The sequence below is a fragment of the Ochlerotatus camptorhynchus genome, unplaced genomic scaffold (genome assembly GCF_037179485.1).
Source record: "Ochlerotatus camptorhynchus isolate MF236.1 unplaced genomic scaffold, CSIRO-AGI_Acam_v1.1 ptg000455l, whole genome shotgun sequence".
Lineage (NCBI taxonomy): Eukaryota > Metazoa > Arthropoda > Insecta > Diptera > Culicidae > Ochlerotatus > Ochlerotatus camptorhynchus.
Window position 1 is genome coordinate 304352 of NW_027040941.1, and position 72089 is coordinate 376440.

The 72089-nt window shown below is 42.2% G+C and overlaps 5 protein-coding genes across 6 annotated transcripts; 2 read left to right on the top strand and 3 right to left on the bottom strand.

Moving 5' to 3' along the window:
* Nucleotides 1-32440: 32440 nt before the first annotated feature.
* On the bottom strand, nucleotides 32441-34524 carry LOC135712030 (cyclin-dependent kinase 2-like). Of its 2 annotated transcripts, XM_065234993.1 has the most exons (3): nucleotides 34275-34524; nucleotides 33399-34180; nucleotides 32441-32671 (listed from the first exon to the last, which is right to left on the bottom strand). In XM_065234993.1, exons 1-2 carry the CDS (start codon nucleotides 34397-34399, stop codon nucleotides 33415-33417), a joined length of 891 nt encoding a protein of 296 aa, XP_065091065.1. In that variant the 5' UTR covers nucleotides 34400-34524; the 3' UTR covers nucleotides 32441-32671; nucleotides 33399-33414. The 2 variants fall into 2 exon arrangements, with proteins under 2 accessions (XP_065091065.1, XP_065091064.1); XM_065234992.1 differs by lacking the exon at nucleotides 32441-32671 and having other exon boundaries at nucleotides 33197-34180.
* Nucleotides 34525-40962: 6438 nt separating this feature from the next.
* LOC135712031 (pachytene checkpoint protein 2 homolog) lies at nucleotides 40963-42653 on the top strand. The gene is made up of 3 exons (XM_065234994.1): nucleotides 40963-41084; nucleotides 41150-41548; nucleotides 41612-42653. The coding sequence occupies exons 1-3, from the start codon at nucleotides 41041-41043 to the stop codon at nucleotides 42459-42461; spliced, it is 1293 nt and encodes a 430-aa protein (XP_065091066.1). The 5' UTR covers nucleotides 40963-41040; the 3' UTR covers nucleotides 42462-42653.
* A 1815-nt stretch (nucleotides 42654-44468) lies between these two features.
* LOC135712023 (heat shock protein 70 A2-like) lies at nucleotides 44469-46534 on the bottom strand. Its single transcript, XM_065234986.1, has one exon. It carries the CDS (start codon nucleotides 46510-46512, stop codon nucleotides 44587-44589), a length of 1926 nt encoding a protein of 641 aa, XP_065091058.1. The 5' UTR covers nucleotides 46513-46534; the 3' UTR covers nucleotides 44469-44586.
* Nucleotides 46535-60221: 13687 nt separating this feature from the next.
* Nucleotides 60222-62266, bottom strand: LOC135712024 (heat shock protein 70 B2-like). Its single transcript, XM_065234987.1, has one exon. The coding sequence runs from the start codon at nucleotides 62159-62161 to the stop codon at nucleotides 60239-60241; it is 1923 nt and encodes a 640-aa protein (XP_065091059.1). The 5' UTR covers nucleotides 62162-62266; the 3' UTR covers nucleotides 60222-60238.
* Nucleotides 62267-63610: 1344 nt separating this feature from the next.
* Nucleotides 63611-65583, top strand: LOC135712026 (heat shock protein 70 B2). The gene has a single exon (XM_065234988.1). It carries the CDS (start codon nucleotides 63644-63646, stop codon nucleotides 65558-65560), a length of 1917 nt encoding a protein of 638 aa, XP_065091060.1. The 5' UTR covers nucleotides 63611-63643; the 3' UTR covers nucleotides 65561-65583.
* Nucleotides 65584-72089: the final 6506 nt, after the last annotated feature.

A 72089-nucleotide genomic window follows, 5' to 3' on the forward strand; every position in this document is an offset into this window, starting at 1 on the left:
AATCTTTTATTTGTCGGCTGGTGGGCCTTCCAAACCTTTAAATCGATATATCTCCGTTAATATGGCTCTAATCGCGAAAAGAGGGGTGTTCAGATGCTCGAAATTTTCATACCCGAATTTCCTAGTATAAAATATTACAAAATCTTTCATTTATCGGCTGGTGGGCCTTCCAAACCTTTAAATCGATATATCTCCGTTAATATGGCTCTAATCGCGAAAAGAGGGGTGTTCAGATGCTCGAAATTTTCATACCCGGATTTCCCAGTATAAAATATTACAAAATCTTTTATTTGTCGACTGGTGGGCCTTCCAAACCTTTAAATCGATATATCTCCGTTAATATGGCTCTAATCGCGAAAAAAGGGGTGTTCAGATGCTCGAAATTTTCATACCCAGATTTCCCAGTATAAATTATTACAAAATCTTTTATTTGTCGGCTGGTGGGCCTTCCAAACCTTTAAATCGATTTATCTCCGTTAATATGGCTCTAATCGCGAAAAGAGGGGTGTTCAGATGCTCGAAATTTTCACACCCGAATTTCCTAGTATAAAATATTACAAAATCTTTCATTTATCGGCTGGTGGGCCTTCCAAACCTTTAAATCGATATATCTCCGTTAATATGGCTCTAATCGCGAAAAGAGGGGTGTTCAGATGCTCGAAATTTTCATACCCGAATTTCCTAGTATAAAATATTACAAAATCTTTCATTTATCGGCTGGTGGGCCTTCCAAACCTTTAAATCGATATATCTCCGTTAATATGGCTCTAATCGCGAAAAGAGGGGTGTTCAGATGCTCGAAATTTTCATACCCGGATTTCCCAGTATAAAATATTACAAAATCTTTTATTTGTCGACTGGTGGGCCTTCCAAACCTTTAAATCGATATATCTCCGTTAATATGGCTCTAATCGCGAAAAGGGGGGTGTTCAGATGCTCGAAATTTTCATACCCGGATTTCCCAGTATAAAATATTACAAAATCTTTTATTTGTCGGCTGGTGGGCCTTCCAAACCTTTAAATCGATATATCTCCGTTAATATGGCTCTAATCGCGAAAAGAGGGGTGTTCATATGCTCGAAATTTTCATACCCGAATTTCCTAGTATAAAATATTACAAAATCTTTCATTTATCGGCTGGTGGGCCTTCCAAACCTTTAAATCGATTTATCTCCGTTAATATGGCTCTAATCGCGAAAAGAGGGGTGTTGAGATGCTCGAAATTTTCATACCCGGATGTCCCAGTATAAAATATTACAAAATCTTTTATTTGTCGGCTGGTGGGCCTTCCAAACCTTTAAATCGATATATCTCCGTTAATATGGCTCTAATCGCGAAAAGAGGGGTGTTGAGATGCTCGAAATTTTCATACCCGGATTTCCCAGTATAAAATATTACAAAATCTTTTATTTGTCGGCTGGTGGGCCTTCCAAACCTTTAAATCGATTTATCTCCGTTAATATGGCTCTAATCGCGAAAAGAGGGGTGTTGAGATGCTCGAAATTTTCATACCCGGATGTCCCAGTATAAAATATTACAAAATCTTTTATTTGTCGGCTGGTGGGCCTTCCAAACCTTTTAATCGATTTATCTCCGTTAATATGGCTCTAATCGCGAAAAGAGGGGTGTTCAGATGCTCGAAATTTTCATACCCGGATTTCCCAGTATAAAATATTACAAAATCTTTTATTTGTCGGCTGGTGGGCCTTCCAAACCTTTAAATCGATATATCTCCGTTAATATGGCTCTAATCGCGAAAAGAGGGGTGTTGAGATGCTCGAAATTTTCATACCCGGATTTCCCAGTATAAAATATTACAAAATCTTTTATTTGTCGGCTGGTGGGCCTTCCAAACCTTTAAATCGATTTATCTCCGTTAATATGGCTCTAATCGCGAAAAGAGGGGTGTTGAGATGCTCGAAATTTTCATACCCGGATTTCCCAGTATAAAATATTACAAAATCTTTTATTTGTCGGCTGGTGGGCCTTCCAAACCTTTAAATCGATTTATCTCCGTTAATATGGCTCTAATCGCGAAAAGAGGGGTGTTGAGATGCTCGAAATTTTCATACCCGGATGTCCCAGTATAAAATATTACAAAATCTTTTATTTGTCGGCTGGTGGGCCTTCCAAGCCTTTAAATCGATTTATCTCCGTTAATATGGCTCTAATCGCGAAAAGAGGGGTGTTGAGATGCTCGAAATTTTCATACCCGGATTTCCCAGTATAAAATATTACAAAATCTTTTATTTGTCGGCTGGTGGGCCTTCCAAACCTTTAAATCGATTTATCTCCGTTAATATGGCTCTAATCGCGAAAAGAGGGGTGTTGAGATGCTCGAAATTTTCATACCCGGATGTCCCAGTATAAAATATTACAAAATCTTTTATTTGTCGGCTGGTGGGCCTTCCAAACCTTTTAATCGATTTATCTCCGTTAATATGGCTCTAATCGCGAAAAGAGGGGTGTTCAGATGCTCGAAATTTTCATACCCGGATTTCCCAGTATAAAATATTACAAAATCTTTTATTTGTCGGCTGGTGGGCCTTCCAAACCTTTAAATCGATTTATCTCCGTTAATATGGCTCTAATCGCGAAAAGGGGGGTGTTTAGATGCTTGAAATTTTCATACCCAGATTTCCCAGTATAAAATATTACAAAATCTTTTATTTGTCGGCTGGTGGGCCTTCCAAGCCTTTAAATCGATTTATCTCCGTTAATATGGCTCTAATCGCGAAAAGAGGGGTGTTGAGATGCTCGAAATTTTCATACCCGGATTTCCCAGTATAAAATATTACAAAATCTTTTATTTGTCGGCTGGTGGGCCTTCCAAGCCTTTAAATCGATTTATCTCCGTTAATATGGCTCTAATCGCGAAAAGAGGGGTGTTCAGATGCTCGAAATTTTCATACCCGGATTTCCCAGTATAAAATATTACAAAATCTTTTATTTGTCGGCTGGTGGGCCTTCCAAACCTTTAAATCGATTTATCTCCGTTAATATGGCTCTAATCGCGAAAAGGGGGGTGTTGAGATGCTCGAAATTTTCATGCCCGGATTTCCCAGTATAAAATATAACAAAATATTACAAAATCTTTTATTTGTCGGCTGGTGGACCTTCCAAACCTTTAAATCGATATATCTCCGTTAATATGGCTCTAATCGCGAAAAGAGGGGTGTTCAGATGCTCGAAATTTTCATACCCGGATTTCCCAGTATAAATTATTACAAAATCTTTTATTTATCGGCTGGTGGGCCTTCCAAACCTTTAAATCGATTTATCTCCGTTAATATGGCTCTAATCGCGAAAAGAGGGGTGTTCAGATGCTCGAAATTTTCATACCCGGATTTCCCAGTATAAAATATTACAAAATCTTTTATTTGTCGGCTGGTGGGCCTTCCAAACCTTTAAATCGATATATCTCCGTTAATATGGCTCTAATCGCGAAAAGAGGGGTGTTCAGATGCTCGAAATTTTCATACCCGGATTTCCCAGTATAAATTATTACAAAATCTTTTATTTGTCGGCTGGTGGGCCTTCCAAACCTTTAAATCGATTTATCTCCGTTAATATGGCTCTAATCGCGAAAAGAGGGGTGTTGAGATGCTCGAAATTTTCATACCCGGATTTCCCAGTATAAAATATTACAAAATCTTTTATTTGTCGGCTGGTGGGCCTTCCAAGCCTTTAAATCGATTTATCTCCGTTAATATGGCTCTAATCGCGAAAAGAGGGGTGTTCAGATGCTCGAAATTTTCATACCCGGATTTCCCAGTATAAAATATTACAAAATCTTTTATTTGTCGGCTGGTGGGCCTTCCAAACCTTTAAATCGATATATCTCCGTTAATATGGCTCTAATCGCGAAAAGAGGGGTGTTCAGATGCTCGAAATTTTCATACCCGGATTTCCCAGTATAAAATATTACAAAATCTTTTATTTGTCGGCTGGTGGGCCTTCCAAACCTTTAAATCGATTTATCTCCGTTAATATGGCTCTAATCGCGAAAAGGGGGGTGTTTAGATGCTTGAAATTTTCATACCCAGATTTCCCAGTATAAAATATTACAAAATCTTTTATTTGTCGGCTGGTGGGCCTTCCAAGCCTTTAAATCGATTTATCTCCGTTAATATGGCTCTAATCGCGAAAAGAGGGGTGTTGAGATGCTCGAAATTTTCATACCCGGATTTCCCAGTATAAAATATTACAAAATCTTTTATTTGTCGGCTGGTGGGCCTTCCAAGCCTTTAAATCGATTTATCTCCGTTAATATGGCTCTAATCGCGAAAAGAGGGGTGTTCAGATGCTCGAAATTTTCATACCCGGATTTCCCAGTATAAAATATTACAAAATCTTTTATTTGTCGGCTGGTGGGCCTTCCAAACCTTTAAATCGATTTATCTCCGTTAATATGGCTCTAATCGCGAAAAGGGGGGTGTTGAGATGCTCGAAATTTTCATGCCCGGATTTCCCAGTATAAAATATAACAAAATATTACAAAATCTTTTATTTGTCGGCTGGTGGACCTTCCAAACCTTTAAATCGATATATCTCCGTTAATATGGCTCTAATCGCGAAAAGAGGGGTGTTCAGATGCTCGAAATTTTCATACCCGGATTTCCCAGTATAAATTATTACAAAATCTTTTATTTATCGGCTGGTGGGCCTTCCAAACCTTTAAATCGATTTATCTCCGTTAATATGGCTCTAATCGCGAAAAGAGGGGTGTTCAGATGCTCGAAATTTTCATACCCGGATTTCCCAGTATAAAATATTACAAAATCTTTTATTTGTCGGCTGGTGGGCCTTCCAAACCTTTAAATCGATATATCTCCGTTAATATGGCTCTAATCGCGAAAAGAGGGGTGTTGAGATGCTCGAAATTTTCATACCCGGATTTCCCAGTATAAAATATTACAAAATCTTTTATTTGTCGGCTGGTGGGCCTTCCAAGCCTTTAAATCGATTTATCTCCGTTAATATGGCTCTAATCGCGAAAAGAGGGGTGTTGAGATGCTCGAAATTTTCATACCCGGATTTCCCAGTATAAAATATTACAAAATCTTTTATTTGTCGGCTGGTGGGCCTTCCAAGCCTTTAAATCGATTTATCTCCGTTAATATGGCTCTAATCGCGAAAAGAGGGGTGTTCAGATGCTCGAAATTTTCATACCCGGATTTCCCAGTATAAAATATTACAAAATCTTTTATTTGTCGGCTGGTGGGCCTTCCAAACCTTTAAATCGATTTATCTCCGTTAATATGGCTCTAATCGCGAAAAGGGGGGTGTTGAGATGCTCGAAATTTTCATGCCCGGATTTCCCAGTATAAAATATAACAAAATATTACAAAATCTTTTATTTGTCGGCTGGTGGACCTTCCAAACCTTTAAATCGATATATCTCCGTTAATATGGCTCTAATCGCGAAAAGAGGGGTGTTCAGATGCTCGAAATTTTCATACCCGGATTTCCCAGTATAAAATATTACAAAATCTTTTATTTGTCGGCTGGTGGGCCTTCCAAACCTTTAAATCGATATATCTCCGTTAATATGGCTCTAATCGCGAAAAGAGGGGTGTTCAGATGCTCGAAATTTTCATACCCGGATTTCCCAGTATAAAATATTACAAAATCTTTTATTTGTCGGCTGGTGGGCCTTCCAAACCTTTAAATCGATTTATCTCCGTTAATATGGCTCTAATCGCGAAAAGGGGGGTGTTTAGATGCTTGAAATTTTCATACCCAGATTTCCCAGTATAAAATATTACAAAATCTTTTATTTGTCGGCTGGTGGGCCTTCCAAGCCTTTAAATCGATTTATCTCCGTTAATATGGCTCTAATCGCGAAAAGAGGGGTGTTGAGATGCTCGAAATTTTCATACCCGGATTTCCCATACAAAATCTTTTATTTGTCGGCTGGTGGGCCTTCCAAGCCTTTAAATCGATTTATCTCCGTTAATATGGCTCTAATCGCGAAAAGAGGGGTGTTCAGATGCTCGAAATTTTCATACCCGGATTTCCCAGTATAAAATATTACAAAATCTTTTATTTGTCGGCTGGTGGGCCTTCCAAACCTTTAAATCGATTTATCTCCGTTAATATGGCTCTAATCGCGAAAAGGGGGGTGTTGAGATGCTCGAAATTTTCATGCCCGGATTTCCCAGTATAAAATATAACAAAATATTACAAAATCTTTTATTTGTCGGCTGGTGGACCTTCCAAACCTTTAAATCGATATATCTCCGTTAATATGGCTCTAATCGCGAAAAGAGGGGTGTTCAGATGCTCGAAATTTTCATACCCGGATTTCCCAGTATAAATTATTACAAAATCTTTTATTTATCGGCTGGTGGGCCTTCCAAACCTTTAAATCGATTTATCTCCGTTAATATGGCTCTAATCGCGAAAAGAGGGGTGTTCAGATGCTCGAAATTTTCATACCCGGATTTCCCAGTATAAAATATTACAAAATCTTTTATTTGTCGGCTGGTGGGCCTTCCAAACCTTTAAATCGATATATCTCCGTTAATATGGCTCTAATCGCGAAAAGAGGGGTGTTCAGATGCTCGAAATTTTCATACCCGGATTTCCCAGTATAAAATATTACAAAATCTTTTATTTGTCGGCTGGTGGGCCTTCCAAACCTTTAAATCGATATATCTCCGTTAATATGGCTCTAATCGCGAAAAGAGGGGTGTTCAGATGCTCGAAATTTTCATACCCGGATTTCCCAGTATAAAATATTACAAAATCTTTTATTTGTCGGCTGGTGGGCCTTCCAAACCTTTAAATCGATTTATCTCCGTTAATATGGCTCTAATCGCGAAAAGGGGGGTGTTTAGATGCTTGAAATTTTCATACCCAGATTTCCCAGTATAAAATATTACAAAATCTTTTATTTGTCGGCTGGTGGGCCTTCCAAGCCTTTAAATCGATTTATCTCCGTTAATATGGCTCTAATCGCGAAAAGAGGGGTGTTGAGATGCTCGAAATTTTCATACCCGGATTTCCCAGTATAAAATATTACAAAATCTTTTATTTGTCGGCTGGTGGGCCTTCCAAGCCTTTAAATCGATTTATCTCCGTTAATATGGCTCTAATCGCGAAAAGAGGGGTGTTCAGATGCTCGAAATTTTCATACCCGGATTTCCCAGTATAAAATATTACAAAATCTTTTATTTGTCGGCTGGTGGGCCTTCCAAACCTTTAAATCGATTTATCTCCGTTAATATGGCTCTAATCGCGAAAAGAGGGGTGTTCAGATGCTCGAAATTTTCATACCTGGATTTCTCAGTATAAATTATTATAAAATCTTTTATTTGTCGGCTGGTGGGCCTCGGGTTGTAAATTTTCTCAACTTACCTGAGTATCATTGTGTTTGCCACACAATATACAAATTCATGCATTGTTGGCATAGAAAGCTCTCAATTAATAACTATGGAAGTGCATCTAGAACACTTAGTTGAATACCGGCAAAAACGCTCGCTACAGAAGCGTAAAAGCCTAGAAGAAGAAGAAGTAATAAAAATCGCTGATAATTAGTAACGTTTAGTTTTGGTTTCCAATGATGCTGATGATGATGATGATGATGATGATGGGCTCATCCGAAATAGGTCAACGGCAGATTACAGTCAATTTAACAGCCAACGGACTCTGCGAACACTCACCACTCTCGCATAAATTGTGTATTAATCAAACTTTCACCCCGCGGAGTCCCAGCCGAGAGAGTGAAGTGTGATCATAATTACAGTTTGAACTTGATCCAACAACTTTTGCCTGCTACTCCTGTGAGCGTGTAAGTACAGTGTTGTTTAAAATTGAAACTATTTTTCCGTCCATCGAACGGAACGGAAGTTGCATTATAAAACTTTATCCTTCCGCGATCCGTTTCAGCGAGGAACAAGCGAAAATGTTTAAATAAGCTTAGTTACGAGCAGCAGCAACAGCAGCAGCAGCAGCCGGGGTTCTGGAGGATCAAAACTTTTGCTGGGCTGTATTTCACCCGGTTTAGACGCATTCAGGAAATCGAAAAAAAGATAGGTTATGTCGATGAGTGAACTTGAATGTTAAAAAAATAGTTATAGAGATAGGTATTTCACACTGTAACGTGGAACCTGACATTGTTAAATCACGTATTTAGTTCGTATGAGACTAATTCTACCCATTCGCCGGTTAGAGTTGTCATCTAAGAAACATAATTATCTACAGGACCAAAAAAAAACATTTTTAAATTTACCATTGAAATTTTCCCCTATTAATTATTCCAGCAGTTTTTGCTCCTCACATGGGCTCAATGTGTTTTTCAAGCTCAAATTCACCAACGTGGAAAAAAATCCGCTTGAAGTTGAAGCTAGGACGCAACAAAAAGGAATAATTTCATTCCGGAAAGCATCGGCATTGCTGGCAGCTGTTGAAGTCTCAAGCATACTCCAGAGACATCCCAAGCATAAATCTTTCGCTTCCGGCACACCTGGTCTATTCGGAGCGGGCACAAACACACACACCAATACACTCACACACACACACACACATTCCTAGGGCACATCACACATCACTGTGACATCCGACCGGTGTTGGAGCCGACAGTCTTGTGGGCGTCTGGAGCAAAAACATCAATATAGGAATAGGAATGGGTACTAGTATTGAAAAAATAATGTGAGTTTAGAAGTCTGATGAATAGTATTAAAAGCCCGAGACAAAATTTAGGTGATTGTAAATTCTTCCACATCCGTCCACTTTTAAAAAGAATGGATGAGAGGGGGAGGATTGCAAAGTCACTCTAGGCCTGAACGGGATTTCACCCAACAGGTGGATTCTCTTTATATGCATGTACAGTCACCCCAGTATTATGGGCCAGCTAGTCACTATTATGGGACAGTCGGTTCTGCTTGCTAATGAAATGGAAGTGGTTCATAATTGTGGGTGACCCATAAAGCTAGGGTGACTGTAATCAAAGATTTTTCTTCAAATCACGATCCAAAATGTAGTCTCTGTATGTTGAACAAGTTAAGGGTTGTAACCAAAGCACAAGCGCATTGTTAACGTAGAACCTATCTATCTATCTCTATCTATGATGCATGATATATGCATTTAGGTTAACATCCGACGTCCCTCCTTTTTTACATATTTTGCAGAAAAAATACCTCCGAAGTCCCTCCTTTTTACCTATTATGCACAAAACATACTTTCTAAGCCCCGCAACTGACAGGATTTCCAGCCATTTTAATAAATAGGGCGGGGCAGATCGTTTCTTTTGTGCAGATTATGGAAAAAAGGATGGACTTTGGATGTTAATATAAGTGCATACATAGAGGTACCAGATATATTTTCAAGTCATCATTGATCATTCTCTGCTTGAACGTCAAGCAGTACAGTTCAGTCTTTGCTCGCTCTGTCGAGTTGTTCGATAAACCTATAGTTTGTTACAAACGTTCGCAGATATACTGCACGTCGCGTCGTCAGTAGTGTCGGTCGCATCGCGTGATGGGAAGTCAGTGCTCCCGGAGCAGACTTCGTGACCAAGCGGAGAAGAAAAACAGTGGTGAGGGTAGCTCGGTACCTACCTCAAATAGGTACGCTAATCTTCCCACCGATGTTGGGAATACCAACCCAGTCCCGGTGAAACGGACGAAAAAGAGGAAGAAGAATCAAGGACAGTCCGATGGTACGAGCGGACGCGACGATGTTACCGTGACGAACGCCAGCGACATCGGTGATTTCGGCGACGCTGTCGAAACCGACAATTCTGCCGGCCCGAGTGAGGCGAAAGTCAAGCTTCCTCCACTGGTGGTCAAGCAAGTACCACTCAACACGCTGATTGGCGATCTCTCATCGCTGGGCATTGCAGCTGAGTTTAAGCTCGGCAGGATCGGCACCAAGGTGATGCTGCGAACAAAAGCGGAGTACGAAGTGGCCGTGAAATATCTGAAGGATTCCAAGGCGGAATTCTTCACGCCCGACATCCCCGGTGAGAAGCCCTTCAAGGTAGTCATCAGGGGTCAACCAAACTTCGACCCAAAGATGGTCGAAGCTGAAATCAACCGGTACAAGCTAGCCCCAATCGCTGTCTTCCGAATGACAAGGAGAGACGAAAACGTGAAGACGTACCCGGATTGTCTCTTCCAGGTGCACTTCCAGAAAGGGACGGTGACTCTCAATGCACTGCAAGCCATCCGATCGATCTACTCCATCATCGTACGATGGGAGCCATACCGTGGTGCCTCAATTTTGGACACGGTACCCGGCCGCAACTGCAACATCAAGCCACGCTGCAGCAACTGCGCTCAAGAACACGCCACTTCCAACTGCCCTGCGGATGGAGCCGTGGCGATAAAATGTGCTAACTGTGGTGGTGCACATCAAGGTTCCGACAGACAATGCTCCAAACGCGAGGACTTCAAAAGCAGGCGTCAAGCAACAATCAACCAGGACGCAAGAAGGACAAAACCCCAGCATTCAGGACGGAGGATTTTCCACCTCTTCGTGCTCCCCAGCAAAGGCAAGCGAATTCGCGAGTGCAAACCGCCCCCCTCCTCAAGAAGCATCCAGTGATTCTGCTGGCCAAAACTCTCCATCTCCCCTGGATTCTGGAGACAACCAACAGCGCAAAACAACAACCCCGATCTGTTCTCAGCGGATGAACTGATGGAAATTTTCGTCAACATGTCCGGTGCTCTTCGTAAGTGCCGCAATAAGCCCGAACAGATCCAAGTGCTCGATAAGTTCATCATCCAGTATGGCGTCTAAAACGCTAACTATCGTCACCTGGAATGCTGGAGCAAAAAAGATTGAGCTCGCCGACTTCCTCCGCAAGCACTGCATCGACGTGGGCCTTCTAACCGAGACCCATCTAAAGTCCGGCGACAGCTTCTGGTTGCCTGACTACAACATTATCCGGCTTGATCGCACCAGCTCCAGGGGGGGGGGGGGGGGGGGTTGGTGTTGCGGTTGTCGTCATGAAAGGAATAAAATACCACACTCTGTCCCATATCCGCACCTTTATCATCGAGGCCCTTGGTGTGGAGGTGGAGTCGTCGACTGGATACGTCCAGTTCATCGCCGTCTACTGCCCTCGACAGTGTGCCGCCAGCAGTGGACTAGCGGCTAAATTCAAGAAGGACCTGTCCACCATCACCCGTACCGGTTCCCGCTTCGTAGTTGGAGGAGATCTGAATGCTCGCCATAAGGCCTGGCGGAACTACCAGCAGCACCAGAACGGTCGTCTCCTGTTCGACCACTCACAGCATGGGCTCTACTCCGTTTGGTTTTCGGATGAACCAACATTCATCTCACCGGCGGGCAACCCATCGACGCTAGACCTGTTCCTGACAAATATCGGCTTGTCCAAGCCGGTAGCCTTGAACGAACTCAGCTCCCACCAGCAACCGGTGGTGGCTGAACTGGGCTGCAACGTGGCTCCTGCTTCAAGCCTGCGCAAGGACTACCATCGCGTAAACTAGGCCCAGTTTGGAAGCGTGGTAGACAGGCACATCATCGACAACCCGCCGCTTGACACCGTGGAGGACATCAACCGAGCGTTGGAGGGACTTCACCGTGGCTGACGAGGCGTGCGTCCAACGAGTTCCTGTGAGGGGTAAGTTTATTGCCATTGATTCCCACACCCAACTTTTGATTCGCCTGAGAAATGTTCATAGACGCCAGTTTCAGAGGCCTGGAGATCTGGGCAAAAAACGTGAAATGGCCGATCTGAACAGACAGATTGCTTCCAGAATGGACTCACTCGGGTGATGAATAACATCCGAAGTAACAAGGCTGTATCCAAGTACACAGCCATGGCATTGTTAGACGTTGAGAAAGCGTTTGCCAATGTCTGGCACAATTGTATACAAGCTTTGTAAATTCAACTTTCCTTTGCATCTTGTTAAAATAACCCGTAACTACCTTCAGCAAAGGTCGTTTAAGGTATCGGTGAATAGCTGCCTTTCAAACACGTTCTCCATCCCAACAGGAGTTCTGCAAGGAAGTCTGTTGGGCCCTTTGCTTTACAGCACCTACACTTCAGACATTCCTCCACTCGGAGACGGTTGCGTGTTCTTCCTGTTTGCAGATGATACCGCAATAGCCGTCAAGGGTAGGATGCCTCGCGAAATAACTAACAAGCTCCAACGATGTCTTGACGCCTTTGCTGATTATGCCACCACGTGGAAAATTAAAATCAATCCCTCCAAAACACAAGCGATCATGTTCCTCCATCGGCAATCGCCGAAACTAAAACCGGCTCCCTCTTGTACTGTAATCATGGATGGCACAAGGGTTGAGTGGTCTGCCGAAGTAACCTATCTCGGGATGTTGATCAATGAAAAGCTCCTCTTCCGGTCGCATGTAGAGAAAACTGTAGTCAAGTGTTCTACCTTGGTTAGGTGTCTGTATCCGCTGATCTGCCGCAGATCCCGCCTCTCAAGGGTGAACAAACTGGCTGTCTACAAACAAATAACAGCACCTGCGATCCTCTGCGCAGCTCCGGTGTGGGAATCAGGTCGATAAGTTGACAAGGGCTTCGTAACTGGGAAATCGAAACGGATCATTCCAAAGCAATCTACACAACGCAAAACGAATAAAACGACGTTGACCAGATTCAATTCTCTCGGCACCGTTGTTGAAGTTTGGGTTCCAAACCGCTGAACAATACTCAAGCGTCGATCGAACAAGCGAACAATAGCTACACACTTAAAAAAAATCATGTAAATTTAGGTGCTCTGAGACTGACATATACGAGCGTCAATTTTGACACAAAATTGAGTCATAACAGACGCGCAATTCAACTCAATCAAACGTACTTTTCGTCGAGTAACGAACTTTTCAGTCTCGGAGCACTTAATTTTACATGACATGTTTGTTTACGTCTCATCTTTTATGTCAAAGATGGATTCCGTCACGTGTAAAATTAGTTATTTCTAAGAGTGTATCCTAAAAATGAACGCTAAAGTTCTTGACGCCTTATCGACAACAAATGCAATGTGTTGCTGGAATGAAAGCTGCGAATCCAAGATCCCATCCAAGCCTTTCACCTGATTCACGCGTTCGATTGTCGAGCCAAGCAAGTCATAGCTACATATTATCGGTTGTTGCTTTCGTGAGAACGTAATAGCGGAGCATTTGGCTGGGTTCACTACCATTCTGTTTAAAGTGCAGCAACTAGCGAATACATTCAGCTGACGTTGTAGAACGTGACAGTCAGCAATGGAGCGTATTCGTAGCAAGATTTTGAGGAGCTTCGATGACCAGATGCACGTCGTTGAAGTACAGTATAAAAACCAACAGTCCCATGTGGTATACCTGATGTGGCGAAGAAGCTAGCTGATCTGCAATCTCCTATGGCAACCTTTAGTTGGCGACCGGTAAGATATGATCGAAACCAACTCAGAAGATTTCCGCATACCTCGAGCCTGCCGAGTTTAGCAATCGCAATAGCATGGTTCAACTTGTCGAATGCTGCGGATAGGTCTGAAAAAATAAGATCCGTTTGAACCCGATCCGACATGCTTTCGGTTATATACGATGTGAGACACAGCAGATTGGTGGTTGTAGAGCGGCCAACAGTAAACCCGTGTTGATCAGCACTCAAATACTGCTTGCAATGGGACAGCAGCGGTTCCATAATCACTAGCTCGAATAGCTTCGAAACGGCACTTAACGATGTAATTCCTCGATAGATATCCACAGCTCGTTTCCTTCCTTTTTGGTGGACGGGAAACATGTGCGCAAATTTCCAGCAAGATGGAAATATGCCACTGGATGGAACTCCATCAGGTCCAGGATTGAAGGATGACTTGAGCAGAGTCGCGGCCTTGGAAATCATCTCAGCATTAACATCAATTGCACCCAGCGTTTGATCATTTACTGGAACGTTCCTCGCAGCCAGGTTAATACGGTCGTCAGTGAGTATCTCATTAGTGAATACACTGGCAAACTTGTTGGAAAAAAGGCGGCTTATATCCTAGACGGTGGCAGCAACTTCTCCGTTGAATTCCATAGACGATGGGAGGTCGGATTCCCTGGGTTGCTCGTTCACGTAGTTCCAAAAGGATTTCGGGTGTCGCTTAAGTTTGCGCTGGATGCCTCGTTGGAAACTTGAAAAGCATTCACGACTGACTAGCTGTTAGCGAGTTTCAGAGGAAGCGTACGATACTTCGTACTATCTTCTCAATGCTGCTCTCTTGATTGACTTCCACCTACGTAGCTCTCTCGTCTGCCAGGGAGGGTGAGACACTTTGTGGTGAGTTCTTTTCGGGACGTGTCTGTCAATGACATATGCCAAGAGATGAGAAAAGGTTTGCGCTGCAGCCTCAACGTCATCTGGATGAAGGATGTTCTCCCATACCATGCGAGACAATACATCTATAATGCTACGGTGGTCAGCTTTACGTCGAAATCACGCACGAGTTTGTCCTCAACAGTGACAAAAGTGAACTAGCTTAGTTAGTGCACAAGGAGCCGATGAAATTAATGGAGCCCTGTCCTGTGTGCTCACGAATCAGAGGTCCATCACCCAGATTTATGGCTGTCCAAACCTGCTCCACATAGTTCCATGGATCGTTATCGATGGCCTTTGCCTCCAACGCACCACGGACAGCTGCAAGGACACCTCCACCAGTAGATTCACGGCTGTTTTTAGGATCCCGATCGCAACGAAAGACCTCGTAGTCAGGACCGGAGACTTGATTGGAAAACGTTCAATAATCGAGCCACGTTTTGCTCAGGACAATTACATTGTAGCAACAATCCGATACAGCTAGGCGGTACTCTTCAACATCAGAATTCATTCCACCGGCGTTTTGGTAGAAGATCACGACGTCCTGCTTGCGGCAAAGAATCGAACGACTACTCTCCCTGAAAATCACAGATACATCAGGCAATAACTGACCATCATCAAGTCTGATTGGGTACTCGCCATAGTGAGTGGGTTGGAAGACCCCCTCTCCACATCCGACAGCAGGTCCGGAACGGCTATCATGAACGAAGGCTGCTGATGGCAGAACTGAGACGGAGGGATTGGGGGCTTCCATGGGGCTTCCTACGGCGCGTTCCGGGTTCCCAGGATTGGGAGTTACAGAGGCATCATCACAATGACTAACATAGTCCGAATTGCTGAAAATTTGATCGGCATCAGGCAGTTAATAGTCAATATATTGATTGTACTTGCCTGTAGAGGCAAGGTGGAAAACTCCTGATTCATATCCAGCCACAGGTTCAGGACGACTATGCTGAACACTGGCAGTAATCAGCACGACTGGGCTGGAAGAACCAGGAGCTTAAAAAAAAGCGGTCTATTGTGCGTCCGGGAGATTTATTTATATGACTGAACATCAACAGGCGGTATTTGCCCCAATGATGTAACTTAAACTAAACATGAAAAGTACTAAAACAAAACATCAATAAGTACATAGATAGTCATCTCGTAAAAAAAAAAGAACATAACTAAACAAACTAAACTGATCTAGAAAAAAAACGAACTAAACCTCCGGCGAAGCAGCTCGCGAGTCAGGTCAAAACCAAACAGTGCGGAGACCCTATTGAAGAGTCTCTGTAAACCACCGATTGCACCGAACATGCTATAATTAGTTCGCTGTATGGGCAGGCGCAGCATTGAATTATTCCGTAGGGCTCGGGGTTGAACATTGATGTCAATTTGCTTTTTTGGAGGCGAACCAGCCTAAGGCTGAAAGCCTCCTAAATAAAGCTAAATAATAATAATAATGTCAATTTGCTCAAGGAGGACAGGGCAATCGGTGCGTCCTTGCAAAATATCCGCAATTAGCAATGCCCTTGCTGTATCTCTTCGGACCGACAGGCGCTCCAGATGGATCAGTTGCAAACGACTTTCGTAGCTAGGCAATCGGAAGGGATCCGTCCACGGCAGTTTACGTAGAGCATATCTCAGGAACCGTCGCTGAACAGACTCAACTCTTTCGACACCGTTGTTGTAGTGAGGAGTCCAGACAACCGAGCAGTATTCTAATATGGAGCGAGACAAGGAGCAGTACAACGATTTAAGGCAGTAGATATCCGTGAAGTCTTTGGCAATCCTGAAGATAGACCGTAGAATTCTGGAAGCTTTGTCGATGGCGTGCGAGATGTGCTGCTTGAAAGAGAGTTTTGTATCCAGAATCACGCCTAGGTCCTTAATTTGGCTGACGCGCTCAATTTCAGTGCCTAACAAAACATACTTGAACATAATAGTCTCTTTCTTGCGCGAAAAAGAGATAACCGAGCATTTGGACGGGTTAACCTCCATACGATTCAGAATACACCAATCAGCAAAAGCATTCAGCTGACGTTGAAGGAAGCAACAGTCTTCAATTGAGTGAATTCGGAGGTAGAGTTTAAGGTCATCTGCGTAAGATAATCGTGGTCCCTCAATTACCAGATTCACGTCGTTGAAATAAATCAGGAAAATCAGCGGTCCCTGGTGACAACCATGAGGTATGCCGGATGTGGCAGCGAACGTACGGGACGGGTGATCACCAATGACAACAGTAAGATAGCGATCGGTGAGATACGACTGAAACAGCAGATAAGTCAGTATAAATGACATCCGTCTGAGCACGATCCGACATACTGTTAGAGATGTAGGAAGTAAGACACAGCAAGTTAGTGGCAGTGGAGCGACCAGCCATGAAACCATGCTGGTCGATACTAATATACGGCTTACAGTGAGCGAGTAACGGTTCCATAACAACGAGTTCGAACAATTTAGCAACAGCTCTAAGCGAAGTAATGCCACGGTAGTTGCCAACGTCCTGTTTGTTGCCTTTTTTATGTACTGGAAGCATGTGCGCTAGCTTCCAACAGGATGGGAAAACTCCGACGTCCACAGACCGTTGAAAAACGTGCAGCAGTGTATCAACAAACTGTCCAAGTGCGTTTTGAGGAACGCCGATGGAATTCCGTCAGGACTAGGATTGTACGACGACTTGAGTTTCGAGGAAGCCCTGAAAAACATCTCGGGATTGATGTCAATTCTGCTCATCGTTTGGCCAGAGAGTGGTACGTAACTGGCAGCCAGTCGAGCATGGTCGTCACTCAGTCTCTCGTCCGTGAAGACACTAGCAAATTTTTCAGAGAACAGCTGACAGATATCTTGCGTAGAAGAGGCCACGTTACCATTATGTGTCATAGACGACGGCAGACCAGCTTCATGGCGTTGTTCGTTGACAAACTTCCAAAACTGCTTGGGACGTGACTTAAGCCACAAACGAAGTGACAGACGGAGCGGCTCGAAAACTTTGGTGACTAACCTGCTATTGCAATTTTTTAGTGTACCACATGGCAACACCACTACTACTAGATTGTACCACATGGCAACACTACTACTAGATTGAACTAGCATTTTCACCAAATGTACTAGAATGTTTTGGTTCTATCTCTTTCACTCTACTCAAAACTGAAATGCATAAAAAAATGACAAAATGATACGCACTCTTTGCACTTTGTCAAAGAATCATTGTACACAAAATCAACTTTGTTCAAATCAAAACAAAAAAAACTAACCCATCTGGTGGATGATGGCACAAGCTTCCAAGAAAATTCTATTGGCAAATCAAAGTTGGCACTCGTGGAGAATAGAAGAACTATGAAAGTGATGATGGTTTCAAAATTTTCCACGGTGAGGTATACAAATGCAATCTTAAAATGCTTTTATTTTGCAAATGGAGCATTTTATTTAAATCTGGTTGCTACTACAGTTGTAGAAAACCTGAAATCTATGTCTACACATACAAATCTGAAAAGAAATTATTTTTTCTATATTATGTGTCTATTAAGTAGTCCTTAAGATTTCTACTAGCGTAGCATTAACCAGATTTAAATAAAATACTCCATTTGCAAAATAAAAGCATTTAAAGATTGCACTCGTATACTTCCCCTAATAAAAATTGTATGGTTAATTTGCTTAACGACGTGTTCTGGGTATCATCCAAACCATTTGTGGAATAGTTCAATGATTTGGGTTATCGTTCGTTTATGGTTATTTTTTATTAGGGTCACCGTGTAAAATTTTGAAACCATCATCACTCTCATAGTTCTTCTATTCTCCACGAGTGCCAACTTTGATTTGCCAATTACAGTGAACCACATTATTTAAATGGATTTCTTCGCCAGTAAGTCGTCTGTCACTTCGTTTGTGCTTAAGCTTTCTCTGCAATCCACGTCGATACTGAAGAAAGCACCGTTTCGCAACTCGTTTGTATGCGTGATTGATCCTGACATAGTCACGTTGAAGGGATAGTGTGCGGTGCTTGGTGAACTTCCTAAGAGCGGCTCTCTTTCTGGATTTCAGTCGACGAAATTCGCTCGTATGCCATGGTGGATGGGTCGTATGACGATGAATCTTTTTCGAAACGTGTCTGTCAATGATATATGCCAAGACATTTGAAATAGTTTGAGCGGCGGACTCAATGTCAACGGTGTCCAATAAGTCGTCCCAATCTAAATTGGAGATTAATTCGGCGATACTACCATGGTCGGCGTTGCGAAAATCGTAGGAAACGGTGGCAGGTGAAATATTAAAATCATGCATCAGCTTAGTACTTAACGTCACCAGTAGCGGCGTGTCCATGTCCTGGGCGCTTACAAAACAAAGATCCAAACTGCGGTTGTTCTGGTTAATAACATGGTTGATTTGAGAAAGAGTGGCTAAGGAACGAAGCGTAGGAATGGATGACAGAGTGATCCATGTCAGGATAGAGGAAGCCGTTGCGAGTTTTTTCCATGAAATCCCCGGGAGATTGAAGTCACCAAACACAATAACTTCATCGGTTGCTTTGGCGGTATCTAGAACAGAGAAAACCGATTGGCAATGGGTTTCGATGAGGTCACGCTTCCGTATACGGTCGGGAGGAAAGTAAACCGCACAGAGAAACAAGGTACGATCGCCCAGTTTAATCGACGTCCACACCTGCTCTAAGCATGTCCAAGCATTATTTTCTAGTAACCTCGCTCTAAACCTAGAATTTATAGCCACTAAAACACGTCCACCTTTAACTTTCCGACTATTAGCAGAATTCCTATCGCAACGGAAAACTTCATAATCGTCGCCGAACACCTGACGAGAGAGTGTGCGTGAATCCAACCATGTCTCCGTGAGAATAATGATGTCGTAGCAAAGATCCGAGGTTGCTACGCGAAAATCGTCGACATCACAGTTGATACCACCGACGTTTGATAATACAGCAGCAAGTCTGAAGGAGCAGGTATAGTTTCAATACGTCCTAGAATCTGAGCAACTTGCGAAGGATGCCTTGATGGTGCAGGCGAATATTGGCTGGAAGCAATGAGTGGATCAGGAGTCGTTGAATCGATAACAGAAGTTGACTCGTCTATGCTGTCGAGTTGGAAGACCCCTGCACTACTCCCACACGCAGGGCCGGGACGACTGCTGAGCGCTGGCTGGAATGGCTCGACTGCGGTGGGAAGTACAAGGGCTTCCATGAGGCCAACTTCGGTGCGTCCCAGTGTCCGGTTGAATTGTGATGGCTGATGAGGTAGGGCTGTCGGATATTGGCTGCAAGCGGTGAACGGATCAGGGATCATCGTGTACATCAAATTATCGTACTTGCCTTTGCCGTTGAGTAGGAAGACCCCTGCACTACTCCCACACGCAGGGCCGGGACGACTGCTGAACGCTGGCTGGAATGGCTCGACTGTGGTGGGAGGTACAAGGGCTTTCATGAGGCCAACTTCGGTGCGTCCCAGTGTCCGGTTGAATTGAGATGGCTGATGAGGTAGGGCTGTCGGAAATTGGCTGCAAGCGATGAACGGATCAGGAATCATCGAGTACATTAAATTATCGTACTTGCCTTTGCCGTTGAGTTGGAAGACCCCTGCACTACTCCCACACGCAGGGCCGGGACGACTGCTGAGCTCGAGCGGGTCCGGGACGACTGGAATGGCTCGACTGCGGTGGGAAGTACAAGTGTGCAGCTGCCTAACTGTGGCTGATAAGAAAATGAGATGAATTAGGATTGTTCGAACAGTAAAGCGGATGTTGTGAATGAGGAGTATCGGAAGTGCTTCTCAATTGGAAACAACCGGCAGATGCTTGAGGCGTTGCACCGTATCTGATGTAAGAGCAACTTCACGTAGTTTGGGAGCTAGCGACACATCCTTAATCGGATCATCAACCTTTGAGCAGCTTCTCGATTGATTGCGATTTCACGCTAGGATGTATACGAGAAAGGTACAGCCAAAACAGCTCGGTGGGTTCAGAGACAGCAAGCCTTCATCGCGGCGCCGTTTTAATGGCGGTTGACGCATAAGATCGCCAGAACTCAAGTGTGTTAGAGTTGTCAATGCGATTCGTTTCGACAGCTGAGTAAGGACATTTGATGCATCTAATTATATAGACTTTGTCTCTCGTCAGATTCTGCCCACTTCCCTGAGGCAAGGTTGCTAAATCATTTCACTAGAGAACATGTTTTCGGAATTATGAAATCTTTAAATGTTTTGATGAAATTTGCTACTTGTAAATTACAAAAAAAAATAAAGTACCGCTGAGTACCTACTTCTATTTTCCAAACAAAGTGTTTCTAATTTTTAAGATCAATGCTATGGGAGAAATCGCTTTCGACCGATATTCGTACATTGTGAGCGCATGTGTTTCGATGTTTCTGAACATAGTTTTATTTTTCGGAACTAACGATTACAGCACAATTCGGAAATTTTTACTCGGGACTATACATTCATTACATAAACATACCTAATGCTGCAAACAAAAAAGTAGAGCCAAAAATCGACGAGCCCCAACAGCCCACAATTCAGGATTTGAACTTTTAATCTTTAGATTATCTATCAACTTATCATGTGACATCTTTGCATTTCTTTCTCCGTCCATTTCAGTGCCAAAGCACAGGTCGAAAATCCCAGCCGAATTCTTGCTGTTTTTTGTTTTGTTTTAGAGTCCCCCCAAACCGAATTAGGGGATCGAGAGAGGTAGGATGAGCTGACGACTGAATGGCTGATGGTTGGCTATTTAGCCAAATACAGCGAGGATGTATAAAAAGCAGGCCGAAAAGGGAATTGACATGGGATGGTAATCAATTCTGGTCACACGCTTCGATGGCACTACTTGAACGAGGATTTGAAAGCTTCTGCTAGCGACTCCGAAGCAGCCCCGTATCATCTATCTATGAAATAAAAAAAAATCGTTTCGATTTCCCTCACCCTTCCATTTTTGGGCTAGGTCAATTCCACTAGGACGACAGTTTTCGAGACACCGAGAAACGGCCGAGGGGTAGTTTGTTGAAGGGTACCGGTTAGCTTCTCTATATAGCTTGTATGGGTGGCACATCAGTAGGTAGCAGATGGAGAGAGAAACGTGATACAAATTTGATATATTATTGAAAATCATCTGCCATGAATACGGAATCGCTTGGTTTCTTTCGATTTTCCCCCTGCTCTCCATGTCTTGCAGGTTAGGAGTTTGAAAAGAGTTCAGAAATGCCGTCTTGGAGAACAGCAGACGGTGGCATCCGAGACGACAACAAGAACCCAAAGTTTAGGTTTATCAATTGGCAATGTTGGCATTTGTGAGTGAAGGACTACGATAATTTACGGATAATTGCACCAAAAACGTGAAGATACCGTTGAAAGATAAAGGTATATAGGGGAAATGCAGGTAATGTCGGCCTAAGTGTCCCTAATTTGGGCCCATACATAAATTCAGCAATCGACTAAATTTTCAATAGCAACCAAAAATATCCATTAGTGACGTCCCAATAACGCGTTCATCTAGATAAAATTGATAAATAGCAGATTTTTAGCGATGGGCCCAATCTTAGATCCATAGGGCAACATTAGAGACATTTCCCCTACACACCTAGGGATATCTTTTACTATAATAAGCTTCGTTTAGCTTCAGATGAATATATGAATGGAATAAGAATTTGATCAATAAATGGTAGCCACCGAAACGGAACTACCGATGCTTGCAGGAGAATTGTCCAGGTCTCGGGCCCGTGGACAACCAACGGTCTTATCGACGTCTTGAACATAGTACATTTAGTACGGGGGCAAGGTCTTAGAAAGTCTTTAGCAAGCACGTCATTCAGCAATAATGCGTCTCCGAATTTCTCTGCTGCAGTTGTTATCCAACGTCACCAATGATCCTAGGTACACAAGTTCATCCACCACCTTGAACTCATCTCATCACGCTTCTGCCTATGCGAGCCCTATCTCTTCTCGATTCATCCTGCCAACATGTACTAGGTCTTCTATTGAAGATCATGCCCTGCGTGTTAAAGCCCGCACGTGTCATAACACCTTCTAGCGCAATTCTGAACAGGAGAGAGGAAAGACCATCGCCTTGTCCAAGTCCTTTACGAGTTTCAAACGAGTCCGATGAAGCACCCGATATCTTCACACAGCGCTGTGATCAGTCTGGTCTGTTGCCCGGGAAAACCATTCTCGTCCATATTCTTTCATAGCTCTTCACGTTCTGTCGTATCGTAAGCGACCTTGAACATAGAATGAATAGATGGTGCATAGTGACTTTCACGACACTTTTGGAAGATCTGGTCTGTTGACGATGGTCCGTTTACAAAACGTATCAATTTAAAATCGTTAGTTTCCACTAGAAATACTCAGAGGGAGAGATAGGCGGAGAAAACAAAATTCAATTCGGCAGCAGGGATTTGTACCTAAATTATCTTTCAACCCTTGCTAGAAGCTAGCAACGTTCGATTGGCTCAGATTTAGACAGTTCATTTGGCTCAAACTAAACAGCCTAAATTTATAAAGAGGCGACCTGTCAAAATTGGAACAATCGATTGTCTGTCAAAGTCATAGGAAATGTCATTCCAATCGAGCAGAGGACCTGTCAAATTGATAAGATGTCGTCTCTTTATAAATTCAGGCTCTTTAGCTCAAACCATTCTCTCCGCCCTCTCTCCTTATGAGTATTTCTAGTTGCCCCTATAGATACTATAGATTCCATAGATAAGCGGAGGCAAAGTAAATATAATATAGCAAAACGAACTGTCAATTAGTGTAGCCAAACGAGCATGACGTTATCATGGTGTTGTTTGAGGGAGAAGTATTGTAATATTATGAGCACAAAACTCTTTCTACACTCCACATTCCGATGTGGAAAGAAAGAAAGAAAGAAAGAAGGAAAGATAAAGCAAACCATTCCTCGACTTATTGTTGCAAAGATTTACTTTGCACTTCATTTTGAGCTTCTACGCACGAAGCAAAACAAAACTGCATAACGAAGAGTTCTATGATGGCATGAACGTTTTTCACGGATGCCAGTAAGATCATTTATTTTTCATGGTTGCCAAAACAACTTTTTGTGCCTCCGCTTATCTATGGAATCTATAATATCTATAGTTGTCACTAGAAATACTCATAGGGAGAGATGGGCGAAGAGAATGGTTTGAGCCAAATGAACTGTCTAAATCTGAGCCAATCGAACGTTTCCATTAGAATTTTTCCGAGCATTTCTTATTCTCACTAGAATAAATTTGAGAGCATTGAAATCGAACAGAAATTCAATCACTTTTATGTTTCGTGTACTTCTCAAATTCAACTAGTTTTTGGAATCAAAAACAATATTCTAACTCTGTTGATTAATTGATCTTTGTTGGTTAATTAATGGCACCAAGAAATGTGCAAAATAGTGCGATGCAATCTATTATTATTTTGCACGTAAATCGAATCAAAAATAAAAGTCATGTGAAATGCTAGCTTCTAGCAAGGGTTGAAAGATAATTTAGGTACAAATCCCTGCTGCCGAATTGTATTTTGTAGTTGCCACTGGTTCCCGACCAACCGTTCGTGAAACTTCTTCAAAGTTCTTTATACAGAAATAAAGATTAATGTCGGCAATTCTTTGCTTTAAATTTTCTATGATTTCGATGTACACATTTAAAAATCTTTATTGATCGATACTTACATTTGAGATTATTTCTTCATCGGCCATATGATAGTAATCTTTAAAGGTGCCATACAAAATTTCTTTTAATTTCGTTATGTCACATGGACTTCAGTATTCTTTACAAATATCCATCAATAAATATTTAAATACTGATATCATCGTAACTTTGAACTTTGATAAAGAAAAACAAAGATTGCCATCGATGCACATTTATAATCTCCTTGTTATCGATTTGTATTGCTGGTTAAAGAGAGTTCGAGACACACCAGGTGACAGATGGCAATGTTTATATTATTTATCGACATATTCGGCATTTCATCGGAAGAAGCAATCTGCCGATAAATGAACGAGCAGACCGATGGTCGCGACGCAGCAAATGTTTACCATTGTAGTTCTTCAAGTTTATGTCTATTTATTCAATAACCCGTAGTAGCATGCGTGGTGGGATTCTCGGCATTTGAAACCCAATGAGGAAAATTGATACCTTTTTGACCTCTATTACACCTACATGGCTGACTGGTTGATGGTTATGACAAATAAATTTATATAAATATTGAATTCATGTATGAAAAGATTTACAGAAATTTCAATACACCACATACTAGAGTGTGTTTGCCTGTCGTTGATAAGCTCATCAACAGCAGCCGTGGACCCGAGGATTTTTTTTTTAAATATAGTTTATTTAGGTCTTAAATAACATATTCAAGATATTTAAAAAATATATCAATCTTCTAGAGTCAAAATGAAATCTAGCTCGCCTACATCTATTCTAAAGGGTGTCCACGATGAAATTGCCACACTATGAAATTGCTCTAACTTTTTAACCGTTGGGTAGAATTTAATGAAAATTTGGGTGGATTTAGTTCATAGTGCATTATTTACATCCTGCAAGTTTTAAAGTCCTGTGATCAAAACTCGCGGAAATGGAGTCGAAAGAACAGCTCGTGCGTGATAAAATCTTGCGCATTCATCACGAGAACTAGGATCTCTCGCATCGTTCCATCGCTAAAACGTTGGGAATCGCGAATTCCACGGTGCCGCGAGTGATAAAGCGGTTCGAGGAACGGTTGACCACCGATCGGAAGCCCAGAAGTGAAGGAAAAAGTATTCCGTACAACACCAAAAATCACAACCGCGTAGTTGGGGCCTTCAACCGAAATCCGAACGCCTCCGTTAGGGATGTGGCTAACAAGCTGCACCTAAGCCGAAGTTTTGTCCAGAAGGCCAAAACTAAGGCTGGGCTTCGAACGTTCAAGGTACAAAAGGCCACTAATCGCGACGAGAAGCAGAACAAGTTCGCCAAAACCCGTGCCAGGAAGTTGTACCTCAACATGCTGACGAAAGTTGAATGCTGCATCATGGACGACGAAACATATGTGAAGGCCGACTTCAAACAGATCCCCGGCAACCTGTTTTTAACGGCCAAGGATAAGTTCAGCGTTCCGGAGCATGTCCGCACTCAGAAGATGTCCAAATTTGCGAAGAAATTCCTGGTTTGGCAAGCCATCTGCACGTGCGGGAAGCGGAGTGCACCTTTCGTGACCCAGGACACGATGAATGGACAGGTGTACATAAAAGAGTGCCTCAAAAAGCGGCTGCTTCCTCTCCTGAAGGCCCACAACGTCCCAACAATCTTCTTGCCGGATTTGGCCTCATGCCACTACTCCAAGGACGTGCTGAAGTGGTATGCGGACAATAAGGTCAATTTCGTGCCGAAAATGTTCAACCCTCCCAACACTCCGGAGCTCCGCCCCATCGAGAAGTACTGGGCGATTATGAAGCAGCACCTTCTTAAACGACCTAAGGTAGTGAAGACAGTCGAGGAACTGAAGAAAGTATGGGTTTACATGCAAAAAACGGTTGATTCCCAGGTTGTGCAGAATCTTATGGCCGGGGTTAAGGCCAAGGTGTGGGCATTTGCGTATGGACTGTAAATAAAATACGAGTAAAATGGTAAAATGAAGTTTAATAGTTATTTCTCAATCCCTGAAAATTTGATGGCAATCGGATGAAAACTCGAATTTTGCGAATCAATTTTGTGTGTGGCAATTTCATCGTGGACACCCTTTATTATTAATATTCACATTGACAAAGTTGATGTACTCAATGAACGTTTTTAAAATTTGATTTCTTCTCGCTGTTGTCATGTTACCCAAGATTGGCCGTACAAGATCGTCGAAGCTCAGCCTCTGCCAGCCGCCGAGCGTCGTCGTCAATTGGATGTGTGCCCAAGCTGCAGCAACTCGAGGGCATTCGCAAAACTTATGTTGCAAAGTCTCGATTCCTACCGCACAGTGCTGACAGTTTGGGTCGTTTGCACGGCCGATGACGTTCATCAGTCTACGGTGCTCCGTCTTCTCGTTCACTAGCAGGTAGAGATCAGTACGCTGGCTCGACGATAGCCTTCTCGATGATATGTTCATCCAGATCTTTTTCCAATTGATGCCTGGATGGTTTCGTTCCACTCTGGGTAGCTCAGTTTGTTCCAAGTAGAAACGATGGATTTGATCGCTGGAGGGGTTTGGTTGGATGTGGTGTGGAAATAAGGGAATTTGCTGTGAGAGAAGTTTTAGTCAAGGAAGATCGGCGGGGGGAGGAATATTTTGGGCGAGAAGGGACTGATAATAGGGAAGGGAAACGATCTCCTGCAGGTGACGATTGACTAGAAGTGCTTTGCATTTGATCGCCGGCAGTTGCAGTTTCAATCCACCCTGCTCTCTGCTGCGCGCCAACTGCTGCATTGGGACTCGTGCGGGTAGCCCACGAAAAAGGAAAGTCCCCATCGTTGATGTCAGCTTCGCCGTGTGAGCACATTGCGGTGGAATAACAGACGAGAGGTACCACACCTTCGCTGTAATGAAGATGTTCAGCAGTAGCACTTTCTGCTGCAGGGAAAGGGAGCGCATGTTATGCAACCATATGAGTTGCGAGATCCTCGATACTAAAGCGTCCAAGTTTAGTTTAACCATCAGTCGCACTGAGTTGGTGAAAATAACGCCCAGTACCTTGACATTCTCCTTTGTCTGCAGCCCTGGTATCGTCAGTGGATCTCCATTGATAAAACCAACATCGATCGCCACTGTTTTCAGTCGATTTAGCTTTGCCCCGGATACGATCTCGAAGCTACCAAACAGCTGATAAATACGGTCGATCGTGTGTTTTGAGGTGGCAATCACCGTGATGTCGTCAGCATACGCAACACAAAGGTCACCAGCGCATACACGCTCCACCCGTGTGAGGAGGGGATGAAGATAGAGCACGAACAGCAGCACCGACATCGGGTCTCCCTGACGTACGGGCCGTTCTATACGGAACGGCTCTGAGAAGCACCCATTGATGAAGAGGCAGCAGCGACTCGAGAGAGCCAACAGACGAAACCCTGGTCGAAGCCCAGAGAGAGCAAGGTCCGATGCAGGAACTCATGAGAGACCCGATCGAACGCGTGGTCAAGATCGAACGAGATCAACTTCCTCTTCTGCTTCCTCGCGATTAGCTGCGCAATACGATCTTTGAGCGAGAGTGTAGCTTGGAAAATAGAACGGTCGGTATTTGCGCATTTTTGAGAGGCGCTCAGGACTCGATGGATCCGCAGTACTCGTTACAGGCGGGCCTTCATCACGCGGGAGAGGATTTTAAAATCGACGTTGAGCAGGCTGATCGGACGGTATGCTCTTGCTGTCCCATCCCCACCTCGCTTTTTAACGAACACAATAGTGCCATCGGCGAATTCAGATGGGAGCTCATTCGTCATAGCTTCATTAATAACGAAGTAGAGCTCTCGATAGATGACGTCGCAAGTTCGTAGCTAGAACTCTACCGGCAAACCATCGATCCCCGGTGATTTACGTTTTTGCGACGTTCGGATGGAGTTTTTCAACTCGTCAATGCTGATCTCCGCCATTAGAGCTGCGTTGGCTTCGTCATTCTCGGGTACGGCTCTCTCAGTTTCGAACATTTCTTCCCCCACCTGCCTCGTCTCTTCCGCCGCATACAGGTCCCTGAAGTATCGAAACATGTGTTGCTCGATCTCCAGAGAGCCTTGTATTTGCTCTCCTCGTTCGTTCTGCAGTCCTGTTATGATTGTTTTTTACGTCGTCTATCACCCAACTGGAAAGTGGATATGCTCTCGCCGGCTATAAACGTCTCGTTGATGCGGATGAAGTTTTGCGCAAATTGCCGCTGCAACGTGAGCATTTGTGCTTTTACGCGGTTGATGGTCACCAGCATGGTGGGATTCTGGTAATAGCCATCATATGCGAGTCGTAATTGCTCGTAGAGTCGTTGTTGTTCTGCGTTGAAAGTCCTGAAAACTTCACTTGACTTCCATCGGAAAAAAGATTTTATTTTTGGCTTCGCGCATGAGAGCCACCATGTCATCCAGCTGGGGAAATTTCTCCGTTGGCAGGTCCAAAACTGCCATCGCACTTGGAATTCCTCTAAGTTCTCGGCGGTTAAGAGGTGAGGGCGGAGGGACCAGTAACCGCGTCCTTGTTCACGGCCAAGGTGGGGAAGGCAAATGTGCGCTGTTAGCGCTTTGTGATCCGTGAATAAGCATACGTGCGTAGCAGCACTCCGCAGATGCTCGCAAAGCCCAGCGCTGACATACATATAAATATTGAATTCATGTATGAAAAGATTTACAAAAATTTCAATACACCACATACTAGAGTGTGTTTGCCTGTCGTTGATAAGCTCATCAACAGCAGCCGTTGACCCGAGGATTAGCAACCAACAACGAAATCAGTACACCCCAGATGGCATGGGATCGAAACTAGAAATTATGCAGATAAAAAATCACAAATAAAATCAGCAGTTGTGTATCGATATTTTGATTTTACAACAGAAATCGATATTTTGATCTGGCAACACAATCGATATTTTAACATTGGTAACGATTGGTAGCAATATTTTGAGAAAGATCTTCATACTTCGCGATTAGACTTTTAGCATCTTTACAATTATTCATGAAATGGTGACGATCGTCACTCAAAGGTAAATGATTCGAATGAATTTGATAGCTAAGATTACATCCTCAGAAGAAAGGTTTGTGTATTGACTAATTTTTCTATTCGTTGCTTACACCTTCTCTCAAGAGCAGCGCTATTGTATCTGTCGCTTGGATTCTGGTTAAGTTGCCAGTCTTCTTGATATGGTGTCTTCGATTTAAGTGAAGACATCATGACAAATAGAAGAGTTGCCAGTCTTTCTGATATGTTGTCTTCAGTTTAAGAGAAATTCAGCAAAATTTAGAGAAGCCCAAGGAACTTCATTGTAGTTTGAAAAATCTCAGAATGACTCAGGGATGTTTATGTGAATTTCAAAGGAGTTAAGTCTAAATGCAAGTCTGGCAAATTTTTGAGAGAGTTCGCTAAATATACCACAATATTTATTGATATTTACATTTTCTTTAATTTTCTCGAGATTTCCTGAATTTGGAATATGGTCAATGAACTTCGAAAATTCTACAAAATTGAAAGTAGCTCAATGAACTTTATTGTGGGTTGACCGAAGATGAACCAGCCTGCGGCTGAAAATCTCCTATATAAAGAAAAAAAATATTGTGGGTTAGGGCATATCAGATAGATTCAGGGTACATTTAGAGAAGTTTGGAAGAAATTTAAAGAAGTTCAGGAAACTCAGAAAGGCTCACATGATCATCAGGCATGTTACTGTAATTTTCGAGGAGTTCAAATTAGTCATAACATAGTTTGAGGTTCTTAAAAATGTTAAGATAAAAGTTTAGGATGCATTGGAAACCTTTAGAAAGATATTCAAAATTACAGGAAATTACGGTACTTCAGTACTTTAACGATACCCAGAGAACCCAAAAAATTCAAGGAACATAAAAAAACTGGGAACAGAAAATCTCATTAAAACTAAAGGCTACTCATGGAAGTATATGACACTTCGTTAAAGATCAGAAAATTCTGGAAAAGTGCAAGATATGCTCAGAGAGGTTCACAAAACTTCCAAACCCCGTGTATGTACTCGATCGGAGCACGTCGCCGAAGCTTTCTGAGCCACTCCAAACCTCCTAACAGTTTTGAAGTTTGCAGATCCTCTCTTAAATACTTATAAGATCTTCGAAATCGCTAAAACTACTTGTGCTCGTCAAACCTCTCAATAGTTCTACAAGTTTCGCAGTATTTTCTTGTTTACTTTCCTGACCCTTTCACCGTTATTTTATGAGCTCAGAGAACTTAGTAAACTTCAGTTTTGTGCTGCAAATTATACATAAAATTCCTGAACTTGAAGAAGATCAGCAAAATTTTACGAAGCAACTACTTTGTAGTTTAAAAAACCTCTCTCAGAAAGAGCCATGTAACACCACGTCAAGGATATTTAAGTGAATTTCAAAGCCGGTTCAATGTGAATCCTGAATTTCTTAATTGTAATTGTAATTGTAATTGTTCAGTGTATAGGCTGTGCCAACCGCTAAGTTGGCTTATCTAGGGACTAACCCCCTAGTCTATACACCTACTGCCCTTCCCGTTGCACTCGTCAGCTCGTGCGATACTCTAGACACACATGGGTGGTCGTATTCGGGTCCTCCCCTGGGTAGGCTCGTGTCCGTCCAGGTTCTGGTACATTAACTTATATCTATGCATGGTAATTATACCACAGAAAAACAGACATAACACATTGAATATTTCTCACTGTAAAACATCTTCACTAAAACATTACTGCCATCTGTTGAGTACACTATGGTAGGTAGTACGCAGAACAGATGGCGGTAGTGTTTAGACGTCAAACGCAAGGGAATTGACTAAGCGCGCCACAGATGGCGGTACTACCATAGAGGTAACTCTAAGACTAGAAGGTCCCGAAATAACGTGCTCAACTTTTTGGCTCAGCTCTGGTACTCTCTTCGGTCCCAAGCTAATCGATTCACCCCTCGAAACATAGGGAAAACCAATAACCCCTCATTTTATCTGTCAACATTTCATAGCGAATCAAAACAAACATTGCGTAGTACTAGAATTTCGACTAGAATAGGGTACGTTAATCGTTTGCTTGGGACCAATAGGCTAATCAAGTGGTGAGCCAATTTAAAATCGTTAGTTTCGTATTGATTGTTGCTATTATGGTCGGAAAAGAGAACCCATATTTAGGAATCTATCGTGAACTGCGATGCAGAAGATATTAATAGCAAACTAATCTGGAACTGGTCTAAGACATATGACCCAGTGAGTATTGACACCTCACACTGTTGTGAATGAGCACGGACGCGAGATTTACTAGAGTATTAAATGCAAAACGCAAATTCAAAATAAAACTTGACAAGTCATCGTCAATCCCCTTATTCTTGGGCAGGGTCTGACGATGTGAATCTGATTTTGATCAGTGAACGGGCCCCATATGGTACATTTTCTCACTATGAACATGTCATTTCCAGAACGGCGCCGGTGGTGTAGTGGTAAGCGTGATTACCTCTCACCCCAGCAGGCCTGGATTCAATCCCAGTCGGCGACGCCGGGATGTTCTGAGGCATAACATCTCTGATCACGCCTTCCTTCGGATGGGAAGTAAAGCCGTTGGTCCCCGGTTCATGAGTTGATGGGTCGATAGGTAGGGTCCAGGTGTGGGAGCTGCCTTCCTGGCACGTCGGTAGCATTGGTGCTCAGCACGGAAAACAAGATCGACGGAAAAAAAACAAACCAAAGGAAAAAAAAAAAAAATGTCATTTCCAGCCTATCTGAACTATTTAATAAATGGAAACCATAACATGGGTTACGCTTCCCCTAAGCGGGCCCTCCGCATCCTATCTCTGTCTTATCTCAAATGCCAATGGTTTGAATGTATCAATATATACATTGGAAATGACGTTCAATCAAATAAACCCATACCCTACTCACTTGGCCAGGCTTCAGAATCGTCCAGTGGGCAGTGCGCTCTACACTCCAAGTTCCCTTTCTTTCAAATTCACCCCAAATTTGATATTTTACCCCTTTGAGTGTTTATTAATCACAATGAAACATTGTGACAGAGCACGGACTTGAGGTTACTAGAGTATTAAATAATCTAGGTCCTATTTAGGATTATATCTGAAAAATCCAAATTTGGCCAACGCCCACCAAGAACCTCAGAAAGACTTTTCAGAAACAAAGCTTATGGTAATTGTAGAAAAGTTCAAATCAACCCTCGAGTAGTTAAAGGTTCTTCAAAGTAGTTGGGAGATTTTTTAGGAAGTATTGATAGTTCTTTGGAATCTAAGAAAATTACAATTAATTTGGGGAACTTCAGTACTTTAACGATGACCAGGGAATCTTAACAATATTCAAGGAGCTTAGTATTAAAAACTAAAAAGATCAGGTAACCTTGAATCAGGAAATTAACCTTTGAATTAAGGTTCGAATGAATTTGAAGAGGATTTTATTTCAAATTTCTCGTAAAGCAGGTTTCAGTGTTTATTTTTTCTTTCTTATTGAATGTGAATGCAATTATTATGAAAAATATATTTTTTACGTGAAATGGGCATTAGCAGCCTTGTTTTAAAATAACTTTCATACAGACGCGCCGCTCACCCACGCTCACACTGTTCCAAAAACTCCTGATACAGACAAATACAGACATTCTGCAAGGTCGCCGTAAATATGACCCGAACAAATAATGCTCTGATCTTCACGGGTGCTGGATGATGATGATGTACCCGGACGCTTTGCTCTACGTTGTCCTATGCAGTATTAAACTTTTATCTATTCCTAAAATATCTATTGAAACCATAGCATTGCTATTTAGACGGTATCTGGCCAATTACTTCGGAATCCTAATGGAAATCTTCATGCAAAAAAAAAAACAAAGTGCAGAATGTTTAAATGAGAGTCCCATCTCTGGATAAACATTTCAAAAGGTTCTATCTGCATTTATCGATTCTCTTCAACGATTTTCTTTTTAGTCAATAACTCAGCTGCAAACCCTTTCTTTGTTGTATTTGACGTTTTTAGCGCTAGATAAGAACCTCCTTTATCAAACTATGTGGTAGAATTAGCGCGAAATCTGTTTGCATAGCAGTGTTTATGAAAAGAGAAAGTCGATGAAGAGAATCGATCAAAACAGATAGGACCATTTGAAATGTTCATCGAGACTGATAAATTTGTTTGTTATTGCTAAACACCGTCATCTTTAGAAATTAAAAGCCATAAATGTGGCCGAAGCGAATCGCACCGCATCATCCGCTCTAGATGGGGTAGGACCACAGACAAACATACAACAAACAAACAACATTGAATATTTCTCAATGTAAAACATCGTCGCTAAAACATTACCGCCATCTGTTGAGTACACTGTGGTGGGTAGTACGCTGAACAGATGGCGGTAGTGTGTAAACGTCAAACGCAAGGGAATTGACTATGCACGCCACAGGTGGCGGTACTACCAACTACGATACTTTTAAATTGACCGTTAAATGCTTGTTCGATGAACATCTTGCGAGTGTTATGTCTGTTTGTCTGTGGTAGGACCATCAAGTATCGAATCTGAAATACTTCAAGAAAATTTTACAAACCTTTACAAATACACGGCTAGATCCCCGGCGGCACCAGCTCCACATCATCAAAGTACGACTGCTGCATGGCATTCCGAGCGGAGATACGTTTTATGGGATCGTACGCCATCAATAGCTCGAATAGATCCTTGGCTCGGTACCGCTCGATTTCCTCCGGCACCGCTTGCCCATCCCATTTTGGAAAGCTTCGCTTATAGTCCGACAGCTGTGACACGCCCGGCCAATTGGTTTCGTCCGGTGTCCCCCGTGTTCGAAAAATCCTATACAACTGATCAATTTCGCTGTCTCCTGGAAACAGCGGCCTCTTGAGTATCATTTCTGCAAAAATACATCCTAAACTCCAGATATCGACTCCGGTTGCGTAGAACTTGGTCCCCAGCAGAATCTCCGGTGCTCGGTACCAAAGGGTAACCACCTCGTGCGTGTATGTTCGCATCGGAACATTGAACGATCGGGCCAGTCCAAAATCCGCAAGCTTCAGATGACCATCTCGATCCACTAGCAGGTTCTGTGGCTTGAGATCACGGTGCAGGATTCGGTGCATGTGGCAAAATGCAATTGCATCCAGCATCTGGTGCATGTAGCTCTTGACCAGCTTCTGCGTGAATGAGGATTTGTATTTGTCGAGCAGCTTTTTAAGATCCATGTCCAGATATTCGAAGATCATGAAGATACTGGAATCCATCACGGCTACATCGAACAGTTCGACGATCGAGTGGTGCTGAAGGTCCTTGAGAAGCGAGATTTCCCGTATGGCAGTTGATGGGACGCCTTCGGTTTCACTGGAATTCAAGGTGCAACAGGATTCATGTCAGATGTTTGAAAAACCCTACAATACAAAGCCATTCGCAATGGACATAATCAAACACAATTTACCTGTCTAGCCGAATCCTTTTGAGGGCGACATATTTCTGGGTATTGACATCCTTGGCTTTGTACACAACTCCGTACGTTCCCTCGCCAATCTTTTCGATCCGCTGGTAGTCACCAATGTTGTGCATTACTGATGGTCTGTTCGAAAATAACTCCCACGGGTCACGAAACGAAATTTCATTGACAAAATCCGGAGTATTCAACGAGTAACGGAAATGTTATTTTTTAGGGATCATTGTACGCAAAGCAGATTCCAACCGGAATCTCATAAGAAAATAAAAGGACTGCATCTGGCTGCAGGTCGGAATTCGCGCTCAAATTGAGCTGTCATATTTGTATTGATGCACGCTATTTCAAAACTCCCCAAATTTGGGTAGAATCCACTCAGTTCGGTAAAAACTGAACCTACCCAAAAATGGGTAAACTGTGTTGGGAGTGACAAGTTGACAAATGAACAACATTGACATGAATCTGATCGACGTTGTTCATTCGTCAACTTGTCACTCCCAACAAAGTTTACCCATTTTTGGGTAGGTTCAGTTTTGACCGATCTGGGCGGATTCAACCCAAATTTGGGATGTTTTGAAATAGCGTGTACGTTTCCCTGATCGTTTCTGAAGGGCATCAGATTTTAGTACAATAAACACAGTGCAGCTAGTATCCGCTGATGCACAAAACAGCGCTGTGATTCACGGCCGATGAGATTAACCTTGTGGCTCGAAGCTTACTCAGTTAATATGCACGGCCAATTGATATAACGAGTGTCGCTCATAGATGAGTAAATGTTTACTTAAATATAAGAAAATCGACAGTGAGCATGCATAAGGGCACTCGTTATATCAATTGGCCGTGCATATTAACTGAGTAAACTTCGAGCCACAAGGTTAATCTCATCGGCCGTGAATCTACAGCGCTGTTTTGTGCATCAGCGGATACTAGCTGCACTGTGTTTATTGTACTAAAATCCGATGCCCTTCAGAAACGATCAGCGCACACGCTATTTCAAAACTTCCCAAATTTGGGTTGAATCCGCCCAGATCAGTCAAAACTGAACCTGCCCAAAAATGGGTAAACTGTGTTGGGAGTGACAAGTTGACGAATGAACAACGTCGATCAGATTCATGTTAATGTTGTTCATTTGTCAACTTGTCACTCCCATCCTCCCATCCCACGATCATCGCGTATTCGCCCTTATGCATGCTCACTGTCGAAATGTCAATCTATATGAGTAAATGTCATTCATATGTGAGTGACATTTCTTATATTTGAATAAAAATTTATGCACACTACATTTCAAACTACCAAAATTTGAGTAGAATCAACCCAGATCGATCAAAACTGAACCTACCCTACACGTTATTTCAAAACTTCCCAAATTTGGGTAGAATCCACCTAGATCGGTCAAAACTGAACCTACCCAAAAATGGGTAAACTATGTTGACTGATTTTGGTGTGATTCTTTTGATAAAAATGTGCGCAAAATATTATCTCTACCGAGGGGGCAGCAAAACCACAAAATTACCTTGCATACGGGGGGTACTCATTTGATGAAAGGGACCGTGAAAAATGACACCAAAATAGAAAGTTTTTCTTCCGAAAGTTTAATCTTAGTATTCATCTTTGATTAACGTACCCCATTCTAGTCGAAATTCTAGTACTACACAATGTTTGTTTTGATTTGCTATGAAAGTTTGACGGATAAAATGAGGAGTTAGTGGATTTGCCTAAGTTTCGAGGGGTGAATCGATTAGGTTGGGACCGAAGAGAGTACCAGAGCTGAGCCAAAAAGTTGAGCACGTTATTTCGGGACCTTCTAGTCTTAGAGTTACCTCTATGGTGGAACGGTCATAAACAGAAAATAGATGGTATAATCCAAGGGCTAGGTCACTCCGCACACCAATCTTTCGTCATCTTTTGTGTTAGTGTACCGCATGTGTGCCGCAAGTGTGCCGATGTTGCCGGTCATAGAGCAAGCTGCGATTGTTTGTAAAACACCCATCCCAGCAAACCCGGTATTTATCGAGGGGGACGACTCTATCTACGATGCAAAAAAGATTGTGTTTTGCTGTGGCTAGCTGCGCGCACGCTGAGTAGATAGAAAGAAGATTGATGACGATTCTGAAGATTTCCTGCAAAAAATTGATGAGCGATGCAAGTAGATGCGACAAATGAAAGAAGATTGTTCGAAGATTGATTCGCTAGTGCGAGATTTGTTGACCATCTAAACTTGAGATTTAGATGTGTCGCCCCCCTCGGTATTTATGACACCATGAATGTTTTGGTTTGAAATCGCAAGCATAAATCGGATTGAGGATGACGCGGGAAGTGGCGGGTGTGCAAAATTTTGGAGTTTTGTGTTCATAGGATAATAAAAGTCCTGTGTTTTAGGGTTTTATAATGCCCTCAAAGGTAGACCAGAAGCCTGGCCTTTTGTGATGAGAAAAACAACGGTCTATCAGCTGCCGAAACCGGTGGGGAACATTGTTGGCGACTGACTATAGAGGATGATGAATATGACACCTATAGCACAGAGAACAGACATGGAGGCTCGAACAAAATTTCTCTAAAAACTTGTGTAAAGATTCCTATTCGACTTAAGCGCCACTAACGGCGACTTCCCCACTTAAAAACCCTCTTTGACAACATGATGGCGCTGGCGTTGCACAAATTACACTAGACACTAAGCGCTAGTAGCGCCAAGTGGCAATTTTCAACAGTTTCTGATCGAGCTTCAACGTCTGTTCTCTGTGTTTTAGTTTAGTCACTCTTCTCCACACCGGTCGCTGCTATCGCGGTTATCAATTTACTCGCCGTAGTCCGTACCGGTAGTGAGCATTTTGACGTTTCTACGAATAGCAACCTTTCTCCCGCGCTGCTATTGCGCTGCTAAATTTGGTAACGCGCTTCTCACCGAGAAGCCGACTGCTATTTTAGTTACTCGTATGGCAACCCCGATACGGTAGCTGCGCTATGATGAGGGCTGCTAAAATGAGTTTAGCAGCGTACCGTTACGGTTGCTCTAATGGGGTCTGTTTAAGTGCTCTTGAGCTCACTCTAGAATTTACATTTCGTATTTAGATCTATCAGTGAACTGCTGGTCTGAGTTCCTCTGGTATATTCAACTAAAGGATGTTCTTGAACATACAGTCAAACAGCACGTAATGTTGTGAACAACTTCAATGACAGTTGTCCAGTAGTGCTCCCATTTTATTTGCAACAATCCCATGCCTACGAGATTGTGCCAATGGATGTGCCCAAGTTGTGCCGAATCTAATTTCGGCATAATGTGCTGAGTGACTTACCCCTTGGTATAATCCCATTTTGAGAAATTATTCTGCCACACACAATATTTAAATTTATTTTTTCGTCGACACGAAGAAACACCCAGAAACACCTTCCGACACCCAACAACACGTATGAAACACAAAAAGCACAGACACAAGGTGGTACACAAAGCACAGACACAAGTTGTTGAATATTACATCCAAACTGGTGCAACCAGGTCAATCCATCGGTTGTGTAATATAACGTTGTACCAACAATCAATACGAAACTAATGATTTTAAATTGGCTCACTACTTGACTAGCCTATTGGTCCCAAGCAAATCGATTAACGTACCCCATTCTAGTCGAAATTCTACTACTACACAATGTTTGTTTTGATTATGAAAGTTTGACAGATAAAATGAGGGGTTAGTGGTTTTTCCTATTTTTCGAGGGGTGAATCGATTAGCTTGGGACCGAAGATAGTACCAGAGCTGAGCCAAAAAGTTGAGCTCGTTTCTTCGGGACCTTCTAGTCTTAGAGTTACCTCTATGGTTGTACCATAGAGGTAACTCTAAGACCACTGGGTCCCGAAGAAAATCATTATTATTTTTGGCTCACTCAGTACCAGAACAACGGTCCCAAGCAGTCCCAAGCTATTTCACTCACCCCTGCATGTTCTGCATGAATCCACACACCCCTGATGTTATCTGTCAAACTTTCATAGCGAATCAAAACAAACATAGTGTAGTAATAGAATTTCAACTAGAATAGGGTACGTTAATCGTTTGCTTGGGACCAATAGGCTACTAAAGTGGTGAGCCAATTTAAAATCGTTAGTTTCGTATTGATTGTTGGTTGTACCAACAATCAATACGAAACTAACGATTTTAAATTGGCTCACTACTTGACTAGCCTATTGGTCCCAAGCAAACGATTAACGTACCCTATTCTAGTTGAAATTCTAGTACTACGCAATGTTTGTTTTGATTCGCTATGAAAGTTTGACAGATAAAATGAGGGGTTATTGGTTTTTCCTATGTTTCGAGGGGTGAATCGATTAGCTTGGGACCGAAGGGAGTACCAGAGCTGAGCCAAAAAGTTGAGCAGTTTTCTTCGGGACCTACTAGTCTTAGAGTTACCTCTATGGTTGTACCATGCAGGTAACTCTAAGACTAGAAGGTCCCGAAATAACGTGTTCAACTTTTTGGCTCAGCTCTGGTACTCTCTTCGGTCCTAAGCTAATCGATTCACCCCTTGAAACATAGGAAAAACCAATAATCCCTCATTTTATCTGTCAAACTTTCATAGAGAATCAAAACAAACATAGAGTAGTACTAGAATTTCGACTAGAATGAGGTACGTTAATCGTTTGCTTGGGACCAATAGGCTAGTCAAGTAGTGAGCCAATTTAAAATCGTTAGTTTCGTATTGATTGTTGGTTGTACGATGTACATCGATTTTGTGAACAAAATTACATCCATTGATGTAATCTAGGGGAAGTACAACTTGATCTGAAGTAATATTTGGTGTAAAAATTGCTCAAATTGGTACACACAAAAAACAAAAATTGGATCAATAAATATAATGCATTTTTAAATTGAAAGTTTCCAAAAATCCGTAGTTTCAACTACGAAAACATTTAACACTATGTGTTTCTCTCATTTAACTGGATTGAAAGTGTTTCTCTCACTTTCGACTTGTAATTCTAAAAGTAAAATTTTTCAAAAGAAAAGTTGTTCAACTTTCCAAAATATGTCTTCATAGCACGTTTTCACTGGCAGCACTGAGCCTTCATTTGCTGCCTTTTTCGGAAGGCAAAACTACATTGCGAAGTTAGCCGTCTACTGCAGAAAGTTGGGTCAAAAAACAAAAAAAGTAAGTTAAAATCTGTTGGAATCATTGTTGTTTCCCGAATTTGTTTATTATGAAAATTATTTTCCTAACAGAACTCCCATCCAACGGACTGCTTTCCCGAAGTAGGACATTTGTGGAAATAGATTTCGACCATCCTGGAGGATTTGGAAACGCAGCGACTATCGTTCAAAGAGGTAAGTAGCAGTAATATTTATTTGCAAGTTTATTGGTTGGTGCAACTGAATGTTATTTTAGAAAACTGCGATCTGCATTGCAAACCACCTGTGTTAACGTTCCGGTAAAGCTGATGGAATGAACTCGCTGTATCAGCCGAAACAATGGATCTAATGTGGCTGTTCCACTGGGGAAAATGAGCAAGTTAACAAGAACCTCCATCCTTGGAAAGGTTTTGGGAATGCATCATGAAGGCTCCGTTTCTCAAAGTGTCGTCATCTTAAAACTCGGCAGCAATCTATGGTGATTGCATAAAATATTTGTTTTTAATTGTTAATTGAATTGGTAAATATACATTATTATTGAAAATGATAAAAAAAATATGAGTTTGGATACTTTCTCTTCAGTCATGAGAACTATTTGTTTGAAAATAACTCTAATTTGATGTTAAAATTGTATATTCTTACTTTGAAACCAGCATCTTTTGGTGTGCAACAATTCATACGTCAGTTTAAAAACCTTGGTTATTATTTTGACAGTTCTACAATTTGATTTTAATTTTGCAACTTTTAAAATTAACAAGAAGGGAAACATTTGATTTGAAAGGTAACACATTTTTATATTGAAAGCTCAAGACTTTCTACCAAAAAGAACCAATGCAAACTTTTAATTCTACCAATGGTTTTTTCAATTCTATTAACGATTATTTTTTGTGTGTAGTTATTATAATTTTTAGCTAAAGCTGTCAAGCGAAAACCTTCAAAGTTAAAAATATAACAGTGTAACTTTAACGCATACACTCAATGACATTTTACTGCAGCTTTTTGTTTGTCATCATTTTTGCTAAAATTTTCGTTTTGGGCGTATACGAAACGAAAATCAATTATTTTATTCATGCGTTTCACTTATACATTTTTGCCAAAAAATCAGCCTTATACATCCCATAAGACAAACCACATAGGTCCTATAAGAATGGATAAAAGGTATGTGTGACCGCTTATACATTTCATTTGGCACATGGTTTTCATTAACTTTTTGCAAGGCGTCTGCTTATTAGTTGACTTATACATTTTATGAATAATCAGCAACAGAAATTTGCCAAAAGGCATAAGGAGATTTCTATCCGTGTACTTTGGTTCGCATGTAAAGGGCCTTTAAAAGTTTGTTTACAAATGCTTTTGTGCCGTTATCAAATGTTATGCCTGATATATTTATTTATCTGCGTGTAGAAATCCACTTTTTGCCAAATTGAGCCGGATTTAACTCAATTTTGAGTAATCTCATCGTCCGTGATATGTGGTATAATGGTTTGCGTCTGAGATTTGACAATTCTTGAAAATTTAAAGTTACACCGACGACACCAACTCATATTTTTGATTCTTGCCGCGAGGTCTGCAACCGCCATAAGTTGTTCTGAATATCTATTTATTGTGTTCCTCTTTCAATGTGGTTTTTCAAGTAAAAACTCCGTAAAATGAATAGTCTAATGATTAACGTTGAAATTGCGTGCTCTAAAGGGTATGCCCTCCGCATTCCCATCGTTGTAAACGTGCAATAATTCTCGTCCCCATCCGCATTTCTAGTTTCAACCAGAAGTCTTCCAACTCGGATCTGTTGAATGCGATTCACCTGTACCTGAGAGAAAATGTCACCCTGCCGAGGGATCACGTCTTTCGGGTGGACTACGCCAACGTAGAAAGCATCATGGTGTGTAATGAGATCTTAGAACAAACCCCACGCACGGATCTGCAGCTACACATCTATCTGCTGAATGAAGAAGCCTGCGAAGGGGAAACTATCCAGCAGGATGGCGACGAAGTTCAGATTGCCAACCATTGGTTACTTCCGGCGAGGGATTTCCACGGCCAGTGGGAAAGTTTGATCTACGACGATCATCTGAAGTACGACCTGTTAAGTTACATGCAAACGACGATGCTCTTTGCCAGGAAGAATGTTAACGTTAATCTGATTTCCTGTAATAGGTAGGTGTTTTTCTTACTTTCCAGAAATTGGAGCTGGTGTTTGAGATTGATTGTTTATTTCAGATTAATCTTGCTGCACGGCCCTCCAGGAACGGGAAAGACTAGCCTATGCAAAGCTCTGGCACAGAAACTGGCCATTCGGATGAGAGAGCACTACACCCACGCACATCTGGTCGAAATCAACAGCCACAGCCTGTTCTCGAAGTGGTTCTCGGAGAGCGGAAAGCTGGTGCAAAAAGTGTTCGATCAGATTCACGAACTGTGCCAGGATAAGTCGTCGCTGGTGTGCGTCCTAGTGGATGAAGTAGAATCGATTGCATTCGCGCGGGATTCGATCTCCAACAACGAACCGAGTGATAGTATTCGGGTGGTTAACGCCGTCCTTACGCAGCTGGATCGAATCCGCAAGTACTCGAATGTGTTTGTTCTGGCCACTTCGAACCTAACCGCGAGCATTGACATGGCATTCCTGGATCGGGCGGATATCGTGCAGTACATTGGGAATCCGAACCAGCAGGCCATCTACGAGATTTACCGAACGGCACTGGAACATTTGCAACACGTTGGCATCGTAACCGATGTGGACGACATTCCTACGCTGGCCGAAGCTGACGACAAGGTGGTGGGTAACAATTTGAAGATGCTAGCGAATCTGAGCGTCGGGATGAGCGGCAGAAGTCTGCGGAAGGTGCCCTTCTTGGCTCACGGCTTGTTTGTGAAGGAGGACCAGACGACGTTGCTCAAGTTCCTGGGTGCCATGCGGAGTACGGTTCGAAAGATGAAAAGCGATAAGATTAGGCTTGAGAGGAAGGCCGCGGTCTGCGATGGTGGGGTGTGTTCAGAAGACTCCGGTAACTTCGGGGGAAGTGAGGTTAACGGAGGATCGATCGAGGATCAGGGAGTGTCGTTGTGAGGTGTGAGTATGATCGGGATTTCGTAAAATTTTAAAACCTTTGTTCGCTTGTCTAGCAAATAATTACGTATGTTTGCCTCGTTTATTTAAGGAAGATCTCTCATTAGACTGTAACACTACATATTTATCTAGGTCAACAAAATGAGCACTATATCTGTGAATAACATTGGAACATTTGTTTAGAAATCTTCATATTCGTCCCAAAGCCCAGATGTGTTTTCTTTGTGTTCGCTGCCAACGATTATTAGAAAACTAGTACCAGAAAATGTTTCTAATTTCGGGAATTGGGTTGGCGATTGTCTACGGCCCATTTTGTTTTCTTAACTTAAGGGGGTATTCCCAATCTTTTGCCTTTTTTCGGCCTGTTTTTCAATTAATTTTTTTCAAGGAAAATGAATAGTAATGCGCCTAACTCTTTGGGATTCTTGTTTATTGAACATTAAAGTTTACAAATAAATTTTTTTCGACATAAAAAAAGACATTATTGAAGTCACAAAATGGCGGCAAACAGACCCCTGTTCGCCGCAAACGCCTGGACGGGCGAAGACTTTTCTCTGGAACGGCTTCATCTGAAACAGATTTCGTGATGAAATTAATAATCTGCATAAGATTCTCTGGAGCTTCTCCCGTTGGCAGCAAAAAATCTTGCAAATTAACAAAATGGCGGCCATATGAAAAAACAGGCGATTTTTAGCCCGCTTTTTTGCAGCTTTAAGGTGCTTCAAACAATGTTAAATGTTAATATTTTTGGCTGAAAGTGGGAGAAGCTCCAAAGAATTTAATAAGGAACAAAATGCGCAAAGATTCAAGTCAATATCTCTTATAGTTTCTGAGAAAAATCTTCGCCCGATAAAAAAATGTGGTTTCGAGAAAAACGCGTTTAAAGTTTTGACTTTAGTTAAAACCATTTGGGGGTTCTTACCATTAGTCAGCTATGCCTGGACACCGAATTCGCTGATCGGAAAACGGCTTGGGGGGATGAAAGTATATAGTCTAAAGTACAAAAAAACGTGAAAAAAAAAAATTTGATTTTTTGAAAAAAAAGATCGGGAATACCCCCTTAATAACACCTGGCTAGGTATGCGGAGGGACGTGTGTCTAAAATTCCACAAAAAGCGTATATATACGTAAACGTAGCTTATGGACAGCCCTCGATAACGATATGGATATAGTGACCAGTGTTGAAGAGAGCCACAGCACGAAGTTGACTATGTACAAAACGGTAATTAGACCGGTAATCCTCTACAGCCTTAAGACATGGACTAAGGTAGTGGAGAACCAACGCTGCTGGGAGAACCACCCATCGTCCGCATCGGGCGCATACGAATCATCTGCTTCATTACTTCTAGATAGAGCTGTACTTAGGGCGTAACAGCTTTTGTAAACAATGACTTCGCTCGATGATTTCTAGGAATTCAATGCGCGCCCACGCAAACCAATATAACCACAGGGAAGGGGACGACTTCCCCTACCTGATGGTGATATTGATTTGCTTGGACGAGCCTTGAGTTTCTAGAAATCATCGAGAGAAGTCATTGTTTACAAAAACTGTTATGCCCTAATTCCAGCTCTATCTAGACTTTGCGTTTTCAGGAGCACGAATATCATCATCCAGTAGCCTGAAACTATTCCCGTTTTCGAGAGAATTGGATTCTCCATTCAAAACATTTATTTTGTGTGTCGAAAATCTATTTCGCTCAGAAACGGGGATAAGGACGAATAACTCAATGCTAGCTTCCCGGCTGCATTTTCATTTTCATACCAGTACCAGTAGTTGCCAACTGATGAACATTGAAAAGATGCCCAGAGAAAGTGGACAATTTCGGCCTCAAATAAATAAACGAACGACAATTAGTTGGTTTTGAGCAACTCAAAACATTTATTACTACTTTTTTTTCTTGGATTATTTAGAGGGTGATTTAAGCTTGAAACTTCATTCTTATCCGTACTAATTTCTACGACAATAATCTATTGATATCAGGTGATTACAATCTAAACGGCAACTTATCAAGGTATCGAATAAACAACTTGCTAACACTTAAGCATTCTACTGCACTCTAGCGAAAGAAAAAGCCTCTGAACTTATACTCTAGTTTGATTTTAGTTCACCTTAAAATCTACGCACTTAGTCAACTTCTTCAACGGTGGGACCAGCTCGGCCACCGAAGCCTCCCGCCTGTTGGCCACAATTTGTGGCTCCCGCCGATGCTGATGATCCTCCTCCGCCCTGATGCAATCGAGTCATGATCGGACTGCATACTCGGCTCAGCTCCTTCATCATGCGATCGAATTCGCCCTTCTCGGCGTGGGCATTTTCATCCAGCCAGCGGAGCGTTTCGTCACATTTGTCCTTCACTGTGTTCTTGTCCGAGTCGCTCAGCTTGTCGCCGGCCGATTCCAGTGACTGTCGCAACTGGAAGATGTAGCTTTCCAACTGGTTTCTGGCAGCGATGCACTCCCTTATCTTTTCGTCTTCCTCGTGGAATCTCTCCGCCTCCGCTAGCATTCGATCTATTTCCGCCTGACTCAATCGACCCTTGTCGTTCTTGATTGTGATGTTCTTCTCCTGTCCAGAACTCTTCTCCTTGGCCGTTACATTCAGAATACCGTTTGCGTCCAGATCGAATGTGACATCAATCTGAGGAACGCCTCTTGGAGCTGGCGGAATGCCTGATAGGTCGAATTGGCCGAGTCGGTTGTTGTCCTTGGTCATCGAACGTTCTCCTTCGAAGACTTGAATGGACACTCCTGGTTGGTTGTCTGCATAGGTAGTGAATATCTTAGTTTGCTTGCATGGAATTCGGCTGTTGCGTTCAACAAGGTTAGTCATCAAACCGCCAGCTGTTTCGATTCCAAGAGAAAGTGGAGCCACATCAACCAGCAGTACATCTTGAATCTTCTCGTTTTTGTCTCCACTGAGGATAGCAGCTTGAATGGCAGCACCATAAGCGACAGCTTCGTCTGGGTTAATGGACAGGTTCAAAGCTTTTCCTGAGAAGAAATTCTGGAGCAACGATTGAACCTTTGGAATACGAGTCGATCCACCGACGAGAACTATGTCATCGATTGATTTCTTGTCCATTTTGGCATCGGTGAGTGCTCTCTCAACTGGTTGCAGTGTTGAACGGAACAAATCCGAGCACAGTTCCTCGAATCGAGCTCGGGAAATTTTAGTATAGAAGTCGATTCCATCCACAAGAGCATCGATTTCAATGGTTGCTTCAGTGTTGGAAGACAGTGTTCGCTTTGCCCGTTCGCATGCCGTGCCCAGACGTCTCAAAGCACGGGGATTCGATGAGATGTCTTTCCTGTACTTGCGTTTGAACTCTTCCACGAAGTGTGACACCATACGATTGTCGAAATCTTCTCCTCCGAGATGAGTGTCACCAGCCGTAGATAGTACCTCAAACAGTGATCCCTCGTTGATTGTCAGAATGGAGACATCAAATGTTCCGCCTCCCAAATCGAAGATCAACACATGTCGCTCACCTTTGAGTTCCTTGTCCAGACCGTAAGCCAATGCAGCAGCCGTTGGTTCGTTGATAATTCTCATCACATTCAGCCCAGCAATGGCACCAGCATCCTTCGTGGCCTGACGCTGAGAATCGTTGAAATAGGCTGGAACTGTGACGACGGCATTCTTCATACTCTTTCCCAGGAAAGCCTCAGCCGTTTCCTTCATCTTTGTCAACACCATCGAGCTGATTTCTTCCGCGGAAAATCTCTTTCTCTCACCTTTGAACTCGACTTCGATTTTTGGTTTTCCTCCTTCATTGTACACCATGAACGGCCAGTGTTTGATATCGGCCTGAATCTTTGGATCGTCGAATTTGCGGCCAATCAACCGTTTGGCGTCGAAAACTGTGTTTCTCGGGTTCATTGCCACCTGGTTCTTGGCCGCCTCACCAATGAGCCGTTCCGTGTCCGAGAATGCCACATAGCTGGGGGTGGTTCGATTGCCCTGGTCGTTTGCTATGATTTCCACTTTACCATTTTGAAACACACCCACGCAGGAGTATGTCGTTCCCAAGTCAATACCGATTGCAGACATTTTCACTGCTTTATCAGAACTTAACACTTTTAATTTAAGCTTTTTTCACAGAAATTTTCACATGTGTGAATTTGAATTGGTTTTGCGTTTTATTTTTGCGCTTTGAAACGTATGCTTGCGCTATGCTCTCTTGTTTGACCTGTACTGACGAGAGGAGTTCATCGAGTCGTGCGTATAAGTGAAGGGGAAAATACGCAGTTTCTTTAAATTCGAGCACTTTCCGCGTGAATGTTCGGGAATCGGGAAGGTAAACAAAAACAACAACAACGTTGTTGGTCATATACTGGAAAATTCCGTACCGTCGAAGTACCCGTTAAAATGAGATTGCACGCACGTTTTCTTGTAGCTTTTATAACAGCATTCCCTACATAGATGCGGTGGGTGGTACCATCCACCCACCAATATTTCTCGGTTGTTCTTCATCCAATTAGGTTAGTTTTTTTTGTATTTGATTAGTGTTAACCATAAATTAGTTATCTACAGAAAATAAGCTCAATTGGTCTAAGGATAGCCGAGAAATGTCGGTGAGTGGACGGTAACACCCGAGACCGAGACGGCTAATACATAGGTGTAACAGTCGGAAGAAGTGTTAGTTTGTTTACTTAAATGAACCATGCCCATTTTATTATGGCATGTTTGCTATACGAAATGCGCCTCGTGTTTATTAGCGAAATGCACATCAAAGGTTGATTAATTGCGTAGGAAATCAGTTTGGCACGGCATTTGTGACCAGCATACACCTTCCGGTAGTATGAAACAGGTCAAAAACTGTTGAAATCCGCAGATAAAATTTTTGTTTTGAATTTCTGTATAGCAAAATAGTGAACTTTTCGTGAACATTAACGGCAAAGAACTCACCAACACTGGGAGACTGTGAGTTCCTGCCCACCTGTTCATTTTCCATCGTGAGCGGGGCCCTGTTTACTAAAAATGAACACATTGTGTTCACAATGTGTTCATTTTTAGTAAACAGGGCCCCGCTCACGATGGAAAATGAACAGGTGGGCAGGAACTCACAGTCTCCCAGTGTTGGTGAGTTCTTTGCCGTTAATGTTCACGAAAAGTTCACTATTTTGCTATACAGAAATTCAAAACAAAAATTTTATCTGCGGATTTGAACAGTTTTTGACCTGTTTCATACTACCGGAAGGTGTATGCTGGTCACAAATGCCGTGCCAAACTGATTTCCTACTCAATTAATCAATCTTTGATGTGAAATTCGCTAATAAACACGAGGCGCATTTCGTATAGCAAACATGCCATAACAAAATGGGCATGGTTCATTTAAGTAAACAAACTAACACTTCTTCCGACTGTTACACCTATGTATTAGCCGTCTCGGGTAACACCCACCGCAAAACGGAGGGGTTACTGTAACTATGATGTAATGAACGGAACGAATGCCCTTGTCGCATACATATTCATCGTCCAAATGGAGTGAGAAGAAGAGTGGAGTGAACCTTTTGATGTTGCTCACAGACTCGTGTAAAGTTGTGCGTGTTTTTATTCACTGCCCTTATTTTTGTTTTGATCTAAGCGGAAGAGGAGTCAACTGGCTTCTTTTTGTCTGTGACGTGTTCTTCTTTTCTCGCGGAAACGACCGTGCAAAAACTATTTCTTTATTGGCGTTGACGGCGACTCTGTAGCTCTTTACTCCTATGAGAAAATCCATAAGCAAACGTCAGACTGTGCGTGAAACATGGCGGACTTTGTACTATCCTTTCACTCCACCGAAAATTCCCATAAGAAACTGTCTATATTTGCTGAAAGTGCAAATTTTTCGACGGTGCCCTCAACGCCAATGGGCGACGCAGTCGACTGTCAAAAAGCAAGAAAATAGATTCCCTGTTGTAAAAATTCTCGCGTTTCTATACGTTCACCCAACCAATCAGACGCTGGTTTGCGTTTGACAGAAAATTTGTTAAAAGGCCCCCTATTGTCTCCTCTTCCTCTTAGGTTAGGATGGATATAGGAATATCACTAAAACAAAAATACAGGAAGGTTTCGGCAATGTTGTTATGATGAATGTTTTTTTCTGTCTTTAAAATGATATTGCGTTGGTTGATTCTGTAATCGAAATAGGAAAATAGGAAGTGTCGTGTCCGGGCCGTCCAGGCTGACCAGGCCTGCAGTCGGACTTCAGGCCAATTTTACCCTTGAGAACGCTCCTCTTCGACATCTCAACCGCTCGTGTATAGATTCGTCGGAAAACTGACTGGAAACCAGAGATGCCAGATTTTTTTCTATGCAATTCCGTAGACTTATTCAAATCTACGGATTTCTACGGATTTTTTTAGTTGAAGGTGATATTTTTTTTAGTTTAGTGATATTTTAGAATGAATGATAAATCGATGAAAGAACTTTTGAAAACCTACTAGGGACAGCCCTCTGGGGTTGTACGCAATGGTGACGTCGGACTACGTGGTCTTATATAATAAACGTTACTTATATTAATATTATATTAAACGAATTTTATCGGGGTTCTCTCTGATTATACTTTTTAGTATGACTATGATTGCCCCTGAAAAGAAACTTTTGATATGAATTTTAGTAGGGACATGTTCAGAAATTTAACTCTTTTTGAAAATCTTGGTGGCCCTGTTGCACCTGTGATACTGTTTCACCTGTAGTTTTTGGCATACTTTCACTGATTGCTTCCCGGGGATCCTTGTTCAGCCATAGCAAGATGTGCGTGAGAGGACTTCCACGGTGCTAAAATTCAATGTGTCAACCAGCTTGTTGAAGTAAACACAGCACGTGGCTGGATCATCATTGACCAGAGTTGCACTTTGTAGTGCAATCAATTCCTGGATAGGATCTGTTAAGTCATTGCCAATGTGTCCTTCTGACAATTGATGTAGGAGATTCAACAAATCAGTGTCAACATTTCAAAGGGGCGTAATTGTATTTGTAAACAATGACTTTAGCCGTCGATTTCTCGTGAATTAAAACTTACTAATGAAGATTAATGACACAAGCAGGTAGATGAATGTTTCCTTTACCAGCTAGCATTGTTAATTTGGAGGGATGGACTTTTATTTGCGAGAAATCGATAGCTAAAGCCATTGTTTACAAAAGCAATTACGCCCCTTTGAAATGTTGGCACTGAAATGGTGCCACCTCCTCTCATTTGCACTGAGTGTGAGGAACATCGTAGGCTTTCCCAATTGTCGCATCATGGTGAACAAATTTCTCTTTCTTTGTTGCCAATGTACTGAATTCGGTATTGTTTTGAGGAAGGATAGATTTCGCTCAATGCACTGCTCCATGAATAATGCGGTCCTTAAGCTAGATACGTGTAATGTTTGCGGTACCCGTGCACTTAAAAGGGCATTGCAAGCCTTCGGAACCTCTAAGGCGAAGAACTTTCATTGTCATATACAACAAATGTTGTGGTTTGGCCACACGCCTGTCTTGACGACGAGTTTCACTGGATGCTATCATGAAATATGTCACCCGAGCCCCTGGCTTGAATTTTCGTAGATGGCCGAAACGTATGGCAGGAAAAGCTATTTCTTTGCCGTGCTCGTCATATATTAATGACAGAGGAACCCTGTTTTACGCGGGAGCAATCTCCAGGCATTTGTCCTCATTCCAAAGGAACGTTTACTGTTGCCCAAGCAGCAATTCTGTCTCATTATCCACGGCAATGGTTTCCAGCTCAATTTGAAGATCCACTGCAGGGGTTGCAAGACCATCTATGGCGATCTGATCAATTGTGATCCCGTAGCGGCGGTACAGTGGTGTCGTAATCTAATAAGAAAGCCACGCTTTAACCGTAGTTTCCTTAAAAAGCCGGACAAGTACGACGACTTATGGATTACGTGCTTTTTGATAAACACGTTGAAGGCCTGATCATCATCGAGCTGACGGGGAAGAGAGCGTCGTCTCTCTTACACAACGCAAACTGCAGAACAACATTCGAGCAAAAAGAAAATTATCAAATAACTATCATATGACAAATGTGATTTCGTTCTAATTCCTCTATTTGGTGTTAATTAAACAATTTCTGATCACTAGGACATCGTTGCTTGCTATTTTCAGAATTCACACAAGCACAACATCAGCTGCTCTTATTATGATAAAAACTAAAATACATACATTCGTAACGGCCTTCGGCAACAGTGTCGCATGACAGAGCCTGTCGTATGACATTTTAGTTTGGTACTGTAATTTGAAAGCTTGTTTTGCAAGTGTCGGAAGCAAAGGCAGTCGATTATCACAGAAAATGGGTTGACTACGGTGACCGCTTACAAGACTGGTCTCAACACGACTTTTATTCACCTTCACACCACCGGCAAACCGATATCAATGACCATACAAAGAAATATCCGATAAAAGCGTAAAACTGATATCTGCCACCGTGTTCGCGGAAAATATTTATCCTAGCCACGAACACGCGTACAAAATTTACGAGTTGGTTCGTATCTAATCTATTTCGGACAAATAATTTTTATCTAGCTAAAACATTTCCATGGTTTTGACAGATGGGATTGCTTCACATTTGAATCGGTTGTTTTGGATTCTCGATCAAGAGTTAAGTTTAAGTTTCATGTCGGTTTGTTTACACGGCACCGTCGAGAAAATTTCTCTTTAAGCCAAAATTGACAGAATATAATTTGGAAACTTTCGGCGGAGTGAAGAGATAGTACGAAGGTCGCCATGTTTCACGCACAGTCTGACGATTGCTTACGGGATATTTCATAGGAGGGAAGAGCTACAGAGTCGCTGTCAACGCCAATTCTATCAAAAAGCGGATAAAAGAGCAAGAAAACGGTTGACAAGTTGCAGGGGCATGTTTTACTTTATGCTTCTTTCCCTTCAGAATCAGATTATACTCTAGATTGTAAAATTCGATTCTGACGAAAGACGTACACTGAGGAAAAAAATCCGTAGAAACTGTACCGAATTCCGTAGATTTTGCCTACGGATCCGAGGGGGACGACTCTATCTACGATGCAAAAAAGATTGTGTTTTGCTGTGGCTAGCTGCGCGCACGCTGAGTAGATAGAAAGAAGATTGATGACGATTCTGAAGATTTCCTGCAAAAAATTGATGAGCGATGTAAGTAGATGCGACAAATGAAAGAAGATTGTTCGAAGATTGATTCGCTAGTTTGAGATTTGTAGACCATCTTAACTTGAGATTTAGATGTGTCGCCCCCCTCGTACGGATCCGTATTTCCGCAAACATTTGTAAAATCCGTAGATCTACGGAGATTTCCGTAGATCTGGCATCTCTGCTGGAAACTGCAGTGTACTTCATATACCCTCCTTTTTCTTATTGTTCTTCAGTTGATCAATTCATACACTGGACAAAACCGAGATTTGTTTTATATTTATTTATCAACAGCTTACTTGCTCTTACTTCCTACAGGAAGTATTTTGCGTTACCTGCTATATTAGGACATCTCCAGGAACGTTTTAAAATGTATGAGAGTTACAGAATGCATCTGGCTTTATAACAAAGGCAACTTCAGTAAGGCGTTCTAGCACAAACGAAGTGACAGACGGAGCGGCTCGAAGTTTGATTTGACACACTTTCATTTGAAATTTTCGAGTGTACCTCAAGTGGACCCTACACGATTACTTTTATTGACAATAATCGTATTGTCAATACATTCTATATTGACGTCAATATATCGAGATTGACAATATTTCTGAATTCACATCATCAATATTATTGTCAATAATTCCCCTTCGCGTCAATATATTGATGCGTGTGGGGTTTGCTTCACGGCAACACTATCTACTCATATGTACTAGCTTAAAGTAGTTGATGCTATTGGGGCACCGCCTGTTATCTCTTTTTCTCTAACGAAAAATGAAAGGGAAAGCCTGTTGTCAAACAGCATGTCACCACAAACGAAGTGACAGACGACTAACTGGCGAAGAAATCCATTAAAATAATGTGGTTCACTGTAATAGAATTTTATTGGAAGCTTGTGCCATCATCCACCAGATGGGTTAGTTTTTTTGTTTTGATTTGAACAAAGTCGATTTTGTGTACAATGATTCTTTGACAGTGTGCAAAGAGTGCGTATCATTTTGTCATTTTTTTATGCATTTCAGTTTTGAGTAGAGTGAAAGAGATAGAACCAAAACATTCCAGTACATTTGGTGAAAATGCTAGTTCAATCCAAGGAGCTGGATTACCGAGGTGAAGCAATCGGTTAAGTTGTGTGAGTAAAACCCCTGTACGATACAAGCAAGTAGTGACGTCACTACTTGCGTTTACGTTGATTTTTTGGTTCACTAATACAACCATATTTCACGATCTGCTTCACCTCTCTCTGTACCTCATTGAGTTCAATCTAGTAGTAGGGTAGTAGTGTTGCCATGTGGTACAATCCAGTAGTAGTGGTGTTGCCATGTGGTACACTGAAAAATTGAAATAGCAGGTTAGTCACCAAAGTTTTCGAGCCGCTCCGTCTGTCACTTCGTTTGTGATGTCACTATGTTGTGTTCATTGTTATCTGCACTTCTTTTGTATAATGGAAGACCATAGGCCGAAATGATTAGGAGTTAACACATCGAGTTAACGTTTGCTTAGAAGTAAACGATGTTGAGCTGTCAATGACTCGCGCTTGTTGGCGGCAATTGTTGCTAAAGATTTCATCAGTCAGTGCTCCTAACCAAAGCCACGGTCATTCGCGACCGAGAAGACATCGTTGTTGGACGCCAAACAGGACCTGCCCGTGAAAAAAACCAATGATTTTGAATGGAGATTTTTGTTGATTAGGGGTAGGAGGGGCATAGTGAGCATTCCGCACTTTGGCTCTGAATCTCCAGCTGCATGAAACAAATCAACTGATAGTAGGTTGATATTGATCCTACCACCAACCAATTTGTTCCAAACGGCCGGAAGACCAAGCTGGGGCATGGGATCCTCACTATGCCCCTCTTACCCCTACCATAAAATCACAACGAAAATCGTGGTATATGAGAAATGTACAGTAAAAAAGGGGGGGTGTTAAGCATCCTAACAATAAAAAAATTGATTTTTCTCGAACAAATTTGATCTCATCAAATTAATTTTCATTGATAATTGTTTCGTTAAAAACGAAATTTATTTTTTCTCCCGTCCAATAATTTAACAATAAATTTTTAATGTGCCCAAAATTCAACCGTAAAAATCATTGTAATTTCGTAACTTAACTATATTTTTTTTTGCGGCCATACTCGGTATGCATTCGCTCTTCCGTAGCGGAACCGGAAGCTCTCGACGAGGGCGATCTGAAGGAGGAAAATTTACTCCAAAATCATGTCGAGATCCATCGAATCAAAGAGGCGATCGACGTGCTGGAGGTGAGAATGAAGGAGGATCGGATGGAACCGATTTTTTTTTTAATTTATTACGGCTAAATATGCTGTATGTCAAGCGTTTCAGCATGATTGCGGTACGATGCTCTATTCTGGACCGGTCTACTAGACGTGAAAAAACTAGTCATTATACCTGCTACGTGTATCTTGTTACCTGAAGACGAGGAGGGAATCTTCGGATACATGGAGGAGGACTTCAGAAATGAGGAAGCTCGTATGCGAGGACAAAAGTGTTACATCTGCAAGAAACGGTATGCAAACGTTTTGTGTTGCGCGAAGAAGTGCTTCCGTTCATTTCATACGCTTTGTGGGATGCAGAATGAGTGCCTGTCGCATTACGTGGATACGTTCCAGTCGTGGTGCGATAAGCACGTAGTGCTGGTGGGTAAGGTGAAATACTCCGAGACCGAAAAGACGAACCACAATAGACAGTGACGACAGCGATTCCGATCTGGTTTCTAGACGAAAGAAACCAACGTCGATGCGAAGGCTGTCCACGTCTTCGTCTAGTTCTTCCTTGCTCGTTTCTTCGAATTACGAATAAATCAGTCTGGAGGAACTGGTCAAGAAGATTCCACTCGAGATTCCACTGCCACGAGGAACTTCCGTCGAAAAATTGCTTCGAGCCAAACCGGTCGTAAGGCTCGAGAAGCTCAGCTCGGAAAAGATCAAATCATTGACTTCTTCGGACAATGAAGACGAAGCATCCTCCTCCGGATCGCCAACCATGTGAAGTTAAACAAAAAGTAGTGCCGAAAATCGATGGTAGAATTGCAGTCGATCAAAGAGGTCATCCGTTCCGACACGGACACGCTAACGGATGCCTCGGTGGGACAGGAAATCGTGCGTCCCAAGACGCCTTACAGAAATCTTTTGAAAAGCTAATTGAAGCTTTTTGGGTCGAAACCCGTCCCACGAAAACGGTCCCTCAGCGAGTCTGATACGGAGTACGTTACAGCGAAGAAAATTAGGTTGATTTAATTTTAATGGCGACCTTCCTTAGACGGCGAATTTTCCAGCGCTAGTCAGGTCTTTCCCACGGCGCAGTAGATTACTGCCAACGGTGCCACCTCAGTGGGAATGCGATTCGAAACCGGGTTGACGTTGATGCTCAAAAGTGAGAAAATGTTCCGGATTTCACGTATTAAGCGAATGTCAGCTGGTATCACGTTGCTTGCAGGTACTGAGGGAGAACCTTCCAAAACTTCTAGTGTTTGGACTGGTGGTATAGAGATTGCTAAAGTATGATTGTGTCAGTGATTTGTTTTCATCGGGAAAATTTTCCGCTATGAATTTTTTTTTCTCCCGATGAAAACATTTTGCGTATACGTATACGTGACGTAGTGTGCGTACGATAAACGTCAGCAATCACTATGACACAAATAATGCACCTGAAACCCAATGACTTTTATATAAGGTCTGGGCCAAAGGGCTTATTTGTGTTAGTGAAATGTGCAAATGTTTAGTGGTGTTCGTATTTTATTGCAATGTTTATTTTTTTACACGAAACAGCTGTTGGCAGTGACGTATTTCTATCTGTTCTCAGTATGTTGGCAGTGACGTATTTCTATCTGTTCGGAGATGTTCAGCAATGTTTACAACATTTTTACTTCTAACACCAGCAAGCTGCCTGTTGGCCCAGACCTTATATAAATGTCATTACCTGAAACCGACGGAGAATCGCAAGTGCTGTGATCAATGTGATTGGTCAGGCAGAAGGAAACAAGTCAGCACTTTCATTATCACGACGTTCTTATGCATAATATAGTGTGACGAAACGTTGGATCATGCGTAAGAACACCATGAGAACGAAAGTGTCGACTACATTCCTTCTGCCGCACCTATAGTAACGCACACGGTTCCCGCGCTGACTGTTCCTTACTTTCTCACTCTAATCAAAATTTCCTTCGATGAGTGAGAAAACAGCTCCCCGTCAACGCGAGCGAGAACGCGAGTTGCCAGATCATTGCACACAAAACCAACTTGAATTAATTCAAAACAAAAATACTAACGAACCTGGCGGTGAGGGGCGGAAGGTGGACTAAAATTCTATTACCACAAACGAAGTGACAGGCTCGAAAACTTTGGTGACTAACCTGCTATTGCAATTTTTCAGTGTACCGCATGGCAACACCACTACTACTGGATTGTACCACATGGCAACACAACTACTGGATTGTACCAGTATTTTCACCAAATGTATTAGAATGTTTTGGTTCTATCTCTTTCACTCTACTCAAAACTGAAATGCATAAAAAAATGACAAAATGATACACTCTTTGCACACTGTCAAAGAATCATTGTACACAAAATCAACTTTGTTCAAATCAAAACAAAAAAACTAACCCATCTGGTGGCTGATGGCACAAGCTTCCAAGAAAATTCTATTACAGTGAACCACATTATTTTAATTAATTTCTTCGCCAGTTAGTCGTCTGTCACTTCGTTTGTGCTATTACTGAGAACCACATTATTTTAATTATTTTCTTCGGAGAAAGTCGTCTGTCACTTCGTTTGTGGTAGTAGTGTTGCCATGTGGTACAATCCAGTAGTAGTGGTGTTGCCATGTGGTACACTGAAAAATTGAAATAGCAGGTTAGTCACCAAAGTTTTCGAGCCGCTCCGTCTGTCACTTCGTTTGTGGTAGTACACTGAAACAAGGATCATAGTTAGAAATACTATTTTGCAGAAAACACTTATTATCAATATAACCACGCTTATTACTGTTAAATCTACTATGAATTCAGTATAGTTGACTACGAATGTAAAACAATTTACTATGATTCTGGCGAAACTACTATGCTTGCTCAAAATGCATAGTAATTTTGATAGAAATAATACTAAAATTAAATGAAATTGTTTTCTGCACAAATCGTTTGGTGAGGGTATTTAATTTAAACCAGCAATATAGTATTTTTGCCAATGGATTTTGTATCAGTGTAGTGGTGTTGCCATGTGGTACACTGAAAAATTGCAATAGAAGGTTAGTCACCAAACTTTTCGAGCCGCTCCGTCTGTCACTTCGTTTGTGCTATAAATCAGGAAGGATTCGACCTAAAATTCCCACCGGCGATACTAGAAGCAGCAATATACCTTCAGTTGCTTCCTTAACCAGATATTGACATGATCATGTGGTATTCGATCATTGCGAGAATTTTTATGTACCACATCAATAGTGTTACGCATTTGACCACAAACGTTTGGTTTCTGGGTCATCATTATGAAATAGATGTGGCTGGCAGCAAGGCGTTCATTGAAAATCAACTCTTAAACAACACTAATTTATGGTGGTCCTGAAAAGGACCGTTTTGACATGATGATTGAGTAATGCTGAGCTATTAGGGATCAAGCTGGTGAGCTGTAAGTTTTTTGGAACGAGGGTATCACGCTTGGGATAGACAGCCCACAGCGGCTCACGACGAGCAACTGAATCCGATCAGTAGCGGTGTGGCTTCTTTCTCCTTCTTCGGTTTAATTGAGGGCTCTTGAGGGCAGCCCATATTTTTGGTTTTTTAATGTGTTAAATTACCTTGAAATAGAGAAGTTTTGTAACCGAATCAAAAATTTATTGAAAAATCTAAATTTTACGAAATGCGAGAGGGGAGGCCCTTAATACCGTTACGATATATGCAGAGGAGAGCTACTTTTTTTGCTTGATTTGTTTTCCGTTCTGAGTACCAATGTCCGACGCCAGGGAGGCAGCTCCCACACCTGGACCCTACACGCAAACCAAAAATCTATTACAATGAATGTTAGTTCCGTTTCCTATCATCCTCTGTTCATGAACATCGCAACGAATGTTAGGAATTGACCATGCAGGCGATGTAATGGCTTTTTGTCTTTTTTATTTCGTGTTCCATCTACGCTCTCGACTATACCAGTAAGCTTGTAGAACGACGTACATTGTAGAACGACGCACACACTTATCTCGAATCTCTCCAGCAGAAAAAGCATACGAAGTCGAGCATGCGAGAAAATGAGCGCTTCATCTTTGCTTTTAGGCTGACCATACTCAGAAGCATGGAGAGAGCAGTGGAGAAAGCACAGGTCTGATAGTCGCCAACGTCCGTGATTCGAGTCCAGTCGGCAACCTTTTTTCTATTTTTTCCGACATAATTAATTTCACTCACTAATACACTCCACATTTTTCGGTCTCCAATTTTCTTACATCGGACCGCAGCTAGGTATATCGCATCCTCGGTTCATGCGGTCTCCACTTACATCCTCTGATGATGAATCCCACATAATTGTAAGCGAATCTTACATCCACCGGTTGGGTGTACTATATACACCTAACCTACTATATACAAATTGCTTATCAAAGCATGTTCTGATAAATTACATTTTTGTGCAAATTTAGTTTTAATTTCGTTAATTCTGAAATCTATTTTGGCAATGCCTGTCTCTTCATGTAAATTTGTTATTCTAGTGTCGAAAGGACGATCAAGAACCATCCTCAGCACTCTATTCTGAGCGACCTGAATTGTGTTCCTGTGAGTCTTTGCACATGATTCCCACACCGGAGCTGCGTAGAGGATCGCAGGTGCTATAATTTGTTTGTAGACAGCCAGTTTGTTCACCCTTTAGAGGCGGGATCTGCGGCAAATCAGCGGATACAGACACCTAACCAAGGCAAAACACTTGACTACAGTTTTCTCTTCATGCGAACGGAAGATGAGCTTTTCATCAAACAACATCCCGAGATAGGTTACTTCAGCGGACCATTCAACCCTTGTGCCATCCATGATTGCAGTACAAGATGGAGCCGGTTTCAGTTTGGGCGATTGCCGATGGAGGAACATGATCGCTTGTGTTTTGGAGGGATTGATTTTGATTTTCCACATGGTGGCATAATCAGCAAAGGCGTTAAGGCATCGTTGAAGTTTGTTCGTTATTTCGCGAGGCATCCTTCCTTTGACGGCTATTGCGGTATCATCTGGGAACAGATGCAGAACACGCAACCGTCACCGAGGGGAGGAATGTCGGAAGTATAAATGCTGTAAAGCAAGGGGCCCAGCAAACTGCCTTGCGGGACTCCTGCTGGGATGGAAAACGTGTCGGAAAGACAACCATTCAACGATACCTTAAACGACCTTTGCTGAAGGTAGTTATGGGTGATTTTAACCAGATGTAATGGGAAGTTGAAGTTAGAAAGCTTGTACACAAGTCCGGCATGCCAAACATTGTCAAACGCCTTTTCAACGTCTAACAAGGCCATGGCTGTGGACTTGGATACAGTTTCATACTTAGGATGTTATTCATCACCCGTACTAGCTGGTGATTGCTGAATCCAAACTGTTCTGAAAGGAGGCTGATTGGTCTGTAGCTTGAAGACAATGTTGGATCCTTACCGGGTTTGCGGATTGGTATGATTTTTACTACTTTCCAGATGCTTGGAAAGTAGTGCAGTTCCAAACATCTGTTGAAGATAGCGGTTAGAAGAGACTGCACTTTCATGCTGAGTCTCTTCAAGATCAAGTCGAATATACCGTCAAACCCGGGAGCCTTCATGTTCTTGGTGCATTTCAGCGCTGAGAAAATCTGTTGTACTGTAATCATATCCGCCGGAGGCACGACACAAGGGGAGGCATCTAGGTTTTGAACGCATTGCGCAACCTGATCTTCGAGCGGACTTTGGATATTCGAGCCAAGTAAATGCGATGAAGCGACATGCTCGCCGATAGCATTTGCTTTCTCCTGTGGGGTGATTAAAAGCCGATCGTCATCATTTTCGACTTTGAGAGGTGATTCAGAAAAGTTTGGAATCTTCTCATAAAGTACTCAATCACTTGATAAAATTTTCGTAGCTTAAGTGACTAAGTGGAAGAGTTTGGAATTACTTTAGAAGTTACTGAATCACTTCAGAAGAGTTTAGAATAACTTTGTAAAGTACTGAAATACTTTTAGATTCACTGCGGAAAGTACTGAATAATTCAAAAACATAGTATTAACTTCCGCAAGTACTAAATCCACTTCTAAAAGAAGTGAATCATTTTAGAAAAGTTTGGAATCACTTCACAAAGTACTGAACAACTTTAAAAAAGTTCGGAATCTCTTCAGAAAAAATTCGGAATCACCTCCGAAAGTACGGAATCATTGGGGAAAGTTTGCAATCACTTCCGCAAATTGGAAAAGGTGGAGTAATATGACCAAGCCTCCGACAAGAGATTGCACGGTTTCGGAAAGCAGTCAAAATTCTTGAAGAATTTAGAATGTTTAATTTATTAAACTCAGTAATAACAACGAACATACAAAGGACAGGATTCATCTTAGTTCTAAAATAAAAAACGCAACTTCTGTCCTTAAATGCTACTAGTAACAATTAAAGCCTTTTATTTACAGCGACAGAATAAGTTAGTATGCTTAATTATAAATTCTCATTTGTACATTGAATTTTATAATGCTTAGTCAACTTCTTCAACGGTGGGTCCGGAATGACCTCCGAAGCCTCCCGCCTGTTGCCCACAGTTTGTGGCTCCCGCCGATGATGCTCCTCCTCCGCCCTGATGCAGTCGAGTCATGATCGGACTGCACACTCGACTCAGCTCCTGCATCTTGTGATCGAATTCGTCCTTCTCGGCCATCGTATTTCCATCCAACCATCGAAGCGTTTCCTCACATTTGTCCGTCACTATCTTCTTGTCCGATTCACTCAGTTTATCTCCGGTCGATTCCAGTGACTGTTTCAACTGGAAGCAGTAACCCTCCAACTTGTTCTTGGCCGAAATGCGTTCCTTTTGCTTCTCGTCTTCCTCACGGAATCTCTCCGCCTCGGCTAACATTCGATCGATGTCCGCCTGGCTCAAGCGGCCCTTGTCGTTCTTGATTGTGATGTTCTTCTCCTTTCCGGTACTCTTCTCCTTGGCCGATACATTTAGAATACCGTTTGCGTCCAGATTGAATGTGACCTCAATCTGAGGAACGCCTCTCGGAGCTGGTGGAATGCCTGATAGGTCAAACTGACCAAGTCGATTGTTGTCCTTTGTCATGGCCCGTTCTCCTTCGAACACCTGGATCGATACTCCTGGCTGATTGTCTGAATAAGTCGTAAATATCTGAGTTTGCTTGCATGGAATTCGGCTGTTGCGTTCAACAAGCTTGGTCATCACACCGCCAGCTGTTTCGATTCCTAGAGATAGTGGAGCCACATCTACCAGCAGCACATCCTGAATCTTCTCGTCCTTGTCGCCACTGAGAATGGCAGCTTGAATAGCAGCACCATAGGCCACAGCTTCGTCTGGGTTGATTGACAGGTTCAATGACTTTCCAGAGAAGAAGTTCTGGAGTAATGATTGGACTTTCGGAATGCGTGTTGATCCACCGACTAGCACTATGTCGTGGATTGCACTTTTGTCCATTTTGGCATCCTTCAGAGCTCTCTCAACTGGTTGCAGTGTTGAACGGAACAAATCCGAGCAGAGTTCCTCGAATCGAGCTCGGGAGATTTTCGTGTAGTAGTCGATTCCATCCACAAGAGCATCGATTTCAATGGTTGCTTCAGTGCTGGATGAGAGTGTTCGCTTTGCTCGTTCGCATGCCGTTCTCAAACGTCTTAGAGCACGAGGATTGGATGAGATATCTTTTCTGTACTTGCGTTTAAACTCGTCCACGAAGTGCGACACCATACGATTGTCGAAGTCTTCTCCTCCCAGATGAGTGTCACCCGCCGTTGATAGTACCTCAAATAGCGATCCCTCGTTGATCGTAAGAATCGACACATCGAAAGTTCCGCCTCCCAGATCAAAAATCAATACATGTCGTTCGCCTTTCAGGTTCTTGTCCAGACCGTATGCTAATGCAGCAGCCGTCGGTTCATTGATGATTCTCATGACATTTAGGCCTGAAATGACGCCAGCGTCTTTCGTGGCCTGACGCTGAGAATCGTTGAAATAAGCAGGAACTGTGATGACGGCTTTATTCAGACTCTTTCCCAGGTAAGCCTCAGCCGTTTCCTTCATCTTCACCAACACCATCGAGCTGATTTCTTCCGGTGAGAATCGCTTCCTTTCACCTTTGAACTCGACTTCAATCTTTGGTTTACCGCCATCGTTGCACACCGTGAACGGCCAGTGTTTGATGTCGGCCTGAATCTTTGGATCATCGAACTTGCGACCAATCAATCGTTTGGCGTCGAAAACTGTGTTCTTCGGGTTCATCGCCACCTGGTTCTTGGCCGCATCGCCGATCAGCCGTTCCGTGTCCGAGAATGCCACATAGCTGGGGGTGGTTCGATTTCCCTGGTCGTTTGCGATGATTTCCACTTTACCATTTTGGAACACACCCACGCAGGAGTATGTCGTTCCCAAGTCAATACCGATTGCAGACATTTTTACTGTTTCACTGTGTTTATTTTTTCAACACTTGATTCCAAATAAATCACTTTCTACTTAGAAATGCTTCACACACTTTTTGATTGCTCCAAATTTTGAAAAAAAATATTTTGCGTTTTGCTTTCACGCTTTGGTTGTGTTCACTTGACTGCTTTGCTCTCTTGTTTGAACTGTTTTGAGATGAAGTGCTCGAATCGGGCGGTTATATAGTGAATAAGAGCATTTCTAGAATATTCGAGCAGCTTCCATGAACGTTCGAGCACTTTGGTATATATGTTTCTCGAATTTGCTCGTATCTTCTCTGTTTACTCATCGTCTCTTCGTCTGTGTGTGTGTGTGTTTCACGAAGGTTCTGTGTTTTTACAGTGATACCTACATTATCACGGTATGTTTGAAATAATTTTGAGCATAATCTCATTTTGAAAATTATGGAATGTTAAGCTATGCAATTGAAAACACCGATTCGTGGTTAGTGATTTTGGAAAATTTTCAAAGGTTTTCAATGAGATTTCAATGATCCCCTATTTTCGAGGCTTTTTTAATATCGAGTTCAATTCTAATATATTCTAATATCAAATATCTGTGGTGAATAGTCTTCTCAAAAATCATAATATCTTCAATACTTAAGACATCTCTTCAGATTGGTCATCCATGCTCCCACGGTTAAGCAAAATTTCAATAATAATTCTAAGTGTTTTTATGTTACTTCATACGCGAAGTTTGCGATTTTCAGAGTTGCAATAGGTCGTATAATATTGATTGGTTTAAAACCGTTTGTTGTTTAACAGCAAGGCTATCAATACCTTGCTCAGTCGATAGCAGTGCTCCTGAGATGTTGGTTAATGGGAATTTTGAATAACAATCGATCTAATTTAAAATAGAAACAATCTGTTTTTCACCAAAACAAAACACCTGAGCCGGGATTGCTCTACGGAGTACCAGCAACACCTTTATTTACTACACCTCCAAATATTGATCTCAAAAACGATGAATCAACAAAACGCATACAACCTTACCAGAATGTACAAGAACTATGTGCTCGAAATATTCCCTCTCCTTCTTGTTTCTCACACTCAAATAAATTGACCTAGAAATGTGAAGGGCATTCTAGAAAGCAGTTTTGCAGAGCATCCATCCGTGTTGTATCGAATTTTCGTGAATCAGGTAGCAGTTACGGTGCGAAGGTTCACCAAAACCGAATGAACACTCTCGGTGAAGGTGCTCGAACATTCACGGAAGCCACCCGAATGTTCTCGATCTGCTCGCTTTCTCCTATATAAACGCCCGATTCGAGCTCCTCTCCCCATAATTGTCCAAACAAGAGAGCAAAGCACAAGCAAGTAGCGACAAAACACGATTGAACTAAAAGAAAATTCAAATTCAAAAGTGAACAAATTTATGAAACAAGTTGAAAAGAGTGCATCAAGTTATAAGTGATTTCTATATCAAGTGTTACAAAACTACAGTGTAAGAGTAAAAATGTCTGCAATCGGTATTGACTTGGGAACGACATACTCCTGCGTGGGTGTGTTCCAGCATGGCAAAGTGGAAATCATCGCAAACGACCAGGGAAACCGAACCACCCCCAGCTATGTGGCATTCTCGGACACGGAACGGCTGATCGGCGATGCGGCCAAGAACCAGGTGGCGATGAACCCGAAGAACACAGTTTTCGACGCCAAACGGTTGATTGGCCGCAAGTTCGATGATCCAAAGATTCAGGCCGACATCAAACATTGGCCATTTACGGTGTACAACGATGGTGGCAAAACGAAGATCGAAGTCGAGTTCAAAGGCGAGAGGAAACGGTTTGCTCCGGAAGAAATCAGCTCGATGGTGTTGACAAAGATGAAGGAAACGGCTGAGGCTTACCTGGGAACAAGCGTGAAGAATGCAGTCATCACAGTTCCTGCCTATTTCAACGATTCTCAGCGTCAAGCCACGAAAGATGCTGGTGCCATTGCAGGACTGAATGTCATGAGAATCATCAATGAACCGACGGCTGCTGCATTGGCTTATGGGTTGGATAAAAACCTCAAAGGTGAGCGAAATGTGTTGATCTTCGATCTTGGAGGCGGAACCTTCGATGTCTCGATTCTGACCATCGACGAGGGATCGCTGTTTGAAGTTCGATCTACGGCTGGTGACACTCACCTGGGAGGAGAAGACTTTGACAATCGAATGGTGTCACACTTCGTGGACGAGTTCAAACGCAAGTTCAAGAAAGATATCTCATCCAATCCTCGTGCTCTACGACGTCTGAGAACGGCATGTGAACGAGCAAAGCGAACATTGTCATCCAGCACTGAAGCCACAATTGAAATCGATGCTCTCATCGATGGAATCGACTATTACACGAAAATATCCCGAGCTCGATTCGAGGAACTCTGCTCTGATTTGTTCCGTTCTACACTGCTACCAGTTGAGAAAGCTCTATCCGATGCCAAAATGGACAAGAGATCAATCGATGACATAGTACTAGTCGGTGGATCAACACGCATTCCAAAGGTCCAATCATTGCTTCAGAACTTCTTCTGTGGAAAGTCTCTGAACCTGTCAATCAACCCAGACGAAGCCGTAGCTTATGGTGCTGCTATTCAAGCTGCCATTCTCAGTGGCGACAAGGACGAGAAGATTCAGGATGTTCTGCTGGTAGATGTGGCTCCACTATCTCTAGGAATCGAAACAGCTGGCGGTGTGATGACCAAGCTTGTTGAACGCAACAGCCGAATTCCATGCAAGCAAACGCAGATATTCTCGACTTACGCGGACAACCAGCCGGGAGTATCAATCCAGGTATTCGAAGGAGAACGAGTTATGACCAAGGACAACAATCGACTTGGCCAATTTGACCTGTCAGGCATTCCACCAGCTCCGAGAGGCGTTCCTCAGATTGAGGTCACATTCGATCTGGACGCAAACGGTATTCTAAATGTATCGGCCAAGGAGAAGAGTACCGGAAAGGAGAAGAACATCACAATCAAGAACGACAAGGGTCGATTGAGTCAGGCGGACATCGATCGAATGTTGGCCGAGGCGGAGAGATTCCACGAGGAAGACGAGAAGCAGAAAGAACGTGTTTCGGCCAGAAATCAATTGGAGAGTTACTGCTTCCAGTTGAAACAGTCACTGGAATCAGCCGGTGACAAGTTGAGCGAGTCGGACAAGAACACAGTGAAGGACAAGTGTGACGAGATCCTTCGATGGTTGGATGGAAATACGATGGCCGAAAAGGACGAATTCGATCACAAAATGCAGGAACTGAGTCGAGTGTGCAGTCCAATTATCACTCGGTTGCATCAGGGCGCAGGATCATCGGCAGGACCCTCGAGCTGTGGCCAACAGGCGGGAGGCTTCGGAGGCCGAACGGGACCCACCGTTGAGGAGGTCGACTGAATAGATTAAATATCAAGATTTGATTGAAGATGAATGATTAGAAATCAACTCTGCGTGATCGATTACAAATAAGTTATTTATTCAATGAGAATGTGGACTGAGTATAGATATTATACAAATTATATTATTTTCATGAAAATAAACGGTTTTAGTTTCCCTTAAATTAAACTTCGTTGTTTGCTAGAGTGTTATACAAATTTAACATACCGAAATCATGTTTTTATCTTCCATGCTAATAATTTTTCGATTGGGTGGAATTGTGGACAGTTGGATGGGTTGATGTGCTTGGCCACAAAATCAACAAAGGCCTGAATAAGCTTTCGATTAAAAAATATACGTTTCGACATCAGTAGTTTACCATGCGGGACCGAAATCCGTGCATCTAAGAAATCCATCCAACTCATATATTTTCCATCAGTTGCACGTATTGATGACTTTATAAATAAGTGAATGTACCTTAAATTGTATTCCGTTTGATCATAGTTTGTGAACTCCAGTTTGAAGAACTGAGAGGTTTAAAATATTTAATCGGTGAAAATATAAATTTTCCATAGTTTTAATATGTAAAAGTATGGATAGAGTTGAGCCACAAGGATTTAATATGTTATGTGTGTTGTGTAATAGGGTGTTTCATTTTGAAAAAAGTGATGAATTTTTGATAGGCCACCCTCCAGTTCGATTCATAGCCCCAAAATATGAACCTGTGCAAAAAATGGTAAAGATTGATGAAGGTTTAGAGGTCGCGCCAATGATTTGGATTTTGTATGGAGATTTTGGTGAATTAGTATGGGAAATTATTGATTTTCGTTTACATTGCTCTAACTTTGGTTGTAGTTGTCCAAACGTTGAAAAAAAAAAATATGTGGTTGTCATGACAATGATCAACAAGCCTGTTGTTGTTGCGATGAAATTGGCGTTGTTGCCTTGTACATATTCATCTGTCAATTTACCCTATTTTGCCATTTTTTCACATTTTTATAATTCTTGATACGCTGCAAAACTGAGCGTAGCAACTGTAGGCTTTTTGTTTATTGCCATAGCAATAACATACTAAATTTTTTCGACATTTGGACAAGTAGAAGCAAAGTTATAGCGATATAAGCGATTTTTTAAATTCTTCCATAGTAATTCCCATACAAATTTCAAATCATTGGCGCGACCTCTAAACCTTCATCAATCTTTACCAATTTTTGCACAGGTTCATATTTTGGGGCTATGAATCGAACTGGAGGGTGGCCCATCAGAAATTCATCACTTTTTTCAGAATGAAGCACCCTATTGTGTAATGAACTTTATAAATATGTAAAGTGTTGTAAATAAATTGTATGTTAATAGTATAAACTTGACATGGAAATATATGTGATGTGTGATTGAATGGGCGAATGTGCTGTGTTATAAAGAATGTGGATGGAGGGAACCTCAAGAAGAAACCAATCGAAGCGCCTACATCCGCTCTTATAAATGCGCCTACTTAGGTCCCACCCCAGAAACGACAGTGCCTTTTATTATCCCCCCAAACGGTGTTGGGAAGGGTCCGGTAACCCAACATAATGGTTATCTGGAAATTAATAAACGTACACGACGAACAAGGAGAGCGCTGCAGCGATACAGCTGGGTATCGCGTAATCAAGTACCATAGGAGGTGTAAAATGCGTGCATCACTCTACAAACTATACGACCTAAACCCATCCCTCGATCGCTTATGGAATTCCCCAATATCATTCCCTATTACCAAGCTGTCCAAGAGGATTTTTATCATTTCAGAAATGTACGACATTTCAGGGTGGTGAGGATGTTCGGGAGTGAGCCCAACAATTCAACCCTGGATTCTGTTGGTCACTCAAAGTAAATCACAACACCCCCCCCCCCCTCTCTCTCACTCACCTCACTCACTTTATCATCACCACGAACTCTACACTTTGGACTATGGCTACAGTACAGTGTGAGAGTACGGAGGCAATAGAGAGGACTCTCTTTGCAATCGGAGGCCGATCGGAATTCGAAGACTAACAACACAGGTGTAGTAGATAGAATAAGTGTTGAATAAATAATGAGTAGAATCAAGTGAACGTGAAGTGCGATAGTTCGCATGTAAACAAAATCTCATTGGTTAAAGACTTTTGATAGGTTAGCAGGTATAAATATGAAGTACCTAAGCTCGTTGAAGTCATTCTTGTAACGAATTTTGGAGGTGACGGACCCCCAGCAGCAGCAGAAACAGCAGCAACAGAAACAGCAGCAGCAGCAATAGAAGCAGCCGCACCCGTGGGAGCTGCATCGCTAATTCGTGTTGCCGTGGCCGAGGCTGGAAACCTCGGTCCGGTCACGACAATGGCGCAGTCGGTAGGATAGAATTACCATGACCTGATGGATGGTAGATAGAATTACCATGACCTGATGGATGGTAGAAAGAATTACCATGACCTGATGGATGGTAGATAGAATTACCATGACCTGATGGATGGTAGATAGAATTACCATTACCTGATGGATGGTAGAAAGAAATACCATGACCTGATGGATGGTAGATAGAATTACCATGACCTGATGGATGGTAGATAGAATTACCATGCCTGATGGATGGTAGATAGAATTACCATTACCTGATGGATGGTAGATAGAATTACCATGACCTGATGGATGGTACATAGAATTACCATGACCTGATGGATGGTAGATAGAATTACCATGACCTGATGGATGGTAGATAGAATTACCATGACCTGATGGATGGTAGATAGAATTATCATGACCTGATGGATGGTAGATAGAATTACCATGACCTGATGCATGGTAGATAGAATTACCATGACCTGATGGATGGTAGATAAGAATTTCCATTACCTGATGGATGGACTGAAGAAATTTAGAAATAATTAGAATTGTCATGACTTGATGGATGGACTGAGGAAATTTTTAAATAGTTAGAATTGCCATGACCTGATGGATGAAATATCTCTGAGATGGTAGATGAAAGTCCCTCGAGATGGTAGATAAAATTCCCCCAAATGGGTGGATATAATGCCCCCTTCCTCAATTAAGGAGAGTAGAAGAGGGGAAGAATGTAGTAGATAGAGTTAGTGTTGAATAAATAATGAGTAGAACCAAGTGAGCGTGAAGTGTGATAGTTCGCATGTAAACAGAATCTCATTGGTTAGAGAATTTTGATAGGTTAGCAGGTATAAATATGAAGTACCTAAGCTCGTTGAAGTCATTCTTGTAACGAATTTTGGAGGTGACGGACCCCCAGCAGCAGCAGAAACAGCAGCAACAGAAACAGCAGCAGCAGCAATAGAAGCAGCCGCACCCGTGGGAGCTGCATCGCTAATTCGTGTTGCCGTGGCCGAGGCTGGAAACCTCGGTCCGGTCACGACAATGGCGCAGTCGGTAGGATAGAATTACCATGACCTGATGGATGGTAGATAGAATTACCATGACCTGATGGATGGTAGAAAGAATTACCATGACCTGATGGATGGTAGATAGAATTACCATGACCTGATGGATGGTAGATAGAATTACCATGACCTGATGGATGGTAGAAAGAATTACCATGACCTGATGGATGGTAGATAGAATTACCATGACCTGATGGATGGTAGAAAGAAATACCATGACCTGATGGATGGTAGATAGAATTACCATGACCTGATGGATGGTAGAAAGAAATACCATGACCTGATGGATGGTAGAAAGAAATACCATGACCTGATGCATGGTAGATAGAATTACCATGACCTGATGGATGGTAGATAGAATTACCATGACCTGATGGATGGTAGATAGAATTACCATGACCTGATGGATGGTAGATAGAATTACCATGCCTGATGGATGGTAGATAGAATTACCATTACCTGATGGATGGTAGATAGAATTACCATGACCTGATGGATGGTACATAGAATTACCATGACCTGATGGATGGTAGATAGAATTACCATGACCTGATGGATGGTAGATAGAATTACCATGACCTGATGGATGGTAGATAGAATTACCATGACCTGATGGATGGTAGATAGAATTACCATGACCTGATGCATGGTAGATAGAATTACCATGACCTGATGGATGGTAGATAAGAATTTCCATTACCTGATGGATGGAATGAAGAAATTTAGAAATAATTAGAATTGTCATGACTTGATGGATGGACTGAGGAAATTTTTAAATAGTTAGAATTGCCATGACCTGATGGATGAAATATCTCTGAGATGGTAGATGAAAGTCCCTCGAGATGGTAGATAAAATTCCCCCAAATGGGTGGATATAATGCCCCCTTCCTCAATTAAGGAGAGTAGAAGAGGGGAAGAATGTAGTAGATAGAGTTAGTGTTGAATAAATAATGAGTAGAACCAAGTGAGCGTGAAGTGTGATAGTTCGCATGTAAACAGAATCTCATTGGTTAGAGAATTTTGATAGGTTAGCAGGTATAAATATGAAGTACCTAAGCTCGTTGAAGTCATTCTTGTAACGAATTTTGGAGGTGACGGACCCCCAGCAGCAGCAGAAACAGCAGCAACAGAAACAGCAGCAGCAGCAATAGAAGCAGCCGCACCCGTGGGAGCTGCATCGCTAATTCGTGTTGCCGTGGCCGAGGCTGGAAACCTCGGTCCGGTCACGACAATGGCGCAGTCGGTAGGATAGAATTACCATGACCTGATGGATGGTAGATAGAATTACCATGACCTGATGGATGGTAGAAAGAATTACCATGACCTGATGGATGGTAGATAGAATTACCATGACCTGATGGATGGTAGATAGAATTACCATGACCTGATGGATGGTAGAAAGAATTACCATGACCTGATGGATGGTAGATAGAATTACCATGACCTGATGGATGGTAGAAAGAAATACCATGACCTGATGGATGGTAGATAGAATTACCATGACCTGATGGATGGTAGAAAGAAATACCATGACCTGATGGATGGTAGATAGAATTACCATGACCTGATGGATGGTAGATAGAATTACCATGCCTGATGGATGGTAGATAGAATTACCATTACCTGATGGATGGTAGATAGAATTACCATGACCTGATGGATGGTACATAGAATTACCATGACCTGATGGATGGTAGATAGAATTACCATGACCTGATGGATGGTAGATAGAATTACCATGACCTGATGGATGGTAGATAGAATTACCATGACCTGATGGATGGTAGATAGAATTACCATGACCTGATGCATGGTAGATAGAATTACCATGACCTGATGGATGGTAGATAGAATTACCATGACCTGATGGATGGTATAAAGAATTACCATGACCTGATGGATGGTAGATAGAATTACCATGACCTGATGGATGGTAGAAAGAAATACCATGACCTGATGGATGGTAGATAGAATTACCATGACCTGATGGATGGTAGATAGAATTACCATGCCTGATGGATGGTAGATAGAATTACCATTACCTGATGGATGGTAGATAGAATTACCATGACCTGATGGATGGTACATAGAATTACCATGACCTAATGGATGGTAGATAGAATTACCATGACCTGATGGATGGTAGATAAAATTACCATGACCTGATGGATGGTAGATAGAATTACCATGACCTGATGGATGGTAGATAGAATTACCATGACCTGATGCATGGTAGATAGAATTACCATGACCTGATGGATGGTAGATAGAATTACCATGACCTGATGGATGGTATAAAGAATTACCATGACCTGATGGATGGTAGATAGAATTACCATGACCTGGTAATTCTGGGACGGATGGTAGATAAGAATTTCCATTACCTGATGGATGGACTGAAGAAATTTAGAAATAATTAGAATTGTCATGACTTGATGGATGGACTGAGGAAATTTTTAAATAGTTAGAATTGCCATGACCTGATGGATGAAATATCTCTGAGATGGTAGATGAAAGTCCCTCGAGATGGTAGATAAAATTCCCCCAAATGGGTGGATATAATGCCCCCCTTCCTCAATTAAGGAGAGTAGAAGAGGGGAAGAATGTAGTAGATAGAGTTAGTGTTGAATAAATAATGAGTAGAACCAAGTGAGCGTGAAGTGTGATAGTTCGCATGTAAACAGAATCTCATTGGTTAGAGAATTTTGATAGGTTAGCAGGTATAAATATGAAGTACCTAAGCTCGTTGAAGTCATTCTTGTAACGAATTTTGGAGGTGACGGACCCCCAGCAGCAGCAGAAACAGCAGCAACAGAAACAGCAGCAGCATCAATAGAAGCAGCCGCACCCGTGGGAGCTGCATCGCTAATTCGTGTTGCCGTGGCCGAGGCTGGAAACCTCGGTCCGGTCACGACAACAGGCAATGTCTGATAGGACAACCAGTCCAACCTGGGTCCTCAATATCAACAGCCGCCGGGTAGGAGGCTCAGTACGACAATTTATAATGTGATAAACATTTCTATAAATTTTGTATTATAATCCGGTATTTTGTTAATAAATATAGTATGTGTATACTAGTGTTGTGATTATTAATATAAGCGCTGCTTATTGCCTACTTTGGACGAAATCTC

Excerpts from the sequence above, each read along its gene's own strand:
- LOC135712030 (XM_065234993.1), bottom strand. The coding sequence starts at position 34,399 with ATGCACAACATTGGTGACTACCAGCGGATCGAAAAGATTGGCGAGGGA. Across the intron at positions 34,181-34,274 it reads AAAAGGATTCGGCTAGACAG|TGAAACCGAAGGCGTCCCAT; the intron begins GTAAATTGTGTT and ends CTTGAATTCCAG.
- LOC135712031 (XM_065234994.1), top strand. The coding sequence starts at position 41,041 with ATGAATAGTCTAATGATTAACGTTGAAATTGCGTGCTCTAAAGG. Across the intron at positions 41,085-41,149 it reads GAAATTGCGTGCTCTAAAGG|TTTCAACCAGAAGTCTTCCA; the intron begins GTATGCCCTCCG and ends CCGCATTTCTAG. Across the intron at positions 41,549-41,611 it reads AATCTGATTTCCTGTAATAG|ATTAATCTTGCTGCACGGCC; the intron begins GTAGGTGTTTTT and ends TGTTTATTTCAG.
- LOC135712023 (XM_065234986.1), bottom strand. The coding sequence starts at position 46,512 with ATGTCTGCAATCGGTATTGACTTGGGAACGACATACTCCTGCGTGGGT.
- LOC135712024 (XM_065234987.1), bottom strand. The coding sequence starts at position 62,161 with ATGTCTGCAATCGGTATTGACTTGGGAACGACATACTCCTGCGTGGGT.
- LOC135712026 (XM_065234988.1), top strand. The coding sequence starts at position 63,644 with ATGTCTGCAATCGGTATTGACTTGGGAACGACATACTCCTGCGTGGGT.